The 72,089-nt window shown below is 41.2% G+C and overlaps 2 protein-coding genes across 2 annotated transcripts; one reads left to right on the forward strand and one right to left on the reverse strand.

The window, feature by feature from the left end:
* Positions 1-2,051: 2,051 nt before the first annotated feature.
* Positions 2,052-43,297, reverse strand: iqgap1 (IQ motif containing GTPase activating protein 1). Its single transcript, XM_010741285.3, has 37 exons — positions 42,985-43,297; positions 41,642-41,744; positions 24,764-24,920; positions 23,946-24,023; positions 22,835-22,911; positions 21,910-21,977; positions 21,288-21,401; positions 20,435-20,613; positions 19,245-19,332; positions 19,001-19,158; positions 18,832-18,916; positions 18,582-18,745; positions 17,154-17,314; positions 16,922-17,046; positions 16,633-16,796; positions 13,018-13,108; positions 12,757-12,924; positions 12,360-12,502; positions 12,097-12,267; positions 11,935-12,018; positions 11,770-11,841; positions 10,686-10,755; positions 10,235-10,599; positions 9,990-10,153; positions 9,660-9,884; positions 9,011-9,151; positions 8,812-8,896; positions 7,899-8,131; positions 7,684-7,816; positions 7,497-7,599; positions 7,236-7,371; positions 7,057-7,144; positions 6,147-6,356; positions 5,879-6,045; positions 4,971-5,093; positions 3,975-4,083; positions 2,052-3,857 (listed from the first exon to the last, which is right to left on the reverse strand). The coding sequence occupies exons 1-37, from the start codon at positions 43,028-43,030 to the stop codon at positions 3,744-3,746; spliced, it is 4,962 nt and encodes a 1,653-aa protein (XP_010739587.3). The 5' UTR covers positions 43,031-43,297; the 3' UTR covers positions 2,052-3,743.
* Positions 43,298-46,684: 3,387 nt separating this feature from the next.
* cartl (cocaine- and amphetamine-regulated transcript-like) lies at positions 46,685-48,749 on the forward strand. Its single transcript, XM_010741284.3, has 3 exons — positions 46,685-47,003; positions 47,552-47,629; positions 48,405-48,749. The coding sequence occupies exons 1-3, from the start codon at positions 46,866-46,868 to the stop codon at positions 48,510-48,512; spliced, it is 324 nt and encodes a 107-aa protein (XP_010739586.1). The 5' UTR covers positions 46,685-46,865; the 3' UTR covers positions 48,513-48,749.
* The last annotated feature ends 23,340 nt before the right edge of the window (positions 48,750-72,089 follow it).

The raw sequence follows: 72,089 nt of genomic DNA on the forward strand, positions 1-72,089 counted from the left end.
ACCCATTACGTAAAACATTTGGCAGCATTCACAGTGACTATTGCATTTGGATAAAAACCGTATTTGAATCTATTTGTCCTTGCACCAATGGCTCTGTATCGTCTGCCTGAAGGCAGCATTACAAACAGGGGGTGACCAGGGTGTGAAGTGTCCATTATGATGTTCTGGGATTTCTTAAGACAAGGGGATCTGTGTAGGTCTTCCAGTGCTGGGAGAGGGCAGCTGGCAGTCCTTTGAGCGGTGTTGATGACCCTCTGGAGCGTTTTTCTCTGAGCCACTGTACTGCTGGTGTACCAAATGCATACGCAGTAGGTGAGTATGCTTTCAGTGGAGGCTCGGTAGAAGGACACCAGCAGTCTTTGTGTGATGTTATTCCTCCTGAGTATTCTCAGGAAGTACAGTCTCTGCTGGGCCTTCTTTAGTAGCTCAGAGGTGTTCACGCTCCAGGAAAGACTGTCCTGTATGTGGACTCCCAGGTACTAACTACTGACCTTTATGTCTAATGCAACATCAGATAATGCAGTCTAATTATTTGTATCATGGTCACTTTACATTACAATACTCTTTTTATATATCATGCCACTTTTATCCTCAGTACTTGTCTGAAGGTTGATTGTTTTTTGTGTTTATTGTGTAGGTTATAGATATTTCTGTCTGTTTAATGTGTTTGTTTTTCTAACTCTGTAGTGTATGCTACACTTTCCTCTGCTGCTGTAACAAGTACATTTCCCTGTGGTGGGAAGAATAAAGTATATCTAATTTAATTGTATATAGTTTTTATATGTATCTACAGTTCTATTTATTTCTAAACATAATTATCTATCGAACCCTTAACTGAAGTATAAAACTAGGAAAACACTCTATTACCAGCAAAATATAATTAAAATATCAAAAGTAATACATTATTTAGCAGCACGGCTCCTTTGAATGTTACATTTTGTATTTATATATTTATAAATCACATTTGATTAGCTGATTGAATTTGATTAGCAACTGCAGGACTTCCTTTCCGTCACAGCGGGTTTACCTCAACTTGAGTCAATAAAAATAAAAGTAAATAAAAAGGATTCATTTGAGACATTAGAGGAAGACACTCATGAACTACTGACCTTTATTTCTAATGCAGCATTCATTTGGAAGTACACATGGTGTGACTATCATTCATTTTATGCAGTCTAATTTAATTGTATATAGTTTTTATATGTATCTACAGTTCTATTTATTTCTAAACACATCCATTTATCGAACTCTTAACTGAAGTATAAAACTAGCAAAACACAGCAAAATATACTTAAAATATTAAAAGTAATAAATTATTTAGCAGCACGCCTCCTGTGAATGTTACATTTTGTATTTATATATTTATAAATCACATTTGATTAGCTGATTGAATTTGATTAGCAACTGCAGGACTTCCTTTCATCCTTATTTATATTTTTCCCTGTACCGTTTATCGTCATGCACAAATACACCAGGGCAAACCTACTTGCCAATTAACCAGATTCTGATTATTAATATGTAAGCAGTATTTTAATTAGCTGGTTGAGAGAGAGGCTATTTAACCTGCTGTTGTTACTTGTTGTTTTAGTTGGATCTCAAACCATCCGTCCATTTTCTCTACGACTACCACACGGCTACTTTTGTTTAGTTAACTCTATAAGCATGCATCATATTTGAACATTACTTACCTAATCATGTGGTTTGCTTGTAAAATCTTCTGTACTTACTGTAGTAGAAGTATAAAGTAGCAATAAAATAGAATTTAAGTACAGGTACCTCCATAGTACTTGAGTCAATGTACACAGATCTATCAAAAGTAATAAAGTTTTTAGCAGTGTGGCTCCTGTGAATGTTCTGTTTTGTATTTCTTTATATTGATAAGGACTTCCTTTCATCCTTATTTATATGTTTCCTGTACTGTTTCTCGTCATGCACCAATATACCAAGGCAAACCTACTTGCAAATAAACCAGATTCTGATTATTAATATGGTCGAGTGGAAGGTGAAGTAGCATAAAATAGAAGTACCTCCAAAGTACTTGAGTCATTGAACACAGAGTCTCTGTAGAGCTTTATTCTAAAACAGGTAAAATACATTTAATGGACTGTGAAAGAGAAAAATAATGTACAGAGATCACGCTCCCCTCCATTTCAAATAACAGTGTCAACCTCTGATCATGGAAACTTTACATGAGACAGAAAATCAACATCTAGTTCAATAAGGTCTGCATGAAATCTCAATTTAAGGCTTCTTCTGACAAAACGACGTGTGATACAATAAACACTAAAGATTGGATGGTGTAGAGTGACCTCTACTGGAGCCACGAGTCGAGTTACTGTAATACTGCACATCCTCCTCCTTAGGTCTTTGCAAACATCAACTACAGTAAAATGTTGACTGACAACATAAAATATAAATAAAAAAGGGCAACTTTGTTGAACTATTTTCAACAAGACATCATAAAAAAAAAAATCTCTGTATTCAACGTCCAGCTTACACATCTACATCCCATCCTGTTTTACAGATTAACACGATGTTTGTAACGCGACAATAATCTGTGTTTCACTCAGACAGAAAGATAAACAGCCCATGAGAGAGATAGAAAGAAATCTAATTTCCAGTAAGTCGGCAGCGAAAGCCAATGAATGAGCGCATCTGCACAGCTGTGTGTGTGTGTGTGTGTGCCACATATCTCCTGCTTATTGAACGTTAAAGCCGAAAGCAGAAAACACACCGCAGGTCAGTTGAGAGCACCAGGGCTGTAGTCACGGCCAGCTCAGTCCAGTCCAACACAAACTGACCAGATGGACTGGATTTGAGCGGTGTAATGTGAATTTGTCATGCTCGTGCAGCAAAAACATCAAAGTTCTGAGTTCAAAAGCTCAATATGAGCTTTTTTTTTTTTTTTTTGCAGTTATTGTCAAATACATCATGAGGCTGTTCTCTCGATGTTCTCTTTGCATAGATGTCAAAATATGTGTGTGGGCTGAGGTGGGTCGAATCCAAAGATTCAGAGGGGAGTTGAATCATCTTCAAAAATATGTGCAAAATATTTTGACTGCAGTGTTTTTATGATTAAATATGATGGAGGAGGGTGGAGTGCATCTTGTTTTTTTGTTTTTTTTCCAATTCGCCTCATGCAACAACACAAAAATGGTTGACGGGAGAGCGACCGAGTCGCCTTGTGCACTACAGCCCCGGCTAGAAAGTACGCCAGCACTTTGGTGCTTTTTGGCGGGAGAGATGTTTATCAGGCTTTTTATCAGTCAGGTGAGCAAATAATCTAACAGCTAAGAAAGACACAAAACATGATCTCTTTACATAAAACATACATTTCTTTGTTTATATATATATATATATATATATATATATACTATATATAATTATAATTAATCAAAAGCCCATGCACAAGATATTCAGAATATTTAAAGCAAACATACAAATCTTAAACCTCTGACCTAGCTGCAGATACAGACAACAAAAGACAGACAGGAAGAAAAAAAAAAGACTCTAGAAAGCTCTCTGTGGTGTGCTTGCTCACAAAAAGTCGCTCCATTAAGAATAAAGCACATACGGTGATCCATGTAATAAAAAATAATGCACATAAATTTGCATAGGCACGTAAGAGAAGTGCAGTAAGGGAATGGTTCAGGTCAGGGCTTTCTGCCACCCTCAAAGTGGGTTTTGTGGTTTAAATCAGTGTCTGTAGCCCTTTTATCCTTTTCTTTTTTTATTTTCCTCTACTATTTCCCATAAAATTTCTTGTTGAGGAGGAAAATGAGCAGGTTGACGTTGATGGTGGCCCTGTCAAAGAGCTTCATCACTGCCACACCTTCATACTGCAGCTGGAGGAGATCCTGAGAAAGAAACGAACATACAGAGAGAAAGATCAGACTCATCCAGCGGCCTCTATGATATGTACCAATAATTCTACTTTACTGTGGAGAAAACAAAATGTGTGAAAGCAATAATACCTGATATTCTAACTGTAATGTCTCCAAGTGCACGCCCATTAACTTTGCCTTCACGTCAAAAACTCCGACAGCCTCTGACGGAGAAATCTCAAAAATAACATTCTTGAACCTGCGAAGAGAGGAGAGTAAAAAGGAGTCAGGACACTTAATTCAGCACAGGACTCTGTAATCTGCAGTCACCAGGAGAAAACAAAGATTTGTTGTTTTAAAGAGTGACAAATATTCACAGAAGTCAGGTAACGTGGCGTAAAGTCCACGTAGGACGGAGTTGGCGGTGGATGAATCGGTCAGACACAGGATTTACTCTAGAGACTTAAGTTTGTGTTCCACGGAAAGCCAAAAGTCAGTGATGTTTTTGTTTTTTTTTAGACTTAGTTGATTTATTATGTTCAGGGTTTCTTTTATTATTATTATTATTATTTTCAGTTCTGTTAGTTTAGGCAACACTATTACTTGCTTAGAGTCCGGAATAGATCGTTGGGGTTTAGGTTAAAATAATAAGTCAATGTTTACTTTTGGTTTGTGTGGTCTGTGCATGTGTTACATGCTGTTTTGGTGAGTGTTAAATTGAAATGTTTTGCTTTGGTTCACGCTGCACTGAAAGCCCGACTCTTAACTGACAGCCATTTCTTTGATTGTAAGTGAAAAAATAAGTCAGTGTAGCATGACAAAACCATGAGGTTTTAAAGCGTAATAGTGAAATCAGTTGATCGCCAGCCTTTGAAACATCAGATACAAATCTCACGAGGATTTCTCAAATCTAGAGCTACCATCTGCAGTAGACACGGCCATGAAAGCTCACTGGTTCTTGTCATGAATTCGACTAAAACTGGTGAGAAAACTTTCAAGACAATGGCAGACACTTTGATATATAACCTTAATGCATAAAAAGTGTCGATCTTCCTGGAAAACACACATTTAAAACCAGATGTGGGCGCCTGGCACGCGTAAATCTCTTCTAAACCTTAATCCTGTGTTAAAGAAAGCAGAACTCACTGGTTGGGCTGCAGATCCTCTATCGCGATCAGCACGCCCTTCTCGTGGAGGCGAGAGGCGGTGTATTTCTGAGAGACCTGTTTACTCTTCTTGGCCTTGTTGTCGCCCGGTTTCTTTGACAACCTGAGAGGAGAGAGAAAGACGACATAATACGACCTCTTAGCACAAATTATCCGTGGCTCTTCAAGTCTCTATATATCATACTTCAGCTGCATCATGCAGTGTTTCATATTATATAGAAATACAAAAGAGAAAATCCATGTGTAGGAGGAGGAGATTCTTATTCATTTTCTGCCCTGCATCTGGTGTTTATCATTATCCTGTGAATCTGCTTCAAATAATTTGATGACCACTTAATTAAAAAGGGAGGAGAACCTCTTCTCTGGTGGTTTGGATCCTGGTCCTTGGTGCCCACAGTACTGGTTTTCTATGTAACCAGGCAGCAGCTGCGCATAATTGTATTCTGCACTCCAGGAGTAAAACAGTCTCCGATTAAAGGTCCAAAACCAAAACCAGCAGGAGTCTCATTGTGACCCCGCTGCCTCTTACAAGTGACCCAGTTCAGATTTTTGCACGTGTGACACATTTGAGAAATGTGCTTTAAACAAGTAAAAAGGAGAAGACATGTGATAATTTAAAGATCAGTCTGATTGGAGTCAGAGTTTAGAAGCCAAACTACAAGTCCCTCACACTGGGATGTAAACACTCCAAACTGAGTTAACCCTCCAGCTTGAAGTAGAATTCCTGTCTTGTATGAACACCATGCAGATGGCACGGTGAGGCCTCTGTCTGCAGTCTAATCACGTCCGTATAAAAAACAATGACTCACCTTTAAGCAGGTAGATGTAAATAAATAAATATAAGATATAGGTATAGATTACAGAGCATGTTTCAGAGGCGTTACTTACTTGCCCTTGCTGGCCAGGTTGTCCATGCACGTCTTGATATACTGATTGTAAGAATCAATCTGAACATTGAAAAAAGCGGTCTTTGAATTCAGGGCGGAGTTGGTCTGCTGGAGTCTCACCAGCTCGGCTTTCCGGCGCTGACGATACCGCCTCTGATTTCTGATGTCCTGTAACACACACATAAAAACACAGCACATTTAAATGAAACACTGAGGAGCTGTCTTAACTGTCCACTAACCAGAGATAATAATCAGTTTTGTTTTTCTACCTTGGCTATGTCGTTGATGAGGTCCTGGTAGCGGTTCTCGGGGTGAACCTTCCCCAGCTCGGCCAGCCTCTGCAGGTTGCTCTTGATCTTGTCCTTCTTGCCTTGCAGCGTCAGGCTGTCGTCCACCACCGGTTTGACCTGCTTCATCTTCTCTGGAGTTTTGGCGTCTCTGATGGCCCTCCTCTGCATGGCACGCTGGTACTCTGCTTCCTGTCATCCAGGGAGACAAGATACAGAATAGTTATTATAGTTCCAGTTACATCACATTCCTATAGAAAATCCAGGTTGATCAATAGTGCAGTCTTAGCATAATTAATTTGGCACATATCAGCATTGGTTGTGAAAAAAACTTACTATAGCTTGTAACTTGGGAACAATAAATGTAGTCTGAAGACTCCCAAGAATTAAGAGTGTCCTCTGAGCCAAAGGAACGGCATCAAGCTTTGAAACTAATGGAAAAGACCTTGAACCGAGGCACTGCAGGCTTATGAATAGTCCTGAATCAGGCCTCATGGCGCTGATAGAAATCGCTCTCTGAGGGGTGGGCCCTGAGATTGTAAAATTATGGCGCTGGAATGGACTAATATGGCATCCTGATGCACAAAAAGTGCTGACACCATTATTTCTAGGAGTGGACGTCGGTGAGCTGCTAAACTCTTTTCTTGGTATTTGTGTAACATTTCTTTCAGAAATACATAAATATAATATTATAATAATACTTATACTTTGACAAACAGAGATATTCGCAGTAGTACACAGATAGTATCTGGTATTTTAATATCATTAGTTATAAAGTAATTTAAAATTATATATAATAATTGCTTCTGTTGATGCTGGCTTCAAATGATTGATGTTCAGCTCATAAACATACAGTAAGTGTTTTAAATCCGCATCATCAGCTGTGTCTGACCTGTTCTGTTCCTGCTGATGAGTCCAGAATCTCAGTCAGAGTCTCGCCAGGCTGGAACCTGATCACGTCCACGATGAGCCTCTTGGTGCTGAAAAGACATTTCAATTAAATCATTGGATTTTCTTAAAGAACCACATTCATCTTTTTTAATTAGGCTCGAATTTATAGAATCAGCTTACTTGAGCAGGAGAGTCCTGGCGTCCATCTCGACGTTGGCTTCGCCGGGGAGATCGAATTTGTTAGTGAGTGTGAGTGAAACTTCGGTTTTCCCCATCAGCTCTTTGTTGGGGTCGTCGGGAGGAAGAGGATTTTCACCTGAACAAGACAGACAGCCAATCAGAAGCTGCGACACTGCACTCGATGATAGTATGCGGGGTGGGTTCTGTACATTTTTGCTACCACGCTGACAAAGAAAGCTTTCCCCGACTCCCTCCACTCACCGATGAGAGACTCTACGGTGGGGACCTCGCCCAGGTCCTCAAGCAGCTCATGGATGGGGTCATTGTGCTCTGGAGCTATGGCGTCCTGATGGTCCAGCAGCAGCTAACAGGACAGAAGTACAGCATGTTAGTCGCACTGCAGGAGACAAAAAACAAGTGAGCTATCGTGAGGTGCCGACAAACTCACCGTGTGAGTGTTGATAATCTCTCCGATGGAGATGTAGATGACAGGTTTGGTGACAGTGACCAAGTCAGAGTACTGATCCACGTTGAACTTATCTTCAAGCGAGGGAACGTCACACGCCGCCAGGAAGAATCGTCTGTGATGGAAGAAGGAACGATAAAGTCAGAGGAGCCGAGAAAAAAAAAGCTTCATATTTTTATAAAAAACTAACACCACACCTGAACTTCTGATAGGAGGTGCTGAGATATTCATTGATGGGATTGAGGTGGGCGTTGTCTCCCAGGAACATCTTATTGGAGGCGGCGTGCTGCAGCATCTTGGCGACGGAGCCCAGGTTTCGTCGCTGCTCGGTGGTCAGCTGGCCACCCGCCGACACCTCGATGATGTCGAAGGCGTCAGGTGCCACGATGGCTGGGTTCATGTAGCGGTAATACAAGAGGTTCCCCACAATCTGAAAAAAAAAAAAAAATCAGTTGATTCAATTATTATGGAGGCTTCATGACGCAGAAATTAAACTATATACAAAAGTGCCATGAGATTTAGCCCTCAACATAAATACTAGTATTTGCAGAACAAACAGAAGCCGGGCATCAACCTGCGATTATTTTCATTTAGCTTAAGCCATCTTTGTTGTCACACACACACACACACACACACACACACACACACACACAAAGGAGAGCTGAAAATTACATCTTTGGGTTTGGTGGGTTGCTACTGCAAAATGAAGAAAAGCTCTTGAGCGTGTCACGACACGCAGCCAGAAGAGTGGCACCGTGGCTCGCCTTAATGTCAGCAGACAGACACAGAATGAGGACAAATGCAAACTCCCCGCACATCCCGACAGAGAGGCTGCAGCTGGATGGCAAGGTGGAAAAAGGAGGAGCGGCCGAAATGGGAAAAAATAAGAAAAGATGTGTAAGAAACAGAGAAATGAGAGGCAGGCAAGAAGACAAGAAGACAGAAAGTGCTACAAATAAAATGATATCAGTGTTGTGGCATAAGTCTCAATGTCAGAGATCTGCCACATCGACCGCTGTGTTAAGTTGAAAATAGGAAAGTGTTTTTGTGATTTGGGTAAACAGTTTTTGCAGCACAAACATTAAAGCATCCAAATTAAAAGTTACAAACCTTGAGCAGCTCATCCTCTGTAGCATCCGGGAACTTCTCATGCAGAGTGTCCTTCAGCACTTTGGAGATGAAACGCATCCCGTATCTGACAGACAGTGCAGAGACAGACAACGTTAGACAAGGAGAAAATAATCATTTCTGGTCCGAGGCAGCTGAATTATGTCTTGAAAAATGTGATCCATGTAAGCGAAGAACATACGGAATTTTATCCACAGAGACGACTATGGCAGACAGGAATTTGTCGGTGATCCCCTTCATGTTCTTGATGGAGGCTTCCAGTCTCGTCCTCACCTCCTCGTGGGACATAGCCTGCTCTGGAGTCACGTCGTATGGCAGCTTACTGTTGAGGACAGGGAAGAAAGAGATGGAGAAAAGGAGGAACCATTAATGTTGAACACAAAGACAAAGAAACTCAAGATAAATTCAAGATATGGTGCCTGAAACACTTTTTTTTACTGATTTTATTCATTTATTTTGTTATTTACTTTATATTAGTTTTTCTTTAAGAACACAGATTAACAAGAGGACACAAAACAGAGGTTTTCTGCACTCTGTTTCTCCGTTTTTACTGATTTTTTAAAAAAGTTTTCAGATATGTTACTTGCCAGCAGTAGTTAAAATGTCATTACAAATGGTGCCTGACAACAATATTTATCATTCATAAGAAAACATATGATTTAACCCTCCTACAATAAGTCATATAACTTTCTTGATTAGCTGTTTGTGTGTGTTTTTCCCATATTTAGACTAAATTAAACTCACAGCTGCTCTACCGTCAGGTGAAAGCTTCCAAATGGAGTCGACAGTACTGTCGCCACCTGTACACAACAACCTCATCTCCAGCTCACCTGGCCTCTCCAGTCTGTGTCTCCATCTGGTTGACCCAGCTCTTGTAGATGTCCACCGGGTCGGTCTTGATGTTTAGCGTTTTGTCGTCCATGATCTCCTTGACGACCGGTGCCAGGATCTGCCGCAGGGCGTTCTGTCCCCTCGCACCTCGGTGGAAACTCACCACCATCTTGATTACTGTGGGGTTTCCTGTGACGATCTCCTTCATCTGGTCCACTTTTGACCTGCGGACAGTTGTTGAAGGCGACATTTTACTGTGAAGTCATGAACCAGGCCTCAAACTGTGGTCATGAATAAATGGTGACTGGCTTTAAGTGTCTGTTTCTTACTTGATCTCCTCCTGCAGGGCCGTTTTGAAGAGCTTGAGCAGCAGGTACTCCTCTCTCTGGTTGGAGGCGTAGTTGTACAGGGTGAAGATGACAGAGTCCATGAACTTTGTGGATTTATTCTGTGGCATCTGGAAGATGAGCTTGGCGAGATATGTTGGGTTGGTCTAAAAAGAGGCAGAAATATGGTTAAATGACTTGTACCTAGAAGAGAGATCCACCGAGACAAAGCTGTATTGTAACATTACCTGTAACAGGTAAAAGAGGTACTGGTAGGCTTCCAGTTTGACCCTCTTCTCCTTGCTCAGGGCCTTCAGGCCTCCCCTCTGCTTGTTCATCATCATCATGTTGGACAGCTGGCCCTTGTTCTTCTTGGTCAGCTTCTTGCTGTGGGACACCACCTCCTGCAGCGTGATCTTGTTCTTCACCAGCAGGCCGATCTTGATGTCCATCAGGTTCAGGTCGTTCTCCAGCTGCTGGTTGGAGCGGATGTTGGTGACCACCTCCTCACGGAGCCGCATCAGTTCCAGCTCCTCCTGGAAGTCCTGGTCGCTGTGGTCCAGGAGGTGGACGAACTTCCTAACCACCGCCATGGGAGGATCGTCGGCACTGACTGTGTGAGGGACGACATTTGGAGAGTCAAGGACCACCAAAACTGGAGAGCAGTTCATAGCAACAAAATTGTTGGGATCTACTCACTCAGTGTCTTGTAGTCATCTCTGGCCTTGTTGGCTCTGATGAAAGCCTGAATCTTCACCACATCATTGATCTGCAGAATAAAACAGTGTTCATGTCATTGACTAAATAATGAAAACTAGACGATGAAGACAAAAACGAGGGAGGGTTGGGTAAAGAACCAACGTCTTTATGTTTTTTTTTTTTATGCTTTACATCTTTACGTTATTTTATCAGCTAACCTGAGCTGGTGTATTTCCACTAAACTTGAAATACACTAAAAGAAGTCACCGCTGTCTTGTACTGGTTAAACACCTGACTCAACATGCTTCCCAACCCCTGACACAACTCGATAACCGAAACACCATGCACAGTTAAACCCTTTCAGATGGTCCAGAACATGACGCCGTGCCTGGTTTTCATGTTACCCTGCTGCTCGTCGAGCTCCGCTGGCTACCTGTAGCAGCCCACACTACAATACTACAAAGTAGTCTCTAGTTCTGCACCCACCTACTTGATATGTTACCCACACTTTTGTTGTGTGTTGTTCCCTGTTGGTGGAACGTCCTACCAGTTCCTACCAGATCAGGGGCGTCCCTCTCTACCTTCAAAAACCTCCTGAAGACCTCCAGCCCTTCAGAGTGGACCTCCTCTCCAATGCTACCAACAACTGGGAGGGTCTAAGGACAGAGGGTGTCACTCCCTGTACAGATTGTAAAGCCCTCTGAGGCAAATGTACTTTGTGACTTTGGGCTCTACAAATAAAATTTGATTTACAAGATTTGACCAAAAATAAATGGCAGTTTAGTCGAAAGACTTTCAGAATTAACACTAAAACATCAATCACACGGCTGATCAATAGCCTTCATTATAAGCAGTACCACAGGAATCCAATGTGAGCCGGAGTGGAAATGACTTCACACATGTCACTGTGCTAAATGAGCCATCTGCCTCTCTCAAAGCCCACAGGACACCGAGTAAATGTCAGCGGATGTGTCAGGGGAAATTTATGCGCAGTGATTTAAAGCTCCTATTAGATAACGCCACCATTTGTTTACGCTAAAGCCAATTTTTTTTCCCCATCTTAGCGCTTTGGCTGAAAACTCACATGATCTTGGAAGTACTTTAGGCGATCCTTATACTTCTTACGGGCCTGGTGCATCCGAACCATGGACTGGATCTGAGAAACACAAACAAATCACTTAGTCTTAGCTGTATTTACACTACTGGTTCAATATTTCTTGAGAATATAGACATTGCATAATAATATTACCTTGACAGCCTCGCCAGTGTGATCTTTGAGATACTGTTTACGATCCTTGAACTTCTTCCTCTGTTTGTGGCCTTTCCAGTGCGCCTGAGGAGGAAAAGATTGAGAATCAGTAAAGCGTCATGTACAAACTCAGTATGATGGCTGTACATGTGTCTAACTCACCTGTATGCATGTAACAGCTGGGTCTTGGGATTTCAGGAAGTTCATCCGCTCCTTCAGGCCTTTTCTCACCAGGTAGCCACGGCAACGAGCTTGCAGCTTAGCAATAAGAGTCTCATTGGCCAGCCACAGCTGCTCTCGATTGTAGGCCGTTGTCACCCCGGAAACCACAGACTGACGGGGAGGGGAATAAAAAGCAGTTTAACACGGTGTTAAAAAGCCACAGCCGTGCAGTGCTGCACCAGAGGGACATTTCAGTAACCTACCTGGATCTCCTCCTTGTTAAGCTGTGTGTTGTTTGGTTGGAAGTCCTCTGGCTCCACCCAGGTGCCCTCCTTGGTATTCAGATTATAGAAGTAGTTGTGTCCTCCCTTTACCCAGTGTTTCACCCAGTCACTGCCATTGTCACCTGCACAGGCGGCATTACAGGATGCAAGTGAACAAGACGGAGGCACTTCAGTAATAATAAGTTGTTTTTCCACTGGAAAAACAGGTCACTGAGGTTTGTTAGTTAAGCTGCAAGCACAAAATCTTATCAGACTAAATAGTTTGACCTTAAAAAGACTGAAAAAGATGCATCATTCCTATGATGTTACAGTAACCACTGAGCTATGGGAAATACATTCTTCCTTCCTTTTATTCATTCCCAAACTTCGTCCTCACCTTCTGCCTTTTTCTCGCCTTTAATCTTGGCCAGATCTTCCTGGTAGGTCTGTGCACACTCGGAGGTGACGCCGTACAGTCCTGCCCCGGAGTTACGCAGAGCGGCCAAAGTCTGAGCAGAATCGCCGCTGTCCACCGCCTCGTTGATGGCCTGGATGGACTGCGAGACTGCGGACACATGCGCAAACGTCAACCTTTTGAACTAACATTCTGCGATCTTATAACTGGGTGCAGTAATGTGAAACGAGCCTGTGCTCTTACACTGCAAGGCCTCCTGTGTGTCCTGGTTAGCCTTCAGAATGGCATCCTGGATCTCATCCAGCCACAACACAGCAGACGGGTCTTGGGTCTCCTGGAAGGACACGGGAAAATATGTTCAGAAGATAACACACACACACACACGTACACACCATCTGTCCTCCAAACGGTCACGGACTCCAGTCTATGCTTTCTCCTCCACGCTAGAGCTTCACACCAAAGTTGCACTTTTTGAAATGCAAAACCATCCGTGAAAGACTAAATATAGCCAAGTATATAAAACTATAAAGTAATATTCTTTCTCAATACAATACATGTAGCGTCAGAACAAAAAGGTCCAGGACTTATTTCCATCTCTGTCCCCCATGTCTAACTTAAAACAGAAATGGCCAAATACTGAGCATGAGCAGCAGAAGAAGGCTGAGATAATTCAGGTTCATTAGCAGCCTTTTTGTACTTGAGAATACGGTGGATTAAACAGCAAATGCATGCAGGCTTTTGTCTCATGTTGGCTCATTTTTAATTCTATTTGTGTGAAGTGTGTTTCACAGATTATCCCCAACAGTGATTACATTTATTTTTTGGTCTAAGATTCCAACAGGTTCTAAAAAAAAAAATCACCAGACTTTGTCAGAAAGGGAACAATTAGTGATTAAGGAGGCATCGCTAACATATTTTAAAGCAATTAAGTGCTTGTGTACCTGCATGACCTATTTGACCTATTATCCACAGGAACAGAAGAATACCACAAACATACCTACAAATGCAAGTCTGCAAATGTCTATATTTAACTGTGTTAGTGTGGATTTTTTTTTTTTTTACATTGAGCTGTAGTTATGCCTAACTCCGTCCAGATGGCGCTCTCTGTCCCTGGATAAAGTTTGTTGCAGCTGGTTGCTACTCACTGTTGCTTTCTAGAGCCCCGTAAAACAGGCAGCTCACTGGGTTTCGGCCTTCCCCCCTTCCAAGCGTCCCGCCCCTTTATGTAGTGCTTCAGGGTAGATGAGAGGAGGTGTGTGTGTGTGTGTGTGTGTGTGTGAAAGAAGTGGGCGGGTAACACTGATACCTGATCTTGAAAGATTTCTTATGCAAGAGGAGGAGGGGAGGCAGGCAGCTAACATCTGCAGCATGCATGCATGCAGGAGTCGGACGAGCTCTCGAGTCTTTATAGTAAACAAAAGCCGTGCCTAGATTAGTGTTTGTGTGTTTGCACTTGGCACTCTAAATTGGTGTTTGCAGGTGATGAGTCACCGCAGCTGGCAGGAGGCGCTAGACAGGGTGTGGTACCCCGAGTGGGCATGGGACTGGAGGAGGAGGAGGAGGAGGTGGAGGACTTGGGCGTAGTTTTTGGTGTAATTCATCGCACGTTAGAAACACACCATGGAAATAGAGGAAGTGAAAGGGGGGGGTTGGGTAGTAGATAATTCATCTTTTTAAACTCTTCTTCTGCATCTTTTTTTTTAAACTTCCTTAGAAACCATGAGCTCATTCGCATGTCTCCGCGTACATGAGTGTGGGAAGCTTCAAGTGCATGACTCGACTGAAACACGCTCCGTCTCAGTTGTGATTGTTGCAGCGACAAAGTGAAGAGATAAGCGTCTGAAGAGACGTGCCGTAGTGGGCTATATTCAGCTTGTTAGTCAGTAGAGTCTGGGCAGGACTTCCTGCTGTTTATCCAGGCACAGCCCTCAGTCAAAGCCAACTTCTGCCTCGCTGTCTTGCTGACTAACTGTCCTAATACTGCAGAGTTAATGAGGCGACACCAAGAAGCCGAGCACAGATTGAACCGTGGGCTGACAAAACAAGTGTCTTCTCCTCAAACTCTCCTGACCTCGGATCATCTGGAAGCACCTTTCATATGGGCATGACTACATCTTGGCCGTGTGGCCTCTAAGCTGTGCCGGTGGCCTCCTGATCCTTTCCCCTCTCAGGGAGGGGGAATATCTCCTCTGCAGTGACCCTTTAAAAACAGGAAGCTCACCCTGCTCCAACAACTTAAAGGTCTTTAGCTCATCAGCTCCACAATACACACTCGTAATCAACAAGAGGAGGGTGTGTGTGTGTGTGTGTGTGTGTGCCCATGGGTCTGGCCCATTTAATAAAGTGGTCAGCTTTGTGCCCTTTTATGGAAGCAAATGACTGTGGCCCGGCTTGTTATTTCCTATGCCTGTGAAATCGGCAGGAAAATAGTTTTGCTTTTCTTTTTTTTCTCCCCTCATTCTCCTTCTGATTTTTTTTCTGGGTCGTGTTGTGCAAGTGTGACGAGTTCCCACATGATGTATTCCAGAGTTTAAAATGTAACTCATGAATGTTGACATTTGAAACACTGTTGGCAGCGGCCAAGTATTGTCCAACCTCGATAAGAGACTTCCTTTATCTGTATTTACACAGAATAAAAACAGACTGCGCACTAAAATGGATACACTGAGAACTGTTTTATTTACAGACCTTGTTCTGAAGAAATCAGGGCTTTTTTTAATGCCTATTAGGGGTTTTCATCTCCTCTTCACCTTTGTGCACTGTGGTGAAATCATACCCAGCTCCTGCAGTCTCACCTCACACGTTGCCGCGTTAACCTTTGCTTCCCCCGCCACACAGAAACAACCCCAAACATGGCTGTCTTCCTGTAACATCATATTAAAATGTGCGGGCGCCGACGCGCACACAGGAGCCACATTCATCGCGCTCGCTTCACTCAAACAACGATAACGCAGGCAAATGAGTCAGAGAGAGCAGAGCGACGATAGACCGAGAAAGATGGCGCCTATTGTTTGATGTGTGATGTAAGAGAGAGAGAGAAGATCAAGTCAGGATTCAGTAAACTGAAGAGTCAGAGAGAGACACAGACGGTTCAGATACAGACATATACGACAGGAAGTGAGGGAGTGGTGGGGGGAAAAGATGATCGCACGATGACATCAGCAGTCTGGTGCTGTCATGTGGTGCTCAGAGGCCTGAGTCACATGCAGACATCTGCAACCACAATTTGGATCTGGGATCCCATTGAGCTAGAGTATTACCACACATCACAATAATCTATTTAGCATTTGGATATCACAGTGACTTGGCACTTTAAATTTGGATTATATATCAAAATATAGCAAATTCCTGCAGCCTGCACAGAATGAACACATAAAACTATTTATTTGAGGGTAGTAATTAGTAATATTCATAGCAAAAAACACTAATTGTACTTCAGTTGCATGAATTCTATAGAATACCTTGCTAGACTTCAATATTTTGGAAACAGAAATCTGAGACGAGACACTGAACCTCCAGCAGCTGCACATTTTTGGCCCCTCGTAGCTCGTTTAAGCTGGAAACTGTCCTCTTTTTACACTTATAATAACTACAGCTTGGATAACTATATGTATCACATGTACAGTCCTACTATATATAGCCCTAACAACTTTAAACTGCATGCAGGTAACTGTTACCAGACGCTGTTTGCATGAGATCTTTGCATAATGTTCCTCTGAGTATTCGATACGCACGAAAAAAGGAGACCAGGTCACGGTAACCGTGGGAAACTATCTATAGACGATAAGTTGAAGCATCTCTTTTTTTACATCCACCTCTCCGCAGCAGGTATAGCATGTTGTGTGTGCCGTGTCTTACGTGAGCCTTCTCCCTGCGGGCCTCCAGCAGTTTATCGTGGTAGTGCTGAGCCACAGACGGGTCCACATCCGTGAGCTTGGCCGAGGGGTTCTGCAGCATGGCGAGGGTCTTCATGGGATCGCCTTCATCCAGAGCCTCATTGATCAGGCCGATGGCGGCAATACCTGCAAATGCACAAACAGAGCGTACAGATAGATCACTCAAAACTGTGTTGGTATGTTGTTATATTCCTGAACCAAAGGTTGTCTGAATAAATAAATAAATTTGTGGTATGGAGTCAGTCTCTCACGTTCGTGCTCCTCCTGCACCGTCAGGTTAACTTGGTCGATGCAGGCTTGAATGTCGTTCCAGGTCAGATAGTCGCATCCATCCTCTCTGGCTGCTGCCTTAAGACGCATCAGTTCATCCATGTACCTGAGGAACACACAGGTAATGATACAGAGTCACACACAGAAACCTCAGACGTCACTCACCTCATGGTGTGTGTGTGAATGTGTGTGTGTGTGTGTGTGCATGCTCACCTCTGTGCATATTCATCCTCCACATTACTGAGTCCAGTGACCGTGCTGGACAGCTGTTTCCAGAGGGCGGCTCGGTCTCCGACATCCATCGCCTGGTTCATCAACACCACCGATGACAGCATCTCCACGGCAACAAGCAGCTCGGGGTGGGACAGCGAGCCCTGCAGGACACGGGACACAAATTTACCTCGTGTGTCAAACTGTCAGACTTCCAGGGGAAAACAATACGTTAACTGTGATGTTGATTTGTTGTTCCACAGTCAAATCATTGGCCAGGCTGGGACATCAAGCAGGGTTTAAAGCAACTCGTGTGTAAGCGATGACTATTAAAAATTACGAGTTTACGGGCTGCAAGATATTAAAAATAGCTGTGAATGTTCTGTACTGTGTGCAGACTATAGAACAAGCAATTATTCACTTGACTGATTCATCTTTTTAGTATCAATAAAGTTAAAATAAAGTTGAAATTTTGACACTAACTATAATGAAACCAAGTTAGGACAGCAGCCGACAACTCTTTCAAGTTTGTGTGATTTCTCTTTCCGAGCAGACAGTACTTATGCACCACACCTATAATTAATAATATAAAAAATAATAATCAAACATGCTGCTGCACAACCTGATACATCTTAGTGTATTAATTCCACTCATACAGTTCATACTGTATATTTGCTAACATATTCATATTTATATATGCACTATTATTTATATATCCCTATACATATGTACACAGCTCTGCACTTTACGGCTTCTGGTTAGATGCTAATCTGCATTTCGTTGTTGTTGTGCAATGACAATAAATCTAATCTAATAACCACACTGTGTTTATGTCCTGATTCTGAAGCACAATTTCTGCACTCCATCAACACGAGGCGTTTTGAAGAGGCAGCACTAATGCTGGCAGTCTGATTTCATCTCTAAGGTTTCCACTTAAACCTTTAAGTGTCAAGTTTAATGTGATGTACGTACTCTTTATTCTCGTCGTTTTGACTTCATTCTCAAAATATGAAATAAAAACAATGGTCCTTCTCGATTTTTTCACATTCATGCCTGACCCTAATACTCGTAGTTAAATCTATAAGACAGTTGATTAATGAGCAGAATTGTGCAGGATTCATTTCTGTTGATCGTTTCAGCATTGTAAAGAGATAAAGTACAAATTTGGTGCATTGAATATGGAAGTTATCAATTGGAAAATGTTTTTATTTCACTGCTCTCAAAATCTTATCAGTTCTACATAAAATAAACTCTGCTATCAACAGAAAGAGTCCGATTGTAACACCACACCTGCAGTAATGTAAACTTGTGGAACTGACTGACGTCGAGGTGAGTGCTTTTCCCTTTCAGGTCGACTAGTTCTGTAATTTTACGTTTCATTTGGCGTGCACTTTGTGTGCGTTTAACTTTCTGTGTGTGTTCTTCGCGTACCTCCGGGCTCTGCTGCTGCAGGCTGACGAGCTCTCTCTGATAGAGGTCTGCTGCGCTGGGGTAGACCTCAGGCAGCTGGGCGTCAGGATTCATCAGCTCCTCTACCGTTTTCTCAGGCACCCCCGCTCTGATGGCGGCATTGATGCGCTCCACTGCCTTCAACACTACAAACAGACACGGCAAATTAACAGTCATGCGTGAATTAAAGCGAACTGCAGGACAACTTTTTGTTGAAATGTGATGTGCGTACTCTTTAGGTAGCCTTCTGCGATCTCATTGGCCACGTCCACGCCGCTCTGCAACTCATCCTTCGTCAGTGCTTCTCCAGGAGACGCCTAATAATGAAGAAATCAAGTTGAGATTATGACGACGAGACAAGAGAAGGAGACGCCTCACTTTGTTTGCACGCTATTCCCTACCTGCTCTTTATTCTCTCGCTCGGCCTGCAGCTGTTTGAGGTACCAGCCTTTGTTCTGAGCCTGCAGGTTCTGCAGCCCCATGGCTTTGAGGGCCTCGTACAACTTATTCTCATCGCCGCTCAGTACGGCCTGTTCAGCCGCGTTCAAGGCGTTGCTCACTGTTGGAGAGAAACGGTTGACATTTCACTGCTGCACCGTGGAAACCGAGACAAATCTGTAAAACATGTGCGTTCACGTGACTTACCGTTGACCTTGTTGACGTTGCCCTGGATTTCAGCCTGGGTGAGAAGCTCGTCGTAGATGTCTCTCTCTGCGTCGGCGTTCTCCATTTGCTGTCAGAGCGAAAAAATGTGGCCAAGAGCAACGTCATTACACTTCAGCACTGCTCATCATCAAAGTAAAACGTGCTATCCAAAGGGGACTTTTGTTCCTTGTTCTGATATTTGGAGGTAATGTTGGTCATTTATTGGTTCGGCCCATCGGCAAAACAAACTTTTCTCTCACTGACAGAAAATGCTGCTTAATATGTTAAAATAAATGATTTTATTTTGTTCCTCCCCGGACTGTATGGAGGACTGAAACTGCCCAAATCAAAAACAAATTAATGACTCAATAAATAAATTAATATGGCATAAAATGCACCAAAAATAATATTAAAACTAAATGTAGCCATTAATTAATGTATAAAAAGTAACTTGTAAATTGATATTTCTGTTTTAATTTGCTTCTTTATTTATTCATCTTTGTATTAACTCCCCTTATTTTTTGATTTATTCATTTAATCATTTTTTCATGTATTATTATAAAACAGAAATATCAATTTATGTCACATTTTCTAAATTAATTAATGTTTTATTATCATTTTTAAATGTATTTAATTGCATATTGATTGATTTATTAATTGATTTTGGATTGTGGCAGTTTTGCTCCTCAACCTCAGAGCCTGCATGAAATGCACAAAAAGCGATGTAGCCATTAATTAATGTATAAAAACAAAAACATAAATTGACGTTTCTGTTTTAATTTGCTTCTGTGTTTTTAAATTAATTAATGCCTACATTTGTTTTTATTATACTTTTTTTGGTGCATTTAACGGCCTATTGATTCATTTGTTGATTGATTTTTGGTCCTCAACAGTGTCAGCCCATCTCCCATTCTTTACTGGAGTCATTTCTGTTGCTCCACTGGTTGATGCACGCTCAGTATTTTACTGTCTGAAGCCAAAATGTTCGTCCGCTTCAGGCTGTATGTTCAATTATTTTCTAATCAGTAAGTGGACAATTCTTAATTATATAGTTCTTTTATGGTTTCCCGAGGATAATGTGCCCCGGGACACCATTATTTTCTGGACATGTGGCCATTTGAACCCTGTCACAGCCTTCACACACACACAGAGTCGGAGATCACTCATCACTGAAGTTTAAAACGTCGTACCCGTTTGCGTGAGTTGGCCACCTTCTCTCCTTTGGCCTGGTACAGTGTGTCATGGTACTGACGAGCAGAGCTGCTATCCAGGTTGACCAGCATGGCGTTGGGGTTCTGCATAGCTGCCACCGTCCCCTCTGGCACGCCGTGGTCGATGGCCTCGTTGATGGCGATCACAGCAGCGTGTACTGAGAATGGAGGAGAAGACGGTGAGGAGCAGCTCTATCTTGTGCTACTCATGTAGTTCTTGAACTTAAAGGAATGGTTTGACATTTTTGGGATATATGTTTATTTGCTTTCTCTTATTAAGCACTCTCGTGCCTGTCTGTTGAATATGAAGCCACAACAACACAGCATAAGGACTACAAGTAAGTTTAATAATGACATTTTGTATTTCTTGGCCTGGTTTTGTATGGATTAAACTTTAAACTTGAATATTTGGTCTTGTGACATGAAATTAGACATTTTCACATCAAATTCAGCATCAAAATCTGATAATTTGAATGCTGTTTACCCTTAAAATTAGTAACTGTGAGTGATGTTGATACATAAAACTGCTTCTGATCCGTAAATCGACTTTAAGTATAAGCATCCCTTATTGAAACAAAGTGTACAAAAACAATGTGTAAAAAACTACTTGTAGATGAATTTGTGCTCCAAAGAATGATGCAGTGAACGAGAAAAGAGGTTTCTCAGGTAACTGACAGATCCAAATAACAGCTGTATTGACCTCCAGTGGCTTGAGGACATTTGTATCGGTTTCATAATGAAAGCACGAGTCAACTAAACCACATAATCTGCAGCTACCAGCTCCCTCCGCCCTCTATCCCCCCACCCCAGTGTCATCTGAGCCCCCTCTCACATGCAGCTTCGTCCACGGACAGCTCATTGGCCAGGATCCCGCCGATCTTGCTGAAGGCGGGCATCTGGATGCCATACTTTTCCAGCTCACTCTTCATGTTGTTGATCTCCTCCTCTGAGAAAGAGAAAGAGAGAGAGAGAGAAGACAAAGCAGAAGGAACAGATCGATAGAGCAGAGGTGAAAAAAGGAAAAAAGGGGAGTGGGAGCAGACTGGGTTAGGAAAGTGAGAGGCTGTGGAGACGCTCTGTTCCTGGCTCGTGTGATAATCAGATTTCTGACTCTGACTCTGGCTCTGGGACAGGGAGCCAAGCGGGAACTCAACTGACAGGAAAAAAAGCTCTCACAATTACTAATGACTTTCACATTTCCAGCAGCAGCTCCTCCATACCGCGGGCTCCTGAAAAAGAAGGCCTCGTAGTCCTCCTTCTGAGCGCCACTTTTTATTCAGGGTGCAGACAAATTGAAACACTTGATGTTAACTCTGGCAAAATGGTGACATCTGGATTTAAGATGACATAATTAGGTTAACGGTGGAGGTGAAGGGGAGGGGGGGCAGAATGTGAAAAACAGATGCATGGACTCGTGTTCGGGCTCACACACACACACACACACATGCTCTTACCAGTGAAATCCACTTTTCCGTACAGATCCTGGATCTGAGGGGCCAGGCCGAGCTTGAACAGGTACAGGCTGGAAAACGGGACAGAGACAGGATGAATAACTTTGTGAGGGGCGAGGATACGTGTGATCACACACTGAATCATGCCGCAGAATATTGAGAGGCAGATGGGGGGAATAATCAAACATATGCAGGGGAATTATTTGTTTGCTCACCTACCGACACAAAGTGAGGTGAAACAATGAATCTGTGCTGCTTTTCAGGGAGTATGTAAAGCTAATAAACTCAAACATTGCATCATGTTTTGACCTGAATCGTATACATTATGTGAAGTATGCTTTGTTTGATACAGTCGTGAAATCATTTATCCAAGAGGAACAACTGCAGTAGGATCCACATTTTTGGAGATAGGGCGCTACAACACCAAATTATGTTGTTTGTTTTCTGTGGTAAAACTAATGATCACACTCCTGTGGCATCTGGGTGTTCCTGGTTTGCACGGCCTGGAACGCGGGCATACACAAACACAAACAAACTGTGTGCCTCCGCTCTGCAGCTCGGCCCCTGCGTCCATTTTACCTGAGGTGGAATGCTCTATTAAAAACAAACGGCTCCGTGCCTCTTACCGCCAAATGCCTCTCTGGTGAAAAACTGCCCCGTTCACCTCATAAAAATGTCACACACTTGAAACACGGTCAGACCACAGACGTGTACAGACCACAGGGAATACACACACACACACGGCCTGTCAAGTGAGTTGTTTCAACACTGCTCACACAGTCCAGTGAATGAGGAATTCACGTGATTGCTACGACACAAAAGTTTTCAACTCATTAAACGAAACAGCACAATTAACGAGCCGCAAGGCGCGATTGTACGATCAGGCACAGGCCCAAAGGAAGAGGCACAAAAAAAACAGTGAGAGTACCTGAGTGCGTGTATACAGTAGATGCAGCGTGGCATGTTCTTCCTGTCATATATGTCCGTGGTTTCAGGGTAGAAGATCTGAAACACAGACAGAGACATCGAGTCAATCAGAGAAGCACTTTCAGCAGCTCCATGACAGCATGCCAGCGTGTCGCAGCATGCATTCAAGAGTGATCCAAGCTATTAACGCAGATGACACAATGTAAATGTTCATTCACACGCCCTGGCATTGTCTCTGCGGCGCGGCTAAAATAGAACACTCGCAGGCGGTTACTTTTATTTCATGTCGCAGTTGCCCACTGATGATATTTTTGGGCTGATACCGAGTTTCCCCTGAGCTGACATGGTGGAAAGTTCTCAGAAAAGCACAATAACAAGCCACTGTTTACTTAAAAAAAGAAGCATTTCAATGTAAGAAATACAAAACATGCACAGTTCTCTTCTGCAGAGAGCTTCAGTTAATTTTATCACAGTAGGAAAATCAACGTGCACTGACTGGAAATGTTTATGGCCATTTATTGTTTTAAAAATATCATAATAAAGTGACATGGAAAGCAATTAAAAGCTCCAACATTTAAGATTTCCATCCAGCGTTCTCCATTCAACTAATTGACCAAGAGCTTTTAAAAATCAGCCCACTTATACCTCAAATATTGAGGTTTTTTTTAACGGCACAGCGGCTAAAAAGTCTTTCCTTAAGAGCAACTATTTTACTGTGTGACGCAGATTTACTGTATCTTGAGAGAAATTAAAGTCAGTGCAAGTTAATTTTCATACTGTGCTCAAATTATCCGGCACCAACTGGTGCCTTAAAGGTAGGAAATCAATCTAAAACCAATTTAATTCAATAATATTCAGAGTTGATGTTACATAAACGCAGCTTAATCATGCAAAAGTGATGTGGTTCTTCAAGGCAAAGAGACTTGTACCATATAGATGAAGTAGCTAAAATTCATTTACAAAAAGCTCTGGTAACAAATGAATAAATACAGAAACCTCATGTGGTCTGAGGGAATAGCTGGCTGCTAAAATAAGGTTCAGTTGTACATTTTCATGTGACACGAAGGTGTGCTGTTCAATGCTTTTGTTTGTGACACAAATGGACGGCTCACCTTCGGCAGTCCCTTCTCTGACATGGCGTTGAGCCACTGGATGACGTTGTCTGTGTGTCTGAAATGAAGACCCGTCGCCTGTAAGAGAGAGAAACCAAAAGTCAGAACACAACAAGATTTAAAACCAACCCTCGTTCACACTGACAACAGGAGCTATAAACTGAGGCCCACACTCAACAAACAGCTGCAGGTTACAGTGCAAAGCAAGGAAACACACATGAAACACGGTGTCGGTAAAGACCACAACGATCTCACGGTGGCTTTTTGTGGACAAACGCTATGTCGAACTGTTGCTTCAAAAAGGGTCTGGTTTGAGAATTTGATTGACACTTACAAAGTTATAAAGCTGCTGATCAGGGTCAAGAAGATGGTTGAAATAGCGGAAAAGAGTCAATGCTGTTTGATTTCACCGGTGTCGCCTTTAGATGCATCATGTCTGTTCATTTTGTTGGATTTACTGTGATTTGATAGAATACCTGCCGTGCCAGTATTGTAGGTTGGTATCTCAATATATAATCATGCAGCTATTCATGGACCCAAGAGGAGGATCTTTTCATTGGCATCACCACCAAGGTTTGATCTTCAACTGGACAATTAAAGGCTGGATTGCTTCATGAATTGCGACAGATACTCATCGCCGTGGAAGATTAGACTTCACTAAGTCAGACTCCAAGCAGGTGATGTTTGTTAACACAATTTCTAATGTAATCTCCTTAACAGCAGAGTTATTTCAAAGCACACTACTTAGACTTAGAAATGCAGCTACACAGGTGGTTGACCCATGACACCATGACGCATAATCAAATGCTCGTTCTCACCTTGTAACGCGTCTGCTCGCGGTCGTAGATCTTCTTGAGCGAGACGGTGCGTGGGGCAAAGAAGTTCCCCAACTTGGCCAGGTAGACGCCGTTCCTTAGCCCCTCCTCCAGTTCCGTGGTGGGAGGCAGCTCCTCGTCCAGACAGGCCTCCATCCATCTGAAGGGAAACATACGTTCACAGGCTTAATTACTGTTGGTGAAACTTCTACAGGACAACTGAGACAGAGCCTCAAAGGGATTTTATTTCCCGGTGTTCTATAAAATGTCTACTTGTAGTTAACAGTAACTGATGACAGACATATTTTTAAGATTAGACTCATGCACACAAGGTGTAGTGTGTAGTCAAATAGGATCAAGAGATGTTGAAGCAGAGCGGCTGCATGAAACTGAAACTGAAAATGCTGCTTTGATCGTGTTAACATTTCCGTTTGAGAGTAAAGATGTTAAGATGTACGCAGGTTAGAAAATATATATTTTTGACATTCATTTAAAGTGATTTGTGCTCAGGTGAAAGGTCTCTTATTTAATTTAACTATGATTGCACCTTTATGAATATATGTGACAACCGACAGCCTGCACCAACAGGTCAAATTTCAACACTTTTGACTCACAGACTGCAGGTGAGATTGATAAGAGAGTTAATCAGGTCAACGTCTGAGACGCCCATTCTTCAAAGAAACATTATTGATTTACAACATAACGGCAACGTTATTTTGCTTAACGCAGAGACAAATGAAGCCAACACAGACAGCCAAATTCCAAAAGAGCTGAGGTTCTTTCAACAGCTACTCGAGGCCGGATACGGTACGATTTGCATATGACTCACGTACAAACTTAAAGCTATGTATACTTAAGGACGTGGACATTTGAATGACAGGTGGGTGTTGTCACAGGTGGCTTGTTTAAACAACCAGCCTGCCTCAGCTCCACCCACGCTCCACGTCTTTACCCATCTTTGGGATCAGCCGGAAAACGGCAGGCTGCCCAGGTGGTGACGATCGTTGGCACCACGCTCTGAGCTTCATAACGGATTCTTAGAAACCTGTTGGTGACGTCACGGAGGCTACGTCCATGTTTTATACAGTTCATGCTATAGACTTAAAGATGAAGTCTTAAATCGTGGCAGTCAAACTGATGCCAGACTGAGAAGAAAGTAAACAGAGTTTTTAATACCAATCCTGCTCAACTTCCCGTTAATCATCTGACTGATTCATCTATATGTTACTACAGTAAATAAGGAGCCCTAAGGGAGGATCATTACTCATCATGTTTGAGATTAACATGGTTGAGTTTAACCCTTCAGTGCTGTCGTGCACCACCGGTAAAGATCCATCTGTCCCTGCAGTTCCAGGATGACAAACACCTAACGTGGCCTGTTGTAACCTCCTCCTCCTCCTCAGCATTCCTCATGTGTGACGATTTGTTTCTTTTAAGGCCATATTGTGGAGTCGCATTCCTGCAAGGTGCCCGCCTCGGCTCTGAGCCACGGAAAAAGAAGACAAGCTGCCTAGTGGACTGGATTCCACCACCTCATGCCATCACCGTCCAGTAACTACTGTATGGACAAAAGCCAGTCCATTTAACTTAATTCTCGACAGGAGACAAATCATGCTGGTATCCTCTTGTTGTCTGTCTGTTAAGAGTTCATTTCTAAAGAGGAGTCACAGCTTTCTTGTTCAGGGAACTCTTTACTTTAATTCAATCTGCTTATGTAACTAAGATTTTAAACAAGAAGAGGGCATGAACTTGTGTCACTGCATGGTCACTCGCTGTTGGATTTTAAAAGGGTTGACAACAAAACCTGATATTTCTTTTAAAGGTATCTAACTCCACTGTAGCCAGAATTATAAAGGTGGAATTTTTTTTTATATACTAATGATGATATTACGCCAGATTTGGACAACTGGGTCAGAGGTGACTGCAAAAGTAGAGGCAACTGTGCAGAAAATCTACTTTGACTTTATTTCTTCTTTATTCCACATGAGCACTTTCTTATTTGAGTTTATTCCTGAAGAAAGTCTTTTAAACTAGCCTGATTTTCTGTCTGAATCAACTGTAAAATGCATGTCTGGCTGTGCTGTTCCACAAAAGTAATTAAAATTAATAGCTACATATCATAAAACAAACACTGTTTCCTCCCCTCCGAGGCAGTAGGTGTCTGCCCTGCTTTATTAATGCCTCTAAATATCAGCTCCGATTATGAAGAAACCTTGAGTTTATCGTCGGCTGTGAGGAATTTCACAGTGTGAGGGCAGACGGAGTGAGGTCAAACATGGCCTTTTGAAAAAGGCAAACAGCCTCTCTCTTTTCATCTGCTAAGGAAACACTCCCACTCTTCTGTAACTGAGGTCTTTGTCGAGCAACAACAAGGTTAACTATATCCTGAGTGAGATTAAAAGATTGCTTTCCTCCTACAGACAGAGCCCCCACTGACAGACCTTCATCAAATCCACACTGAGCTTAAAAGTGAACCCAAGTCCTCTTCCTGGAAAAAACAGACTCATTTTCAGGGATTTCCTAACTTTTTTCGATTCTTGTTGAGACACTTGGTCCTCATACAAAATACACCCACACTTTGCAGCGCACGGGCCAGCTGAAACAACTTCCCTCCCAGGAAGTCGTGACATGGGGTCTCCAGACAGGCCTGCTATTGAGGCCGAGGTGACTGACCCCGTGGAGCAGGGCCTGGGCCTGCCAGCCAGGAACAACCCCCTCCTTTCACTCCACACTGGAGCAGTGAAAGGCTCCATAAAGACTGCAAACTAATGGCTCTTTTATCAGGGCTACACACCCTTTTCCAGGCTAGCACAAACACGAACACACCCTCCTCTTAACCAGTAAGGACGTTAGCTATTAATGAGATTTTAATGTCAAGAGCAGCCAAAAGAAATGTCAAGCTGGGATTGTGACATAAACAGACATGTCAAAAAAGAATAAGCCACAAATATGAAAGCATTGTCTGGAATCTCTGGAATTACTCCATCAGACGAGAGATACGAAGGTGTAAAACACGACGTTCATGTCAAACCATACAGAGCAAAATAAATATCACACCTAACACCTTCCTTGTTGTAACTACAAAATTTCAGTTGCCAAAGCAAATACAGGTGAACCAGCTGCAAACATCCAAATGAAATCTAATATTAATGTTAGAATAATCAAACTAGCTATACAGGCTGTCACTATTTGGTTTCGTCTGTTAATAAACCACTACAAATATGGAAATTAGAACATAAATTACACTTTTATTACACTTATTGCATGTTTGCACAGCCACTTAGCCACAAAAACAAGCAATTATCTATTATATTAGTCAGCTAACCAGCAAATACAACAGATTTTACAAACAATATTAACTTAAAAGTAAGTTTTTATTTACAAATTCTGGTTAAAAAAACAAAACAAAAAAAAACAAAAAACAACCAACTGTAACCAGGCTAAGAACTAGGCTAACTAGTTAAAAGCTAACTAGCTAGGCTAAGACTAGCCCAACTAGCTAAAAGCTAACTAGCTAGGCTAAGAACTAGCCTAACTGGGTAAAACTAGCTAGGCTAAGAACTAGCCCAACTAGCTGAAAGCTAACTAGCTAGGCTAAGACTAGCCCAACTAGCTAAAAGCTAACTAGCTAGGCTAAGAACTAGCCTAACTGGCTAAAACTAGCTAGGCTAAGAACTAGCCCAACTAGCTGAAAGCTAACTAGCTAGGCTAAGAACTAGCCTAACTGGCTAAAACTAGCTAGGCTAAGAACTAGCCCAACTAACTGAAAGCTAACTAGCTAGGCTAAGACTAGCCCAACTAGCTAAAAGCTAACTAGCTAGGCTAAGAACTAGCCTAACTGGCTAAAACTAGCTAGGCTAAGAACTAGCCCAACTAGCTGAAAGCTAACTAGCTAGGCTAAGAACTAGCCTAACTGGCTAAAACTAGCTAGGCTAAGAACTAGCCCAACTAGCTGAAAGCTAACTAGCTAGGCTAAGAACTAGCCTAACTGGCTAAAACTAGCTAGGCTAAGAACTAGCCCAACTAGCTGAAAGCTAACTAGCTAGGCTAAGAACTAGCCTAACTGGCTAAAACTAGCTAGGCTAAGAACTAGCCCAACTAGCTGAAAGCTAACTAGCTAGGCTAAGAACTAGCCTAACTGGCTAAAACTAACTAGGCTAAGAACTAGCCCAACTAGCTGAAATCTAACTAACTAGGCTAAGAACTAGCCCAACTAGCTAAAAGCTAACTAGCTAGGCTAAGAACTAGCCTAACTGGCTAAAACTAACTAGGCTAAGAACTAGCCCAACTAGCTAAAAGCTAACTAGGCTACGAACTAGTCCAACTAGCTGAAAGCTAACTAGCTAGGCTAAGAACTAGCCTAACTGGCTAAAACTAACTAGGCTAAGAACTAGTCCAACTAGCTGAAAGCTAACTAGCTAGGCTAAAAACTAGCCCAACTAGCTATAAGGCAGCTGAGTACAGTTATTTATTTGTTTACATCCTCAAATGCACTCATTAATACAGAACTTTTCATAGTTTGACCTTCTTCAGGTACCAAACTACAGTCTACAGAGTAACCATGGTACACTACAGTAGAGTCATGGTGGTTAACTGTAGTTAGCATAGCTTCGGTGTAACCATACACTTGTATTTTCATATCATTGCGATAAGACTGGATTAAAGACTGTCATACAGTTCGGGCGCATTCATGTCATATCATGCAGACCATAAATATGCACAGACACATGGGAGAAAATGTTTACCACAGCCTCTTTATTATCACAAAATGTCTGTGGTGAAATTACACATGATAATAATTTTTAAAAAAAGGCCCCCAGAGTGCAAAACCAATATCACTAATGATAAACATCATTAATGACACCAATAAACGGAAACTGCATATCACATAATGTCTGCTGTAACTTGTTAAACAGAACAAAACAAATCAAATCTGCGACTACAGTGCTAATCTGGTCAGAAATCAATAAACAGCTTGACTAACATGTGAAGTCAGAACTCGGCACATTATAGACAAATGTGTGCGTCATCATAATGAAGAATATTTAGCATATCCTGTGTTAGACTAAACTAATGTGCACAGGCTAGATGAAGATTTCTGATCTCTCCCGTCTCTGCATCAATAATGCATCTCGTCTTTAAAAGGTCAAGTGATTAATAACATAAGTCAAATAGTGCTGCAGCACAGGAAAACATGGAAGCACGGATAATCATTATCTCCTCTCTCTGGAGAGGAAGTCAGTGTCGTGGTTCAGAGGTCAGTCTCATAGGAAGAGCTCCGCTACCGACCACTGTCTCTCCAGGAAGACGCAGACACCTCGCCGTCTCCGGAGGTACATCCTCTGTTCTCCTGCACAGTTTACACGTGTACAGTACAGAGTTTTTGTCTGCAGGGGGGTCTGTTAATAAAGTTTACCGATGGCGATGAATAAACATACTTCCCCTTTCCCGGGTTTCACTCATCGAGCCACAGGCACAATGCCTCTGCTGCAGTTAATGTTTAATAAAAGCAAAGACAATATCAGACTTGAACCAACAGACCACAGGCCTTGTTATTGTAATGCTAAGCGGCATTGTTCTGTTGTCCCTCTCTGGGAGCGGCCCTAATAGGTTTCATTGCTTCATTGTGTGGAGAAGCTGGGTCAGGGCTGTAAAGAAACAATGACAATCTGTGTCAAGTGTGCCGCAAGTGGATGCGTCTTATATTATACGATCCATCATACTCAAGTGATTAAAGACAAAGGTCGTTTTAATGTAATAAGACTGAGTTGGAGTTCAATTTAATTCAATCAGATAGTCTGTGGAAAGAATGTTTCTATGTAACGGGAGTGTCCAAACAAATTAAGCCAGATTTTTAGTCTCAACATCTTTTGTCCTGCAACTGACCAAAACAATCCTTCTCTCTAAATATGGAAGCCAGCATCAGTCGGAGGATCTTAACCACAGTGAGTGCACACATGGCTGTGGCCTAACTGGAATTACACACCTAGACATCTGCTCAGTCATGCAATTAATTTATTTAGGCATAAACACACAGTTTGTTTTCTGAGTTTACCTGCAGACACGTCACCGAAATCAGCCGGAGGACAACATTAAAAACAAAGTCCCATAAGCCTTCACACAGAGAGACATATAAAAGCTTTATAAAAGATTTAATTAATGATTTATTAGTGAGTTAGTGTGGTGGGAGAGCAGATGAACTCGCTTCCTGTCGCTGTTTCACAATAAAAACCTTCCAGCAAAAGGAGCCAATTATGTAATTTACTGTGACAGAGCTGCAGGAAAGGTTGGTGGATGTAGATAAACTCCGGTTGTTTATAGTTCTCTTTAGTTGATTAATTGATTTGTTGATAGAAAATGTGAGGATTTGACGCTGTTCTTCAGGGCACAATCTGACTGGACTGTTTGAATAAAGCAGTTTGAAGACATCACCGTGGGTTTCAGTGAAGTTATGATGACACTTTTTTTATCCATCCATCTGTCTATTTTTTGTAACCACTTATCCTTATTGGAGTCACAAGGGGCTGGACCCAGCTGGCTTTGGGCACCTATGATTGAACTACAAATCAACATAATAATTGATAAACGCCAATTTCAGCTGCTGTTAGGCCTCAACCGAGGCAAACCGTACAAGTCTGTATCGTCCATTTAGATATATTTTACCGTCTTATTGTCAGAGATCCTCTAACACCTCAAACCAAGACTTTAAGCAACCAATGAACCCCATCCTGAAGTTATGTCAAGGAAATTGTGCATGGGAAACTAAACCAGAAACACATAAAACTGTTTTTACAAGGACAAATATTACACTATTCTTAGACAACAGAGGGAGTGCAGTGTGATATAAAGCAGGAAAAGGTTGAGGGATGGTTCAACAATGTCCCGTTGTGTATTATAAATACATCTGGGTGCAAAAACGAAAGACGAGGAAGCACAGTGTGTTTATAGAATCGCTGGAAAGGCAAATCATGCGTGGGACGCCGTATCTGGCATCAGCACAATGTCAAGGTATAGATACTATTATCACAAACACACACACACACACACACACACCTCCCTGTCCTGTTTTCAACCACCCACCTCCTCCATTGTGATGATTAACTGGAGTCTAATTAAAAAAACGAATGTTAGGCGTTCAACTGAGAAGACTGTCTCTGAAATTAAAGCCAGAATCACTTCTCAGTCTAAAGCAGCGTTTCATGAATGTGCTGCTGTTTGAGGTCCAAGTGCAAAGGAAAGGAAAAAAGGATGGAAGGAAACATGGAGGGAAGTGACAAGAGGGAACACACACACAAAAAAAAAAGCTGTGAGAGCCAAGTTGTCCATTACATGCTTTGCTGCAACACTGGAATCCGTGCACCTACTGACCTCGTCCTCTCAGCGCTCTCAAACAGTCCGATAGCAGCTGGGCTGAGACTGTACTCACTGTGCGGCCGCATGAAATCAAAGCTTAGCGCGTTAAAAGTAAGAGGAAACAAACAACCACGTTTCCTTTTTCAGTCAAGCATGAGGTGCATACTGCAACAACGCTCACAGCTCGTAACACTGACCTCTTTGTGTGCGTTTGGCAGCAAGAGCCTCGGAGAGATACGGTAATATTAACTCACAACAGTGCACCTGCATCTTTAAGTCTTTGCAAATCAAAAAATCTTGATAGATCTTGTAAGTTAGAGCTGAAACAAGCAGTACGAGTAGCAGAAAGTCATTCACAAACTGATAATTGCTAAGCAATTAAACGTTTAAGTCAGGGGGGGGACACTCCGAGGTCGCAACCGGTTTGAAAAAAACCATACCCACTTAACTTTGCTCCAGACTTTTGTGTTTTTCTAATGAATTACTGAATACTGCTTGTAAAATAATCCACCAAACACCAAAAAATAATCGATGTAGAAGACATCTGGGTTCACAAGTGAGAATACATTTTTTAAAAAAGCCATTGACATTTACGTGGTTAAACTGAATATTTGGGGGGAAATTTTGGACTGTTGTTTATATTTTTAAACAAAACAAGAACTGCCAAAAAAAGAAATATAAGGATATGAAAATGGACTCTTGAGTAATCTGATGCAGAAATCAGCATATAAAATGTCAACGCTGACAAGAAAGCTGAATTATAAAAGTAGTTCAACCAAATTTATCGAACGCACATATTTAAAATGTGCTCGTTTAAATTCACACTAATGGTTAACGCATTATTTCGAATCTGATTCAATGCATCATATTTCATGTTTTAACGCTGTCTATTGGATTTAGTTTGAGACACTTTTCATGTAATAAAAACAGGACTGATAATGGTTGTGACCTTCGACCAACGTGGTGCTGGAAGGACCTTATCCACCACATCTGACCTACGGACTTAGAGCCATTACCATCCCCAGCTACGCTCACCTGAGTGAAAATACCAGCCGAGGGGCTGACAGAGAAATCTGCAGGCCTGAGGTGTGGAAAGAGGAGAGGGAGGGGGTGATAATCAATCAGATTAAACTGCAGCGTCAGCTCAGCTCTCCACGACTGACAGGTTTCATCACCAACATGGGATTCAAAGACGGTTTGCTGTGTGAATATCCAAACCTGAGGAGTAACTTGTAATCTCAGGTTTCACAGGCAGACGGCCAGGTGAGAGGAGAGGCGGTGGTGGTGGTGGTGGAGGAGGGGTGGAGCTGATCCCTCTCTCTCTCTCTCTCTCTCTCTCTTTTCAATCCCTATTCATTCCCACATTGTCGACTGTTGAGGCTGCATGACTCAGGCCTGTTTACTGCCTCAGCAGGTAACATTTACACAGCGTTCAGCAGTGTGTAGACACGGACCTCAAAGGCACATTCAAAAGCAGAGTTGTGTTGATTTAAACAGGCGCTCCACAAGATTACAGTTATTGTGTGAGTGTTTATGCCTCTGAGAATCAGATCTTTATTCCACTTTACATCCATGCTGACACTGTGGAAGTGAGGACGACCACGTCTGTATGTTGGTTCAGAAATATCTCGACAAACGCCGGATGAACTGTCATCAAATTAAGTCGACATTGATGGTCAGAAATCTTTTTATTCTCACTATCCAACACTTTTTATTTAGTTTTTTTATTTCTAGATATGTCCTTCTTTAACTGTTTTGCTCTCATTTTTCTTCTGTCGCGTAAAAAGTAAACAACAAATAATAAGTCTCATATTTTCATTATTTTCTGAGTCAGTCCGTCTATAAAATGTCCGAAAATAGCGAAGAAAACAACCACCACAGTTTCCTGAGGCTGAAAGTGATGTCTTCAAATGTCTTGTTTGGTTCAAACCAACAGTCTAAAAAGCCAAAAATATTCAATTTGTTATTCTAAAAAGAAAAGAGGCACATATTCACATTTGGAGCCAGAGAGGAAGCTGAAACTTGGTTGGTTTCTTAAAATCGGAGAAAACATAAAGAAAATGTTGTTTCCAGGGGGAGCCAGCCATCGCCAGGATCAGTCACCAGAGGACAGATCGTATCACCATGAAAAGGTTCGACCACGTCACTCCTGGGCCCATTGTTCTCCTTGGAGCAGCACAATGTCGGGATCTGACATTACATAACACCCATTGCAGCAGCAGCAGCAGCAGCAGCAGCAGCAGCTACACACAGGAGTGTTTGGAAACTGTTTGAAAACAGGAAATTACAGGCGAATGGCCAAAGCTTCAGGAGGAACTGGGCTGGTGAGAAAGATGGAGCTTCTGTAAAGCTTTAAAGTGATGTTGCAAGACAGTTCAGCTGTGATCCAACTTCACTTTAAAATGAGAATCCAGAGAGAAAAAGGAGCCTTTTGCTACCGTTTGTGTCGAGTCCCCTCCCGCCTGTCATTTTGCAATACACAAAGTGAGTAACATCCTTTCACATAATCTATATTTCGCAACATTTTTTTGCACAAACTTGTCTAAGCAGAATTTGTAAACTGGCATGGAGGGATGGAGGAGCATAGTAGTCGAACGCTGCGATGGTATGAAAAGACTCGACGCTGCATGATGGATTAAAGATAAAACAGAGATTATCTTCTCTGTTTGCTGTGATGGATTATCTCACTCTCTTCTTTACACAAACAGCTTCTCTTGAGAAGAAGATTAAAACACAGAGACGCTGCACAATCATGTAAGCTCCCACACTCTTGGTGTGTTGAAACTTTGGTTATCATGTCACAACTTGATAAAGTCTGTCTGACTCTGACAACATAAACTACAGTGTTTAGTAACGAGAGCAGCATCCTGCGTTCATGCAGCTATTTTCCCCAGGAGAGGTAGAGTTTGCTAGGAGAATTCAACCTTGTTGCTTTATAATGTTATGGAAGATGCAAAATGTTGAACACATTTGAACAAACACAAAAACTATTTCCACCCTGAGGCATGTTACCTACATTACCTACTGTGATGTAATCCAATAAAAATACCACTGTGATATTTGTGCCTGTTGTCCAAACGGCAACAATCCTCTCAGGGTAAACGCTGATCATTCTTTAGTGTCAGTTTCTTTTAACACGAAGGGTTAAACCTTCTTTTTTTTTTTTTTTTTTTAAAGTGGATTTTTCTTTCGTAATTTTGCCATCCATCACTCAAAGCTCACATCTCTGCTGTCACGCAAACAAAAGACGCACACACGCCGTTACTAATGACCTAATCGGGATGGATCGCACGTTCAACCAGAGCGAAAGAAAAACACAGCGACTTTGCATCACAAAGCACAATAAAACACCAACGTGTTGGGCTGTCAGGTCGGTGACAGCGAGGAGGAGAAAAACCTGCCAACCAGGCAACAGGTAAACTCTGCTGTCACCACGCAATGCTCACTACACTCAACACTCCCACGGGACTGCGGTATTTTGATGAAAACCCTGAAACGTTTGTGTGAACGGCACCAAATCCCAAGCAAGGTCATAGTCAGTCAGCAAAATCTAATTATGATGAGGGGTGTTTTAGTCACGTACACAGTTTAACCTCTAAAGAAGACTCTTCTTTTGTACACAAAACTCTCTTTGCAGTTCAGTATCCCAATACAATCACAATAAGTGGTGCTGAACTGAACATACAGAGGCTGAAAGGTGCAAAATGTGTTTTTACTGTGTTATTTTGGATGCACTGCTGTTACATAATAAGTTTTACAGAGATGGAATCAGACAGCTGGATGCCGTCCAAGGAACATAAGCTAACTTGAATTTACAACCCTGCTGGAGTATTCTCTGCAACAGTCCTCCGACACCTCAAGAAACCCAAAAAGTCAAATCATGTCAAAGCAGAGCATCTCTGACAAACGGGCACACAGTTACCCACAACAATACCACAACCGTACCACACACAACGATCACAACATGACCGACTGATCAGGTTTGAGGTTGAATGCTGAGGGGGAAACCCGACAGAAGCAAGAAGAAGTCTTTCCAGTTATTTATCAGCTGCTTAGTGACATGCAAAAGAAGAATTTGAATGATAGCGTTACGTAACAGCTAAAAGGTAAACACCTCGATCCTGACTGTAGTTTTATTTAGAATAAAAGAAAATTGTCCAACACATCACTTGCTCTTTTGTGTGGGAGGTAAAGCTTAACATTCATCTCTAAAGATCAGTAAGTTTAAAGTGCTCACAACCAAGAAATAAAACACAACTTCTGGTGTTTGTAACTAAAAAGGATATAACCTGATAATAGTGAGCTTTACGGGTGCTGGTAGGCTCCTCTGGACAGAACTAGGCTAGCTGTGGTCTCCCATTCCAGGTCTTTATGAGAAGACAGAAATGATATTTTTCTTTTAACAGAAGAGAAAAGAGAACCAAGACCTTCCGTGACCTTGGTCGGAAATAAGAACTAGTGTGGTCAGTAAAAAAAAAAATAAACTGATCCGGCAACCGATGTTTCATAGAGGTTATTTAGATATGTAAGACAGACAGTGATGCTACATTTCGAGGTTTAAACATGTGACAGAAAAGAAGCGTTAATTTACTTCTGCTGGACAAAGAAGACGTGTCGAAATGCAATGACTCAAACGTTTCGAGACCTGATCTCGTCCAAATCTGGTTGAAATAATTCATTTAAAAAAAAAAAAAGAACTTTGATGAATCTCTAAAAACAAAGTTTTAAGAGATTCATGGTATATTTTAGTAATTTGGTTCAAAAAAGAAGCTTTAAAACTGTTCATTCGCCAAAATGCACTTTTTTTTTCATGGTTGCGTGGAACCCTGTCATTTAAAAAAATGTACACAAAACACTAATTAGACACCAATGTGACTCCAGAGCATCTGCGTGTGCTGTAAATAGAGCTGAATGTGAACCAGCCCGCTCCGTATTTCTTCTCACCACCTCACCACATTGACAGGAGGCCGGCTGAGCACCACAGACAGGGACGAGCAGCGATGTGCAGTGATGTGGTGAATGAATGAAGAGTGTTTGGGGGTAGTTAAGGTAGCAGCAACGAGGACGGAGGGAGTGTTCTGCATCACGTCAAGCAGGCTGGCACTTGTGGTGGAGAAAATCCCTGCTCTGGTTCAACGTTCGGCTCTGACTCTAAAGGCGTCATTACTTTAACTACACCTCACACTGTTCAGACGTCTAAACAAGGACTCCTACAGATTTAGTGCGGTGGGTAGAGAACACAAACACAAGATCCAGCGTTACAGGTGAATATTCTGATGATGCTGACATCTGGAGGACTGTTCATCCTTATTTTAAATGGGTCAAGTGACAAATAAGTTGTTTCTTTTTTGGGCTTCTGTACTGTAGCATACGTTGTATTTAAGACATTTTTTAATAGTGGTTTTAATGGGTCATCACGTCCACAATACCGTGAATGAGCGAACGGGATGAGAGTCAGCACCTCCAAGTCTGAGGTTCATGGTTCTCTGCCAGAAAACAGTGGCACACTCCCTCCAGGTTGAGAGCGAGTTGCTGCCCCAGGCAAAGTCCTGCTGCCACCCCGACCCCACTCCAAATAAGCAGGAGAGAATGGATGGAGGTAAAAAATTATATTCAGATCCCACAAACATGGTTATCAAACACTGATAAAGATATGTAGGGAGGGAGGATGTTTAAATGACACCGGTGCTCTGAAACTGTAAACGTCACTGGGTATGTAATATTTAGAAATAACCGCACACGAAAAACCACAAACATCAGATAACATAACGATCGGCTCATATCAGACTACACATATCTTGTGATAGGCCAACACCAGTCGATTAAATCAGCCTACTAATAAATGGGTCAGGCTCTAGATTGTTGGTTACCACATTTGTTTTGCATGTTAAATGTTTTTCACTCTGGTGGACAATAAAGTGACATTTTATTTTATGAAAATAAAAATAGCAAGACCAGGCCAACTTTACTGATTAGATCTTAAGGGATTCGTCAAATATTTTAAATTCAAATGAACGTAAACAAAGCTGATTTCACGCATACATCCGGCGTTTTTAAAACAATCTTGTCACTTGGGTCTAATTATCCTTCCAATTTGTTTTATTTACATTTATGCAGATCCAGTTAATTACCAAGCTAATTGCACAGATAAAATGTGGTGACATCACTGGAACCAGTGTGTCCAGTAAGGCAGCAACACAAGACCAAACACAGGCTGTAAACAAACCCTTCATCAGCACTTGAAACTGAAAGGGAACACACCCGAATGATCTGTCAGCAAACGTCTATCATTTGTCTTTTTTTGTGACATCCTTTCTGATAGAAGTCTGACGAAACTGGCGTTTGTTTGCAACCCGACTGATCGAACTATTAAATTACAAAAACCAGCAAAAAAAACAGAAGAAAAGTCATTGAAGCTTTCTCTGTTTCTGCAACGGTTCAATATCAACTTGAAATATCAATTTAACTCTGTTGACGCCACAGAAACACTGTCATCTCCTCCCTGAAGACAAATCAAACACTCCCCTTCTACTTTCACTCAGCACAGCTGTCACTGCGTGGTCACATTCGTACGGAAACCGGTTCACCTGTGGAACCAAACCGCTGTACGCCCAAACATCTGCTGAGTGAGGGTTCAAACGTTACCTCTGTGTCATGTATCATCAGCAAAACTACCCGGAAAGGTTTGCAGCGTGGGGAATGTGCAGTCAGCAGCAAGCACGGATCAATAAACACAAAGTAACCGTGCTGAAAACACGTCCAACGGCATTCCCAGAGAGTCTGAAGCAGCGAGCGAAAGAGTGAAAGGAGGAGAGAACGAGCAAGAATGAGGCTTGTTAAAGAAGTCAGTGGACAATTTCTGATCACTTATCACAGTCACTTATCGAGAAATGACGCTCAGAACGAGCTCCTCGATGTGAGAAGTTGACAAAACCATCAAGGCGAAGGCTTAGTAGATGAAACAAATGATGCAGTGAGCGATAAAGAAAGTAGTAACAGTTGTAGCCTTGCAGCCAAGCAACATAAGGAGCACATCTACTACTTGAAAAGAGACGAGCGGGCCACTGAGTATTCAAATATGGAGTGATAATGCACACAGCAGGTCCCTTTGATGGGAACATGAAAATAAGAGTGATAACACATAGTTTGCATCTCTCCGGTGAGCAAGAGCGAGCCCTCCCCAAACGCACACCTGACAGTGACAGCACCACAATGCATTCCTGCATCCATCGCCACAGGTAGGCTCTCACACCCTGCCGTGCACCTGTCGGAGACATTCCCATCATACTACACAGCGTCGGAACGCTCTCTAAGCATTCCCCCTCACAGCGTTTTTTTCCCTGCAGGCTCAGGTGTTCCTCGCATGTCCCACAGTAACAACATGGCCCACAGCTCACTCCCTTGGAATTACAGCAGGGTTAGCACAAGAGAAAACAGACAAACTGAACGCTGGCTCTCAATGTTTTTTTGTGCATTTTGCTGCTAAGGAGAGGGTGAGGAGAAGAGGTTGCAATCAGCAACTACCCTGCTAGATGCCACTAAACCCTACATACTGGTCCTTTAAAGGAGAACACATAAAATGTAGAAATAGGACCTTTATCAGGCAGAATATCTTTGCAAAGGAAAGACTTTCAGCAGAGCACAAGTCAGCATCATGCCAGACAGAGGTGAAACTGTTCCAACGTGTCCCGTCACACCGTGTTGAGCCAAAGACCATGTTTGGTCATCGAGGATGCAGGAAAGCGAGCAAATCCACCCTGACCGATATGCAAATATGTCAGGGAAAACCCTGTCACGACACCGACTTAATGACTCGACAGTGCCAGGTCATTAACGCGAAGGAGCCAAGAGGGTAACGGTAAAAAAAAAAAACAGCACTTGTGATTTACACGAGTGTTCAAAGTAAAAAAAAACTATTATTTGTTGCTTATTTGGGGTTTAATTCCTGATTTATACACACAGCAAGGACAAAAAGTTCTGGGACGTACTCACAAAGTGAGGCACAAATGTCAAGTGGAAGACAAAATATATATTCAGACAAAACGTAAATCATTCCAGGAATTTCCTGAAGATCACGGCTGGACGATAATAACAGAGCAGGTGAGACAACAAACGACACACGCCTCAGTCATACATAAACCACTCGGCTTTTATTCTTCTTTTTTTTCCTTTTAATCAGGGCGCACAACCCTCACTGCACAGCGCGGACTCCAGCACTCACACCGGAACCTGTTGCTATGACGACCGCAGGTTTCTGTGGCAACAGTGGGGAGATACTAAAATCAACAGGGACTGAGTCACTTCCTGTCTCGCACGAGCCTTCCTCTTTTAAACCTGCGAGCACCGCGGTGCACACTCGATTACTTTTAGTCACTAAGAGTAATCGAACGAGACTGTTAACGAGCTCAGGCGACCAACACCGTGTGTGTGTGTGTGTGTGTGTGTGTGTGTGTGTGTGTGTGTACTGAGTAACCGACCTCAACTACTTCTTCATTAGTTTAAAGTGTTGATAGATAGCAGAAGTTTGGCTGGCTCATGTGGTAAAGTCATTTCTAGGTACATCACCAATGTCTTCATACTTTAGAGGAACTTTTCATGAATGTATAACAGCTCTCTGACTTTAAAATGTCCAAGAGTGGAGCTGCATGGGCATCACTGATCATTCTACCACAACAGCAACAACGGCTGAGTTTCAGATCTTACGAGAGAAGACAAAGTTCTCAAAAGAGCGCAACTATCACCGGACATGGAAACCAGATAAAGTCTGACCAGACGTTTAGTTTTTCATTCTGTGTCACAGCCGCTGCCAAGAGAGCGAGAAGGAAAGTTTGACAGCCCAGGCCAAAGCAACAGGTCAAAGAATTTTATCTGACAGGAGCATAAATAATCCGACAGCTGTAGCTGAAAGGTGAGCTGTGAATAAATAACCGCACCACTGGAGCGTGAATGGACTCAAAACAGATGCCTCAATGAGCAAAACTGCAACTACAGCTGGAGTTGAAGCGATAGGCCGATTAATCAGTTAGATGAGCGACAGAAGATGAACTGATATTGACTTTTTAAGTCACTTTTTCATCCAGAAATGCCAAAAATTCATAGTTGCAGCTTCTAAATTTGTGAGAATTTGCTTAATTTCTTTCATTTTCGAGAGTAACACTGATCATCTTTGGAGTTTTGGACTTTTGGATGGACAAAAGGAGCTATTTGACTTTAACTTAACTTTCTTTGGCTTCTAGGAGACCATTATGCCATTTTCACCATTTTTATTAGTTTGTTGACCAAACAGTAAATAGAGAAAATGATCTGTGCGTGAATTGATGATGAAAAGTTGAAGCCACATTGCTTTCAACACTGCTGAATTTCTTAGAAGGATGACATCCAGTGAATAAATACGGAGTTTCCAGTGTGTTTGTGCAAGAATCTGTGAATCAGAGCCAGTATCATCACAGGATCTTCCCCCTCTGTCTTCCTTTGAGCAGCCTGCAGAGGTTCAGCCAGCTCGCAGGTGAACTTTCTTCCAGCTCTTACCTTTTGGCTTCCTCCAGGTGACACAGGTACTCGTAGGCCATGTTCTGCTGCCGCCGTTCATCCATCTCCTCCGCTGTGAGCCGCTCCACGCCATCCAGGACAGCTGGAGCCCAAAACAAACAACAAAATGAGACTTTCAAGCAGCAGCAGAGGAAAGAGGAATGCATGTAATGATTTAAAGCAATATCACAAGAAAACTCTGGATCTGAGAAAGAATAATTCACGTGTGTTGTGTTATTCTTTAGATTTTGGCCAATTTCTTAACAAATAGCTGTTTGTCTTGGTCGCATAAGCAGGGAAAAGTTTCCACCCAGCTTCCTGGCCTCTCCAAAATGCCATACACTGAGGTGTTTTACAAAGGAAACAGCTCGTTTATTAGTCATCTGGGCAGCCAGTTAACACATGAGCTCAATATGGCTCAGGGCTGTCGCACTGTAAGATGTGGGCATGCCTTTGTCTGTGAATTGCATGCTTATTCATACGCCGAAAACAAAACACAATGCAGGGGGAGTTTATGGGGCGACTCCCATGAGACTTCACTGGAGTGGAGCCGTGATTGCAGAGAAACAGTTCCCCAAAGAGGTTTTTCCCCTAAATTATGAAGAGGGGGGATGGGGGACGGGAAGGGCGCGCAATACAAAGAGGCCCCATTTTAGCCTCCTGTCACATCTGAGGTGAGGAGAGTTGATCCTGGGTGAGAGCTCAGGCAGGTAAATCCTGATTTCAACAAAAACTGAGACAACAAGAGATTAAAAGTTTACAGTTTACTTTCTGTGCTTGTTTGACCACTTGTGTGTGTGTGTTTAAAAATGAAACATCATGTCAGCTAAGCAAACTACTTCTTATTTTCCACATCTGACTAAAGTTTTCAGACATTTTCTTCCAAACTTGCTTAGAAATCAGTTCAAACTTTCATTTTAGACAGCATGGGCGGTGGTTGTTGGGTCTGTGAAGTCAAACACACAACTCCCAGTGAGTAAACGTTCATCAGTGTGTCCTGTTTTTTTTTGTAATGTGTCATAACTAACATGTATGTGGCAGCTTGGGCTGCATAAACTAACATGTACGCAGTGTGGGAAAAAGTTGTGTAAACTCTAAAAGCAGGCCTCCCTCCCTCCCTGCCTCTCCACTCTGCAAAGCATTATTATAAAAACGCGGAAGTCATAATTAGGCAGTAAGCATGCTGTCAGAAATAAAATAAAAATGTGGCTGTGTGCGCTTTCTAGAGACTTTTTCCCAACTTTGGCGGCGTTTTGCATGCGTAAAAACGCAGTTTGGAGCTGTGATCCGGAGCCGCCTGGCATCTCAAGGTGAGCAGAGAAATGAGAGAGTTGGAAACTTACAGCCATATCTCGGCCTGAGCCCGTCTGTGTCGTCTGAAGTTGACATCCTCCTCCTGTGTTGAGAAACGCGGCTCTCTGCGCTCCACGGTTCGCGTTCAGTGTAAAAATAAATACAATAAAAAGTTTACGCACAGTCTGGACGGTTTGGATCCAGAACTTTTCGCAGCTGGAAAAAAAAAAAGACCTTCAGAAACGAGAGCAAACCGTGGAAGGACCTTCCGGCCCTCTTGTTCCTCTTCTGCACAGTTTGACTTTCAGACTTTTCTCTTCTTCTTCTTCTTCAAACCTCACTGATGTCACTGGGTGTGTTCTTCCTAATCCTGAAGTATGCGTTTCAGGAAACGGAGCTCGGTTTTTGCCTCCGGGCGGCACAAACTGTAAGCGCAGCGACCCCTGCTGTCCTCTGCGCGCAGGTTTCCAAACTGAGGGTCCGGGGACCTTCAGGGGGCCGATATGTGAGGGTTCACAGCAGAATGGGAACCAATTTAAATGTAATCCTGCCGACAGACACCAGTCACAAGCACCCAACTCTGTCTGTGCAGATTTAATAGATGGAACTAAAGTACCACACTCTATCTGTGGAGGAGAGGGGGACTAGACTATCTATGTCCATTTTCCTTTGACACAGTTCATTTGACTTGTCCCTGGTGTACCCCACCTTTCGCCTGTTGCCAGCTGGGATTGGCTCCAGCCCCCTGCGACTCAGATAAAGATAACCGGTTATGGAAAATGGATGTATGGTTGGACAATATGCAAACTTTAATAAAACAATTGTAGATCGTTGTTTCTTGCAGTCGGTCAGTCCTTGTATATTAAATATGTTGGTATGATGAAGGTTACAGCTGCATACATCTTCAAGATTTATAAATAAAGTGAATGAAAAATATTATTCTGCACGTTCATTTCAAGATCTTTGTGCACACTGATGAAGAAAACGTCCAAAACGTTTAGCGTTTGTTTGTTTAAAAGGTCCAGTGTCCAGGATGACATCACTGTGACATCATCTGTGTTTACAGGCTGTGTAAATCTTTTCTTGTATGTATAAAATGACTAGAGCAGCCCTTTAAGATAAATGCACAGTCAGTTCTTCATGCTGAATCAGTGCATGTTGTTTAATGAACAGTGTGAACAAATACTACACTACATCTTCCTCATTCACCTTCCTTTTGTAGATAAAGCACTAACAACAGTAAAGGAAGAATATCTAACACATTTACTGTATTATATCTTACAATAGTCATGCTTTGTCATCAGAGACAGAGAAGATGTGCTCATTCCAAACACTAGCCCTTTGACAACAATACTACAGTCGGTATGTTGGCCTTTTGAGATTTGCATTCTGCTCCAGAAAGTCTGGTTGTGTTTTGTCCTATGTGACTCTGCACCCTGCCCTGCCCAGATATGAAGTATGAAGTATGTCACAAACACAGCGTGCTGCAGCATGGAAGCATCAAATGAGGTGGACCGACAGAGTTAACATTAGATTCTGTCTGACCTAAAAAAGATCTAGAAGTAGAAACATGCTAAACATTTTTAGTTCTGTATTTCGTGCATCAAAACATGGAAAATAAAATAATGCCACGGACTTTGTACTTCAGATCATTTAAGCTGACATCAGTCAGAAATATACGTCGTAACGTGATTATTTTCAGCGAGTTTCCACCTGGAAATCAAAAAATACCTTCACTGTTTTTAAAATCATATAATTTTTATATAATAAAAAAGAGGCTCAGTTCCTCATTAAAACACACAAGATCCCTCACACACACACACACACACACACACCGACACACATCTGAGCTGTAATGTAAATCGTCGACCAGTCCTGTGGGACAGACAGCCTCGTCAGCAGCTTTATTAACAGCATTAATAGTTAAGAAGATATTGAATTTATCTCGAAGTCTGAAAATCAGCAGCTTTCATCTGTTCTTCTGTTGTTTTATTTTCACTTCATCACAGGACATTTCCCCATAATGATACTAATAATATTCCTTAAAGCTCTATAATGTGTCTCTGGTGTTTAAAAATGAGTTTATAGACTTAAACAAAGTTTTCTTTACATTCAGAAACAAAGATCACGCCTTGAACTCTTCCTATTTCTGCACCTGAAGTACTTTTCCATCGACTTCCTTTTTCTTTCTCTCTGTTTCCCTTCTTCTTTTCTTTTTCATCTCTCCCTTCTCTCTCTCTTTACTTCAAATACAGGAACCACTGGGTGTCTAACCCTGCAGATCAGTTTCAGTTGCCTCCTGGTGTCCGTCCCATCTTCCAGCCACCATGCCACCATCTCTGAACTCCTCCATCCATCTGTTACCCCTTCATCCCTCAGCCCTTCATCCCTCCTTCATCATCACTTCACCTTCATCCACAATATGCAATAAGCCTGTCCAAATATATATCCATATTGGCGTGGTATGTGTTAGAGAATTAAGTCTTAATTAAGTAAGTAATACAAGAACTTTGACAGTGGCTGACTCAGACTCTTCAGAGTTGCAGACCAGCTGAATGCAGCAGGAAGTCGTGATGCATGTACTGTGAAACAACAAACCGTGTGTGAGGCTGGAATTGTTCTAATATGTGAGTAACTGCTGCATCTGTGTAATAAAGCTGTATTTCATAAAGACAAACTCATGATGAAGTGACAATGATCTGCACTTCTACCACCTTCTGTTCAGTATCTGAGTGGTGCTTCCCGTCTGTTTCCATGATTCCCGTTTGACTTTGGGCTACATTTATTGCAAAGACTGATGTTTGCAATTATCATGGAGCCTCACTGCACCTAAAGGCAACAACACGATCCAACTAAAAATCAATTTCACTTTCAGAGATTCATTTATTAGTTCCTTCACTCTCGTACAGGATCATTTCAAACACAGCCTAGTCGCCTCTGAGAGCTTTACTACGCCCGCCAGAGAGACCTGGATCTATTCTGTTTGGCCTGAATGAGGAGCTGCCTGCTGGTGCTCATCTGTACTTTCAATGATCTAAAGAAAATCAATGACTGTGTGTTTACACGTTTTACACTGTAAAAAACACAAAAAAAACAACTTGTTTTTACGGTAAAAACAAAAAAAAAGCAGCTGTGGTTGCCAGAATATCACTGTAATAAATATGGTTTTCTAATTTTACAGTAAAAGGATATTAGTACTGTTAATTTCACATATAAGCTTGGTGTTTTATTCCATATTTAAAATGTCTGGAGATTTTAAGCTGAAGAACTGCCAAACTATGACAGTAAAAGACCGTAATATATATATAATTAACAGTCTCTAATATAAAATACTCCTTCATTCTGAGCAGTGTAAATAAAGGTTTTGAAATACACAGGAAAACACAGTTATAACTCACGGCTTATTTTACAGTATTTTCCCGTCATGGTTTGGTCGTATTTCATTTCATTTCATCGTAAAATCTACACACTTTTTAAAATGTTTTCTTTTTTACAGTGTACAGAACAGAAGACTTTAATTTATTGTCAGATGACAGTGGATTATGGTTTCATAAAAACCTCTTAAATACATTGAATGCATCATGTGAGCATGCAGCTCCCCGGGTTTGACTGTTTTTGTGACTTTTTGTCAGTTCCTGTTGGATTCAGGCTGATGTGTGACTGCAGACAGACTTTCTAAAAGTGTGAGTGTGTGTGAGTGTCAGTGGATTTATCCACCCGTGACATCCCTGCCCACAAAGCCAACACTCCCCTGCGTGTTGATCCTGCAGTGGCCTCCCGGGCGGGGCTATATGAGTCCATATAAGACAAGAGAAGGTCCAGTGGGTGGAGGGAGAATCTCTTGTGGACCTGCTGCGACCCTCTCTGCTCCTCCAGTCACTGATCTGCTGCCTCCTCCTGTCGGGACCTCCGCCCTCCTCCACCCAGCACCATGGATAGCTCCGGGATGCTCCGCGGTCTGCTGCTCGTCGGCCTGCTGTCCGTCATGTGTCACGGCCAGGCGTCCCAGGAAGTCTCCGCAGAGGACTTTGGAGTGGATAAAACCGAACCAGCCGCAGACAGAGACCTGGTCAGTATCTGAAGAGCTCCGTGCATGCGCGTTTATGAAGGAATGCCATGATGCTCCAGCTCCAGCTTTACTAATGTTGGGAAACTTTTGTGCGTCTGTGTGTGTGTGTGTGTGTGTGTGTGTGTGTGTGTGTGTGTACAGGCCTTAAGCATCTGCTCTTTTCTTATATTTATATTTTCTACAATAAAAATAAGAACCACAAAGAACTTGAAGAAGAATATCGGGAAGACAATATTCTCATTGTTGTTTTATAAGTGTCTTATGATTGCTAAACTCTGCCAACCCCTGAATCCAGTCTGCAGAACATTCAGTTTCCAAATATATCAGGCTGGATTTGAGGGGAAATGTGTATAAAATAGACAAGACATCTAGGATATTTCCATTTTCCTCAATGGTGCAGCTCTAAATAGCATGGCATCCTGGGCTTGAAGGCGTTATCTTTTAAAAAGGTCTGTTTTAACATTTAAGAGTTTCAGAAGTTAACGTGCACATGGAGTTCTCCTCAGGTCAAACGTTTCTTCTTTTTGTGATCCATCTTTGCTGAGCAGATTGAAGCACTGGAGGCTTTGCTGGGCAGGATGCACGGTCGGATTTCTTCCCCTGAGAAAAGAGGAAGCATCCCACTGGTAACTTGATTTATTTTTTTGTGTAACATTATGTAACAAATAAATACTCAAGAAAAGATCATTTACTTATAAATGAAAGTACAAGTACAGTGTACAAGTAAAAGTCCTGCATAAGAAAAAGTACAAATATTATCATTAACATATATTTAAAGAACTCATCATGCAGAATCACATCTATTAATTAATCCAATCACTGATAGATTAATGTACTCGTCACCTTAATGATACAGCTGGTAGAGACAGGGCATATTGCAACTACTTTATATCCTGCAGTCAATCTTTAATAATAATTTATTAGCAGGTAATATATATATATATATAATATATATAGGATAAATGTAATGCAGTAATATTTCTCTCTGAAATGCAGGGGGAAGTATAAAGCAACATAAAATTCTATAAATTAAGTAAAGAGTAACTAAATGTACTTAGTTACCTTCCAGCACTGCCCTGTGATGGAGAGCAGAGTGTAAATTAGTGAGTCAGTCATGTGGATTCTGTTGCAGCGGTTTAATTAAAGCAGTTGGCAAAAGAAAGCTGCCAGTAATTAAAAGATAACAAGGAAATGCCAACAAACGTTACTCTGTGCAAATGAGAGAGAATCAGCTAATGAGCAGGATTTAATTATTACACCGAAAAACGACTCTATCTCTTTCTCTTGTGTCAATTACATCAGAAGAATTAACAGAAGATTAAAAACAATTAATGGAAGCAAAGTGACTAATGAGATCTGAACATGTGTGAGTGACCTCTCTATCTCCCTCCCTCCTGTCAGTGCGGGATGGGCGACCGGTGTGCCATGAAGTTCGGCCCTCGCATCGGGAAGCTCTGCGACTGCGGCAGAGGAGCCAACTGCAACTCCTACCTGCTCAAGTGCATCTGAAGCTCTGAGGATTTTTTTTTCTTTTCCACACACACGGCATCATTTTCTGCAGCATTGGACAACCTGTGCACACTCTCACAAACCCTGAGTCTACGTCTCTAATGTCATCATTTACATCCATCGTGTATTGTCGTTGGTTTGGCAGCTGTTGCTCGAGGATAAGCATGGGTTTTGTATTGCTGAGAGTTCCGCTTATTTACTGTAGCATGTGAATGTTTCATGTTCAATAAACACATTTCTAACACAACCTTTTGTTCCTGTATTTTGCTTAAGGTGTGCTCCATTGTGTTCCATTTTTTACTGGAATATTGCAGCTGCATATTGACGTAAATAAATCCATGTATTGACACACACTTCAGGTTGTTCACTGAAGTTTTGTTGAACTTCTCAATCTTGCAGAGAGCATGAGCAGGTTCCAAACTGCCAATACTTTCTGTCAAGTTGTACACAAACATCATCATTCAGATTTATTATGCTCTATGACATACTGTTGCCCTCAGGCAACAAACCCTATTTCTGGCCCTGGCAGTACCCCTTTAAATTTTTTTAACCTTTTTTCACCCCTAACAACACCAGACAATGTCACTGTCCATTAAAATGGGGGCTGAAGTGTGTTTGGGTATGTGTCTTGGGGTGGAGCAGTCCTTCAGGGAAGCAAAGCCACATGAGGCAGAGTGCGCTAAGATAAATTTCACTTTTCTACACTTCAAAGTGGAATAACTTGTTTGAAAAAAATATGTGAATGTGCATGAATATGTAGAAAAGCATATTTGATTGTTTATATTTGTTTTTTGTTTTTATTTATATACTAAAACTGTGTTTTTTCAAATGTTGCCCCAGGGCAACTTCATGCAGTTGTAGCACTTTTGTTAGGGCAATATCATACTAATGGATGGAGATGTCTGAGATAGATAATTAGCACCATACTCAATGTACTCAATGCACTCTCTACTATTGCTTGTAGGAAATGGATGCAAGGACATTTTATGGTTGCAAACAGTTAGGATCATTCCATCCGAAAGTGAGGACAGTGAGCTTGAGGAGGGCTGTGAGGAAGAGTGGACCCCAGAATCAGGTTTGAGAGCCAGTTAGTAGGTCAGGGGCCAGTCAGGGGCCAGTCAGTAAAGTAACATATATAATGAGTTTGTGTGTGTCTATGTGTGTGCTCATATGTGCAATATGTGTGTGCGTGTATACAGTATGTGTGTGTGTGTGTATACAGTATGTGTGTTTCCTGCACGAGTGTGGTGTGTGCGTGTGTGCATCTGTATGTATATGCATGTGTGTCTGTGTGTGCATTCCTGTGTGTGTATCTGTGTATACACATGTGCATCTTTGTGTAGCTGTGTACTATATACACGTGAGTCTCAATGCATGTGTATGCTTTTGTGTGTGGCTTTTGTGTACATGTACATTTGTATGTGTATGCATTTGTGGGTGAAGAAAGGCATATGATCAATTCAACTGTGCAAATGTCAAATGTGCTTCCTGCTTTTTTCAAGGAGATGGTCTGTCTGCTAATGAAACGTGTTCTAATGTATCTCCTGCTTGCTTATTCTCATTCCATGTAGTAGTGAAAACCTTGGTGTTTTAGTACCCCTGTCGCACAGTGTTGCCCTGAGGCAACAAACCTAAATCTGTTTAGGGGGTTGGGGGGGTCAAATTTTATGATTGATATATTAGCAGGGACCTAAAAGCTTTAAAAAAAAATGGACTGAAATATTTTTTCCACCCTAAAATAAAAAGTCATGCCATAGAGGGTTAAAATCCAGTTTTCCAAACACAACATTTTACACTGGAAATGGGGCCTGATCATGTGACCTGTTATGCAAAGGTTGCACACAGCAGTGCTCCTGCACACGTCTGTCATGAAGAAATAATCACACAAAGTCAGCTGATGTGGCTTAGATGACTGTTACTAATAGCTACTGCTATTATCCACACAATGAAAGTATTTTATTTTCTTCTTTTATGTGTTACAGAGACTGAGACGTTTATCAGGATGTGGTTTAAGGTCACACATCTCCATGGGGCTTCTTATTCTAATCTAATTAAAAAACAAAAAGTTTGTTACTCAGATTGAAATGTGCAAAAACATTTAGCATCAAGATTCGGGAGAAAAAGCTCTTTACAGCGTTTTCCCTCTCGTTGGTGTAAAAAAAAATTTTAATTAAAAAAAAAAAAGATTTTTTTAAAGATTCAAATAATAAAATTACAATGAAATGTCTCATTTTCAGGCTACACATGTGCAGCTTTACCCAGAGTTCTCTGAGGCAGAAAAAAGAGCATTTACTTGTGCAGAAGAAAGACATTTCGTATTGATGTACTCTCTTATTCAGACTACATTATACTGTATGTTTAAAAGGTCTGGTGTGTCAGATTTTATTTACAGAATACGTCAGAACAGTAGCCCAGAACGGACAAACTAAACACCGTCCTATTGGCTGTCATCGATTTTATCATACTGCTCATATGTTTTCCAGATGTGATCAGTTCTCACGCTCGTCCTATGTTCAGTCTCTAACTTGGTCTGTCTGATGTATGGTGCATGTTGTACAGCTGCTTGTTGTGGCTGGAACCAAAACAAGGTAAAAGAGGCTAAAAATCTGCATCGAGCTGCAGAGCAACAACTCCCTGGATGGACCCCTTAAACTATCGTCATTTGATGTCATTGTAGTTTCTTGGTCTGACCACCTGCCCTGATGTTTTATTTCTTTTTAAATTGACTTTAAATTCTTTCCTGCTGCAGCACCAGACTGGAGTCACAGCAGAGTTTTGTTTTTGATAGTCGATGGAAAATAACCTGCTGGGTCATCACTGCTGGGGTGGAGCCAAGTGAAACATGCTTATAAAGTCTAATGTAGCACTTTATGAATTAAACTTTTCAAAGTCAAAATATACAAACAACAGTCTCGCCGGCATGGCAGCTGAACGTTTGTGGAAGTGTCTGAACCTGAAAATGTTTTGCACTTCTTAAAGTTTCACCTCTGTCAGAGTCTGTGCTCCCTGCTGCTGCACACATTCAACAGCAGCTCGTCACAAATATTGTTCATTCACAGTCTTCCTCTGTATTTCACCACAGACTGTGCCAAATGAAAGCAAAGCATCCAGCTGTGACAAAAGCAACATCCCAAATAATAATAATAAAAAAACGCTGATCCGGCTCGCCGACTCATGATGCCTGCAGCCAGCAGATACATGCTTTTCATTTGTCCCAGGAGTCTTAATCCGTAGAACCATAAAAGACTGAAGAGCTCATTTAAGATAGGAGACAAACAGCAGTGTAATGTTTCCCTTGCTCAATGCCTGAAGCAATTTAACCTGTAATAAAAAAAAAGGTCAATAACGAATGAAAAGTGTTCAATTCTGCTTCACTCGAGCGAAACGACTTGTGCCTGTTGCAGAAAAGGAAGAAGTCTGAAGAAAGTCATCATATTTTATGCACCAATGAGCACATTCTATCTTATATCTTCATCTTATATATATATTATATTATATTATATATATATATATATATATATATATATATCTATATATATATATATATAATATATATCTATATATATGTATATAACTATCTCTATAATACATTATATAGAATGAAATGTATTAAAAGAGTACTCCTACCTAACCTAATCAGCTGAGGCAAAATTGATTTTGGGTTAGGGTTAGACCTCTGACCTCTGCAGTCATAATTGTCTTTGCTTGTAACCAAGCAGCAACCTCTGTGGCTGGGAAAGCTGCAGTTCCTCAAATGTCCACTTGAGGCTGGCTCCAGAAGTGAGTCAGTCTCCATAAGTCCCCATGTTCAAATGTTCAACTTCACAGCAGAAATAAATATGTTTACAGCCTGGTACAAAAAACTGTTTTGGTCCCTATAGCTAATTTTCCTGTTGGGTAAATTTTACGTAATTCAACACTACTGTCTGCTCAACTGTATTGTTTCCATCTACAGTTTTTATTTCACAAACTTCATCCAGTTTCATTGAAAGCCTTCCAAAATCGATCAAGGCTCTTCTCAGGCTCTTCAGTCTTCTGACTCACGGCGGCTCACCTGAGCTCTCTGTGCCTTTATACCGGCTCCAGCCTGCCGAGAGCCACAAAGAGCTCCTGTGTTTGTGCAAACAGCTGTCACACAGAGCAGAGAGCTCTGTTTAAGCAGCTCAAACAGCTGGCAAACAGGCAGCTGTTGTTTCCTGAGTACACCTAATGTAATCTATCAAATGTACCAAACTACATGCCAGATGCGATTACAGTTTTTCCTGTTGCTAACACACTGAAATGACATGGATAGCTCAAATATTTAAACTGACACACAGGGAGCCAAACCTCATCTCAAATCTCCAAAACTTGAAACACATTTTCAGCTTTACACACATTTTGCAGTTCAAAGTGGCACTTTTTAAGTGCACTGAACGTGGTTCTCTGCATAAGACACAACAATCTGACATAAAGTCACATGTTTGCAATTTCAAAACACGCCATAAAATAAAATGACACTACATGAGCTCACTGGTCACTATATGTGCCACCTGGCCAAACAGGTGTTATATAATTGTTTAACACTTCAGTCAGGAAGTAAGCAATAAAAGAGAACAGGTGAGCATCTTTGGAAGACATTGCTGAGAGAGGAGGATGAAGAGGGAGGGTGAGAATAAGAGTGAGAGGTCGGGGTAGAGCAGTGTTGTCAAATTATTTTGCTTTCCTCTTTATATTTTTATTTTTTCTGACATTTTTTCTGCAATTGTATTTTTCAGCTCACTGTTCTGTGAGCATATTTTAGTTCACTCCAATGTAAATATATCTGCTGTGCATATGTTGCACTGACTTGTTTGGTGAAAAATAAATAAAATAAAGATTTCAATACCACGTGCGTGTATCTGCAAATATTTCTGTGCATGTGAGCAATCTGAAGAATTCTCCACAGTTTGAACTATGTTAGTATGATGGCAAAGCATACTAAAGATGAGAGTGCTTTTCATTATGCCAAACAGTGTGTAGTCGGTTAAGACAAAAATCTACGAATATGAATGAAGTGTGTGCCTGGTGCAAAAGTTTGATTTTGGTTGCAGTGCTTCATTTTGTGGGATATATGAGGTGTTTTGCAGTTTGGGTGTGTGGTTTGGTGAATTGTCTTAGTATTTTGATAAAACCATACTAGTTTGCAAAATTGTGTTTAAGCAATTGGAAAAAACTGTAAAAGGAAGTAAATTGGTCGCATATATATGAACTCAGCATCAGTTTATTAAAGTGCACATCTCCTTAGGGAGTGTTTGTACAAAAGTAAAAGGACACACAGAAAAAAGAAGTGAAAGGCAGAACAGGCAGACAATCATACAGGTGTAGCTGGACCGGTGAGGAAAACATAACACAAGCTAAGAGGGAACAGGTGAAAATGTGTTAGTATTCACTGCAGGGATGGTGTGGGAAGTGGGAACAGGTGAGCAGGAGGGTGGGGCAGTCAGGTGATGGGATGTGGCGGGAACAGGAGGGAGAGTTAGTGTGCAGGTAACTGAACAGGCTGGGAAATGAAAAGGGTCTGTTGTTCTGGGCTACTTGTTTAAACATTTTAGCCTTTTCCACATCCTGCTGAATAGTTAATCCAGAGGATTCCTTCTGATCACTTTCTAGGTGAATATTGATCATTGGAAGTTTCTTCTATCATCACTTCAGGCAGGCAGCAACATTTTTATGTTTCCCCAGAGATACAGAGATGAATGGAGCAATTACCGGCGCAGACCTCACATTACTTTGTTCTGCTCTTTAATTTGAGGACCAACAGAGACAGACAGTCGTTCAGTGATCGCCCAGAGGCAACATTCAGAGGGTCAGCTGTTAACCTTTAACCCCGTGATGAAATGAAGCTGAATGACTGAGGCTCCCTGCTGCTTGCCCTCCAGTCTGACTGTATTACTTCACTCTTATTATTGATTAGAGGTTTGGTGAAATCCCCAGATGAGCTCATGTAACCTGATGACGAGGAACAAACAATGAGAAACAGACTGCATGAATATTGGTTTAAAAGAAAAGAGCATCTCTCTTCTTGATTATATGTCAGACATTAAATATAAATGTATCATGTTGTAGTGTATTGTATGTAGGAGATTGATCTAACAAGCATATACCATTGTGTTCAGACCAATTTAATTTCACTTTGGTGCAGTAGTTTTATGAAGTTATAAAGTCACCTTATAAAGTTGATCTAGCAAACAGTTGCCTATTTACATATCTATCAGATGCAGAGCAACATTATCATTCATTCAGCGTCATGTTTGTGTCCACCTAATGAATGCAAATCCAATATTCACCCTCGATGGGGCTCTCATTTTGTTCTCCATCAACTCCAGAGGGAAATATCTGCCTCCTTAGCTGCTAAATGCTCCACTGTGTTCACCAGCTGGTCTCTAACTGTGTCTGTGGGCTGTTCTCGGTGTCAAACAGGTAGTTACTGAAGGTTTTTGGTGAAAACAGCTGCAGCTGGAAACAACCTTGGTCAGAGTGAACCAACACAGTGAACAGCACATTTAGATTTAGATTTACCATATTAGATTTAGATTTAACATTTAGATTTAGATTTACCATATTAGATTTAGATTTAACATTTAGATTTAGATTTAACATTTAGATTTAGATTTAACATTTAGATGTAACATTTAGATTTCACATTTAGATTTAGATTTAACATTTAGATTTCACATTTAGATTTAGATTTAACATTTAGATTTTAGATTTAAATTTAGATTTAGATTTAACATTTAGATTTAGATTTAAATTTAACATTTAGGTTTAGATTTAGATTTAACATTTAGATTTAGATTTAACATTTAACATTTAGGTGCAACATTTAACATTTGGATTTAAATATTTAAAATATCTCTAAGTTGACAAATATTGTTGTAAATGTGCAGAAATAGTGACTCTCAAAAATTCACATCAGTTTTTTAAACATTGTTTGAATCTAAATGTGACAAAATGTTGCTGTTATTTTCAGCATGAGCCACTTTACAAACAGCACCCTATACAATGATGCTAAAACGCAAAAAAAAAATTGGGATTTCTTTCTTTTGTGTGTGTGTGTGTACTGCTACTCAGAGCAGTTTTTGTACATAATGTTACCTGAAACATGAGAGTAGCGTTTGTGTGAAGCTGAACTGCAGAATGTGATTTACATGTGTTTCAAACGGTGGAGTTCTTTATAAAAATGGATCCCATATAAATGTGTGTCATTTAATTACACCGAGGTACCAATTACCACACGCCGCGATACGGTTCTGCTCTTGTTAATGTTGCCAAGGGATTAATGATGAGCCAGAGCCACAAAGCAGAACACTAATTATTTTACTCAACACATTTCTATGACAGAATATTATTAGAATGAAAGTGTTGTGGAGAATTTCATTAATCAATGATGAGTTCAGTCAGTGCACAGGATGTCTTATACTGAAAGGTTTATTGAAGCTGGATCAATCCTAACGAAGCTGCCCTCTCTGGTTCGTCTATATGTCGTCTATAATTAGTCTGTGTTCTCACTTTTACGTTGTGTACTTATCTGTTGTGTCGAAAGGAGAGAGACAGCCCTATCCTCTGGTTATCCTTTGGTTACCATAGTAACAATCATAATGACAGCTGCTTTCCTAAACACAAACTCTCTGTATCCCATAATAATCTATCCTTAACAGTGACCTTGATACTGTGAATCTGATTTCATACATATGAATCATACAAACAGATGGTAATACGTGTAATGCATAGACAACAATCATGGTATGATCCTCTATTAGGGCTTGTGTCATTATTAAAACACCAAGCAATAAAGCAGAAATGACAAAACACCATTAATTTAGTAGAATATTAAGAAAGTGCTCATCATCTCCCATAATACAATCAAACTTCACAAAATTCTGATTTGTATTTGAACAGAGCGTTTCTGTTCTACCCTTGTCACAAAAGGACAATGAGGGAGACATGTCCCTCCATCCCAAGTGGACATCATGACCTTGGTTCCATGGATGATGCTCTAAATGCTGTTTGTAATTTGTTTACTTCAAATACTGACTGCTTTACTGTATCCTGAATATATAAAACAAGTCCGAAACCTCAAAATCTGTAAAATATCTACTTCCCGTGTTTATAAATCACATTAATGCCCCAGACGTCTTGCAAAAACAGTGATTCCACTCAGATTCTGCGAGCTGTAAAGCTTATGAAAAAGATCCATCACGCATATCTCTGGGCTAGATATGTAATTGGGTTCTGTACTTTCAATATGAATGGTTCGAGTTCTGAGCTAACACAGTGGCAGAAATGGAAATCCATTAGATTGAGATGTAATTCAAATATAACTCAAGGCATCTAAGCTTCATTTTCATTTTAAGAACTTTTACAAAGACATTTTGGTTTGCACGTGTTTAGTGACGGACACACACTGCATCAGAGGTGTGAACAAAGACTGGAGTCTGCTGCTCAGATTGGAGATAATTTTATCAGGATGCCAATAACCTGCAGGAAAGGACAACAGACTTTGTATCAGCCCCCAACATCACGGTATCAGCCACATGTTAATGAGATTCCTCGAGGTTACTTCACAGCTTGTCTGGACTCCCCGTGGAGAGATAGTGAAGTCAAAGGTTCATCTTTAAAGGGTCACTCCATCCAACAATTACAATACTGTGTTGACCTAGCAGCATCTAGTTATGCTGATGTTTTGATTTGTGGTGCTCACAGCTTTAAAAAAAAATGCATTATGTCTTTTCAGAAACAAATTCAAGGACGTCCACTCGTTTCTGGAAAGACATACTGCTGTTTTGAATCAGTGCTGTGAGTGCCGGTAAACAAATGCCATTCAATTCCGACATTTGAAAAAATAAACAATAAAAGACTGAAATGATGATCAGGGACGTCAGCATGTTAGCACACGTGTCATAGGTTTGAGTTTCTGGTTTAGTATTTATGTTGAGAGTCTTTCCTCGGTTATCTTCTGTTATTTTGCCGTCTGTTCTGTCTCTGCCTGTTTCCTCTGTCACCTGTGTTTAATTAGTTCATTAATTCTCTTGTATTTAGTCCATGTGTTTTCCCTCTTTCACTTGTCAGGTTGTCTGTTCCTCAGTCCTGCCTTGTTCAGTCTTTGTGTTTCCCCCATGTTTATCTCAGTTCTGTGTTTTTTTTTGTTTTTTTTTTGTTATTAAAGTTACCTGTTACTTACCTGTCTGCAGTTGGGTTCATTCATCAAAACAAAATCATGCAAAAACATGCTTAAACTGACAACGCTGACATGCCAGTGCTCAACAGGTATAATGTTTAACATGTTCAGCATCTTATCTCAGTGTGTTTGCACGCTAACGTTTGATAATTAGCAGCTGAGGCTGATGAATGTCATTAGTTTTGCAGATATTTAATCGGGGATAATGAGTGAAAACACCTGTGTGATTGAACCAAAGCTGCATTCAGAGGAAGCGTTTTTAAAAAAACATCCTCATACAGCCTGTTACCTGGAACAACCTGACCTTTTGAAGGCTATTGTCTCTGCCTCTGTCGGTCAGCACATGGCACAAAATGTTTCACTCATACCACAAATTATTTTTAGCTGTTTCTAAGGAAATGAATTTAAGATTCTGGTCTGCTGACACTGTGATACAGTCCAGACTATCTTTGTAAAACTGGTAAATCAGTCTTATTTGGGAAGATGTTGACACGCCTGATCAACTGCCTGGCTTCTGTAGCTTTCTTTCAGTCCTTTTTAAGGTATTCCTGAATGACATGACTTATTTTGTACCTGTGATGTGTACACAGAGCCCCTGATAGGACCAGAGAGGGTTATCTAAGTTTATTTATTTAATAAAACATGTGCCAGATGAGCTCAACTCTTCCCCTTTCACTTGCTTTCCTTATGGAAGACAAGAAAATATATATATATATATATATATATATATATAAATGTATTGATTGTGCAAAATGTGATTCAGAACTTGGACTTCAAGAAGAATTCATCTGAATGTTACCAGAAGATGGTGCCGTTTCTTTACAAATATCCACTGAACGCTGCATTAGCTCCTGCTGTGAGCTGGCTTTGGTCTTTTTTTTCTTTCAAATCATCTAAGCAGAGTTTGACCTCAGGCGTCAGGTAAAAAAAAAATAATAAAGTGGGACGGAAAATCAGCAAAGTGTGAAACAATCATGTTCTGAGAGGTTTTATTTAACTTCAAACACTTCATATTTCCGGTGAAATTAGACGAGCAGTTTAAGAGCCGCACAGTTTCAGTTTTTGCAGCAGGATTTGAATAATGTGTCGGTGCTTGAAATCCTGATGGTCGCCTCTTATGCTGCCACAACGTGTTTTGATGTGACGTCGTGGAAACTTTAATATTCTCTCAGCTTCATGCACAATGTCAAACAAAATTATAAGGAAGCATTTTCTTTTGTGAAAATCAATGCAGGGTTCATGACTCCCATATTGTACAAGGTAATACTGATTATTAATGAGGTAATAATTATAATGAAGTAACAGCAATTTAAGACTCAGCAGCAGATCCAATCAATAGTTGTTCTGGAGCCTCACATGACCTGAATTGGTCCAGCTGTTATGGATTTTTCTGAACATTTGAAGGAGATCAGAAAAAAGTGGAATTTGAACAATAATTCCTCACGTCTGTAAGCATATTAATACAAATTCAGTAAATTAAAAGCGATGACACACACAGTATAAACCCGTACATAACTCCTTTGTTCTGCAGCATTCTTAATGTCACATCACAAACTGTTAGATTTTAGAAAACTTAACTTGTGTTTTTCCTTTCAAGGAAAACAGGAGACGGTATATTGGCTTGGTTGATTACAGATTGTAATATATTTATTGAACAATTATCAACAGCAGAAGGAAAGATGTTTACTCATTTTTATTAGTTTAGATTCAGATTTCTATCGAGTGAATATTCATGGATCGTCTTCTGACTATATCAAGAAAGCAACAGTTTGAAGTCGAGAAAAAAATCACACCATGAGCTCGCTGAGCAGCTGTTCCTGAGCTTTGAAACTGTCAAATAAATGAAGCCATATATTATGACTAAAAGTTTTTTTCAGTTACTGGTTCCTCAACAGTTTGAAAGATCTGAAAAAGACGACATGGTGTAAGTTGTAAACAGTTAAAGACAGAGAAGAAGAGGTTTTAAAAAAGGATTCTGAATTAAATGCCAAAGTGAAGCTTCTCTTTAATGTCACGGTACGTGTCGGTGATTACGCCACCCGCGATTACAGAAAGAGACAGAAGTAAAGCGACAACTCTTCGTCCAAAAAAATGGGGAGATTGCTCTCACCTTGACATTTTGTAAAAGCATTTCTCATCTCATCACTTACTGCGCTCTGAGTTATAAAACGTCCTTTTCTCACTCGAAACATTGACTGTCTGATAAGTCTAACATGGACTCTTTGTTCTGTTTTTCTCCTCATGAAGCTTCCACGTTATTCATTCTGACATGACGGGTGTTTGATGTGTTGCGGTCGACATCGGAAGATTAAAGCTGCTTGCTATTGACCTTTGGGCCTTAAGTAATTTCCTTACTGAGACATTACTCTAGTTTGACTGTCAAACAGAAAGACATTACGTTGGTCCAATAGCAAAAAGAGAAAACCTTCAATGAGTAATGTGAGTCATTACAACAACTCTAATAAGCTGCTCTCCAGGATTAATTATTTAGGAAGTTTAATTAGCTTTGGATGCTTGTTTGACAGCAGCTTTTATGTGTCAGTGTGAAAGATAGAGAACGGATGGTTTTCATGTCTGTTTCAGGCTTCAGGGTCCATGGTGTGGATAAAAAAACATTGTTTTGTTCTACACGGCAGCCACTGAATCCATTATTCATTATCACAACATAATTTGGAAGCCTGCCAGATCACAACCTGAAAAATAATGCTGCCCCATCGTCTCTCCAGGAGATATTTGACTTGTGAGGAAGCGGGGCCTTAAAACGTGACCCAAACCACATCCAGAGCATGAGCTGATGCCTTCAGAAGATACAGGTCACCAAGCTGTACTTTGAACAGGTATAAATGTTCCTTAGATCCACTATCGAGCTTCTCAGCAGTACGAGATGGAGGGTGTGTGTGCATAGCGTTGTTTATATGTTTTTAGGTGTGTGATACTGCATGTTAACTGTACTGCACTGCTGTTCTTTTGAATGTCCACGACAGATTTCTCCTAAGGAAATCATGGGCATTAATCTGCTGCTATATTAGCATTCACTCTTCTGGCTCCAGATGTTGGCACCTGGTTGTACTATTTGCTTCCATTCAGCCACAAGAGCATGAATGAGGTCCATCGTGGATGATGGACGATATGATCATTGTTCTTCCAGTTTTAGTTCATCCCAAAGGTGCTGGATGGGACTGAGGTCAGAGCTCTGCACAGGACAGTCAATGGCTTTATGCACGGGGCATTCTCTAGTTGAAACTGGAGAGGGTTTTCCACTAAGTTGGAAGCACATCCATCTATCCATTTTCTATAACTGCTTATCCTTATCAGGGTAGCGGGTAGCTGGAGCCTGACCTTGGGGGAAACATGTCCAGGTACACCCTGGACATGTTTCCAGTTCATCACAGGGCACATAGAGAGAAACAACTGTTCACATTTCCATTTGCACCTACAGCCAATTTAGAGACTTGGACTGTCAGAGGAAGCTGAAATACCCCGAGTGAACCCATGCAGACGGGGAGAGAGCATGCATATATATATATATATATATATATATATTACATTCATTGAGCCACACGGACATTCAGAGTAGCTCGTTGGAGGAAATGTGAAGAGTTTACTCCAGCACTGATCCCCAGGCTCTCCTCCTGACCTCCAAACCTGCTCTCCCTCCTCCCCCGTCACTCACCCACCCTGGCCTTTCTCTGAGATAGCATGATGATGAATCCATGTTAGCGGTTTTCCTCCAGCGATTAAACCTCTCAGGATCGTGATAGGCGGAAACACCTTTAGACAGAGGAACAAGCTGAAAGTGGAGAAAAGTGAACTTCATTCTAAGTCTAGTGTAAGTGTTTTATTATTAGAATACAGGAGGAAGCGTCAGCACATTTTTACACATTCCCTGGGCTGAGATTACAGTTTGAAGAGCGCAGATGAATTATAACTTATGTAACTATTCTCAGGAGAGTTTCTATACCTTTGCTCATCAGTTAACAAGCATGGAGGGGAAAAAGCTGACTGCAAAAGTCTGCAAGGGACTCATTTGTCACATCTGGTAATTATTCTCTACATGTAAATATCAACTGGTAATAATTCTGGACATAAATGAGGTAAACCTGTGCTTTGCCTTTATTTTTCTGCACTAATTATTGACATCTCATCCACTCATCACTTCCTGCAGTGTAAATACCGTGGTCTTCTCTGCACTCTTTGCCAGATCGCTCAGTTTTTCCTACTATGATCCTAGATGCCACGGCCAAGTTTGTAATTCAGTTTTACTCACCTGTCATCTCTGCCTGCGTGACTTCAGTCTGTTGTCCCAGTCGTGAAACCCTGATCCAGCTCTTCAACGTCATCGCTTCTGAATAAATCCAACTTGATTTGTTGTTGTCTGAGTCCGGCCTTTGCAGCTTAACAAACATTCAGTGCCAACACTATAGGTGATAAGATTGTGGATTATTTGGGTGGTGGCTGTGCGTGTAATGGGTCTGTCTTTAATGCAAGTAATGTTGACCTAACCACAACTATTCCTTTAGAAGGACACACAAGATTTATTGTTTATTTGCTGCAACCGGTGATCATAAAGAAACCAACACTGTCCTTTGTCAAACTTAGCAGAAATTTAGCAGAATTGTCCGATATCAATGTTCTTGTCGATGAAGGATAATGTAATTTTCCATACTTTTAATACATATTTAATGGTATATTTAATGTTATTTTTTCAACTTTAATCAGACCAAGATTGGGGTGAAGAAAGAGAGAAAGATCCTGATCAAACACAGAACACCTTGTCCAGATAACACCAATAAAGCACCAGGATTTTTCTTAATATCCGAACAATAAATCTACCCTTAAGTCCAGGCTGGGAAACAGTGCAGTGCTTTTTATGACCCTCTGCGGTCCAAAGTTTCATGGGTTAGACGTGTGCTCTGACTCCCTGCGACTGCTGGCGGTCTTTATCACGGACGTAAATGTATCTTTATCGTCCGTTTGCTGAAATGACTGGTATTGTATTTTTTCTGATCACCATTGTGTTTTTCTTCCATCTCTTTATTCTGGACTTAGTAGTCGACCATCTGTCTCCTCAGCCTCTCCGACCTGACACACCGGGAGCTCCTAAAAATACCACAGACATTTAAAAAAAAAAAAAAAAGACTGTGAAATGAACAGAGACTCTGAAATTCAAATGACAAGTCTGTGACGCAGAGTGTCGTCACTACCGTGGAGGAATTATGTGTCACAAATTGGGAGCCTCATTTTCATATTTTTCATGTGCAAATGTTTAGATTTGCATCCACACAGTAAATATTATATATTAAAAATGGTTAAAGCAGCTTTAACTATTTGGCAAAGAAAAAGCAAGGATGTTTGGCACAACATTTGTTCGCCTTGAAAAATGTGTTAAAATAATGAATTTCACCGTCGGTGAATTGTCTGCGTTTTGCCTCGGGGCTCTGGTTGTAAAACAAAATGCTTTAAAACTTGTTCCAGAATCACAAAGCAGCTTTTGAACACCACTCGAGCTGCCTCATTATGCGTCCACTGATTGCTTCCATTGATCCAGGGGTGGTGTTGTTAGGCTGCATATTAGTCTTTTTGTCATTTATTATTTTCCACCACAACAACTTCCCTTCCTTTAAGCAGCCCGACATCAATACAAACATCAGATATTTGACTGACAGAGCTGATGCATTTTCCCAGTTATCGTAATATCATAGGGGGTTTCCACAGACATTTCCTCAGTTCTATGGCATGATTTTTGCCACTATTTCCAGCCCGTTTGGGTCTTTTCTTCCATGTGACCTCTCCTTGTCACTTCGAGTTGCTACATTATGGCTGTGAAAAGCCTGAAATAGTTCAGACTTTATTGATTTTTCTTTCCCTCCCTCATCTTGAGTAGTGAGCGATAACTTTGTATGTACCTCTGACGGTGACAGAAACTTCTCCAGATTGGAATTGATTTAAGTCCCACTGGAGCTCAGCTACATTTAAGATGCCATTAAGATTTAATGACACACGATGTACTGCAGCATTAATGGTCCCTGTTTAAGTATCACTGATCCTGAATCAGCTTCAGGTGCGGACATATGCACATCTTGTGTGGCCGCAGAGGATAGCATCAGCGATAGATGCTGATATTCTTTGATGATCAGTCCAGGCCTGGGCAATTAATTCCAAAAAGGGCCAGTGTGGCTGCAGGTTTTTGTTCCAACCAACCAACCAAGAGCACACAGTTTGACCAATCAACTCTCTGAAGACTGAGATCAGTTGATTAAATGAGTCAAGTCTGGAAACCTGCAGCCACACCGGCCCTTTATGGAACTAATTGCCCAGGCCTGAATTAATCAGTGGATGATCTTTCCAGTTGAATGTCTGGGGGACAAGAACAATCCGAAACTGAAAAACTCCATCAGCTCTGTGGACGTCTGTTAATCTACCACTTTCAGTCCAAACTAACTAACACTTTATCTCAACTGAAATTGTGACGTTCATGGTCCACAGAAGATGAATCCTATTAATTAATAATGTGAGCATGCTACGATACTTAATGAGCATTGTAAACATATTACCTGATAAATATAAGCAATAACATTGTTAATGTGAGCATATCAGCATGCTGATGTTAGCTCAAAGTAACTTTGTGCCCAAGTATAGCCTCAGGATCCTGACTATGAAAACAGCTGTTGACAAGATGATTACATTTTTCAGAACCCCGAGGTGAGATTTTGTTTTATTTTTTTGTTATTATTATTTTAATATTATTATTATTATTATTATTTCAGTGTCTAAATCTCTTACAATTTTTTAAAGAGTTACAGCTTAGAGAGAAATGCAACCACATAAATCATATTAATAATGATAATAAGAGTCATTTACTTAAAGTTCCAGTGTGTCAGATTCAGGGGGCTCTATCAAGATGAAATAAGAAACTGATAGCCTTTAATGATTCCACACTGTGGAAATTAAACTTGTTTGAGCAGCTCACAATACACAAGATAGATAAGAAAATACACATAAATAAGAAATATATAGGAAAAAAATATATAGATATACTTGAAATAATAAAATAAAACAAAAAGTTATGTGCATACCCCTGTCAGGTATACAGATTCAAGTTGGATATCATGCACAAATATATAACAGTAAATATAATTAACACAGGACAAAGTAATAGTAAATCAGAAATGTCTAACTCAAGAGATCATTTCATACGTCTGTTATTAATGGCCATGGTTCGTACTACAAATCCCACAATGCACTGCAACAGCCGCCACATAGGTCAAGATACTGTCATTGGTGAAGACCTGTGCACCACCTCTCCACCCTGCTGCTTCGGTTGTTTATTGACACACTGATCAGTGGATGAACGCACAGCGACATTAAAGCCCCTCCAGAAAACAGGGACTGGACAAACTAAACACTGGTTCTAGTTAGAGGCTGTTTTTTGTGCGTTTCACAGGCAGCGTCACTTCAACTTCACACTAGGAAGGAGAGGGTGAGGCGAGAGGGTTGCAATCCGCTCTGCAAACCTCTAGATGCCACTAAATCCTACAGACTGCTCCTTTAAGATGTGTACTTAAGCCTGCATGTGTTTGTTTCTGCACGTGTATTTCCATCTGTGAACACACACACACATGCACACACACACACACGTGCAGCAGAGATGAGGGAAATTCTTATCATTGCTGCTGCTGCAAAAAAAAAAACTGTCACCGGACTGTTTCTCTACACTGCAATTACAGAAGAGAGAACATTGTGCATTATTTAAGCACAAATGTAAGCCGTGTAGGCAGACAGAAGTAGAAAAGGTCCCGAAACCACAACCCTTAATTACCTCACTGTGACGCACACGAGCGCCTCTGAAGGATGCTGGGCTGACAGAGTGAACTTGTCCAAGTGTATGTTATTTACCGATCCAGTGAACTCAGAGGCTGCAGCTCGGCTTTGTCCTGACGGTTCAAAAGGAAAAGGGTGGAGCAAGGTACTTTTTCCCTCATGAATAGTTTATTATTCAGCGCCATGTCATTATTATTTCTCTTCTTTGATATCCTGCTCTTTAATATTCTTTTCTTTCAGTTCATAAAAGTTGAAATATTAATCCCAGTGAGAGAAGATCAAAGCTGCTTCATCGTCCTTTTAACAAGCTGGAAATGTTGTGAGACAGTTTAAAAAGGACTCCCGGCCAGCCCACGCTTGGAGCATCTAGTGTTGGGCAGCCTTTAAGGGGCTTAGCATTATGATTTAATGGTAAGGACTGACAGGTTTTTGCATTAATTATCTCCTCCACCCACGCAGGTCTGAAAACGGATGCTCCCCCCCCCCCCCCTCCCTGTGTGTTACTGCTTCAGACTGTGTTAAAAAAAAAATAATAATAATTTTAAAGAGAAAGAACATATATGTGACAGATCAAGTGAAGGGATTCATTGTGACAGGAGGCAATCAGCAGCTGCTCGAGCGCATAAATTGTGCCAGAGGAGTTCTGCAAAGGTGGTTAAGAGCGAAATAAAGAACAAGTGAAGGAAAAAAAAAAAAAGAGGTGAGAACATTTGTCGGGGCTTGTCACGAAATATTAAAATTAAGTTGTCGTTTTTGGCACGACCTGCGCTGATTCTTTCAATCAGGTCTAATTTGGAGGCTGTTGTTACAGTTCAAGGTCACTGATACAGAAAATCCTGAAGCTGCTTCTTCGCAGAGGCCATCTGTCAGTCAGTAATCATTCATATAATTGCGTCCACGGGGTGAACAGAGGAGATGCCCCCCACTGTGTTAAACACACCTTTTCACACCTGGACGCACCGCTGATTGACTCTTGGAGGAGTCTCTGGGATTTCATCATCAACCTCACAGGCAGCAGCGAGTGTCAACACATGATCAATACAGAAACAGTCTTCCTCTGGCAGACTGGAAATCTCTCTTACTACCCAGACAAAAGAACTGTAACCACTGGCCATATGTGGTGCTATAACAAGGAACTTTAGAAGTTTTGGACTGTACGCCTCAGAAAGTCATTTTATTTCTTCAGCACATCCACTGACGTGACAAAAGTTTGTCTAGGACTGAAAAAAAGCACCCTGAAACGGGCGTAGAACCCAAATGCAGCACACTGGACGAAGGTAATAAATGAAAGTCACTTTTATTACACTTGGCAGGTAGATGAGTAATACAGTTCAAAGCCACAGCTGAGGAAATAGTCTCTCTGGGCACGGGGAAGGTCTGGGGGCTCTGGCTGGGGAAACCAGTCCGGCAAGCAGGTAAACAGGCGATGAAGCAGACGAACCAGAAACGAATCGCAGGTGAGAGAGGAGCAGACTGTGACACACCCGAAGGCTCCGATATTTTCATGTAATAATCCAGAACATGAAGCAAAGAGTCTTCATGTCTTTTTGTCATTTTCACTAATTACATTTGTCACAAAAACGTGTGACCGCCTCAGTCCAAAATTTGGAAGGGTTTCCTCAAAATTGAAAGTATTAGGCTACGGTCACACATATCTAAAAATCAACACTGTAAGCCAATGGTTACATGAAATAGAGTTGAACTTTGGTGAACTTTGACCAGTGAAGTCACCAGGAGCAAATATGCATATGTGGTTGACCCCTAAAATGAACTACAAAGCAGCAAACTGATTCCTTTGTGCTCAGCTCATCCTCCACTGCCTCAGCAGGCCTTAGACTGTCTGTGAGGGCCGTGATGGCACAATTGAGAACTATACAGTAATGTCAAAATATGACCCTGGAATGGATTGGCCATTGAACTTCCTGATGACCAATCCAAACCCCTGTTGTTCAGATATGTCAAACCATGAGTCCACAGCGATGTTCAGTGTCTGACTACATGCACATTTCTTTTCAAACAGACGAAAACACCCCAGTCGGAGACAGTCTGGGTCATTGCTTGACACTGTAAGAAGGTGTGTGGGAAGCAATGTTTTCCCCAGTGAGCAGCGGCTACTCTAGTGGTTTAAAATCTTATCACTTTTGTGCCCCTTTTAGATCCAAATGTTGAGTTCAAATCAAATCAAAGGGCAGCACTCAGTGCTGAAAGGCTGCTGATTGAAGATGAATAACACAGTCTCCTTCTCACGCTCTCTTTCTCTGTATTTAACGGTCACCTCACACTTTGAGGATCATTCACAACCAGCAGTTTCATTAATTATAGTGGAACCACTTATTGATGGTTAACAGATCACTTAGAACTGCTTTTACAGTGCAGTTACAAGTGTAAGTGGATGGAACTGGATTTAAGCTGAATGAAGCCTGATTGCTCCTGTGATGACACCCACTTGTCAGGCCACACTGTTAATCCTGCATAACTTTAAGCCTTAATATAATGTGAACAGGTGAGTTGTATATAAATTCACCCTCAGTACAGTTGTCATGAACGGGGAAATTAGCTACAGAGACCAAAACTGTTTTTTGTACCAGGCTGTAAACATGTTTATTTTTTGCTGTGAAGTTGGACATTTGAACATGGGGACTTATGGAGACTGACTCACTTCTGGAGCCAGCATCCAGTGGACACTTGAGGACACAGCCACAGAGGTTACTGCTTGCTTACAAACTCTTTATAAGGACAAACACCATATGACTACCTACCTTCTAAAAAATGGCTTAGAGGTCTGACCCTAACCCAAAATCAATTAATGAACAACTTATTAAGCATTCATTAATAAAATATCAACATTTATAAATGCATTATTACCAAAGAGAAAACCTGAAACATCCTTTTAAGCCCAAATATATTCATTTTAATAGCTTTTAACCACCTACAAACCATTAGTTAATGATTTATTAGTCATTAATAAAGCCATTAGTTTATGCACCGTTATTAAGAGGTGTGTTATTAGAAAGTGATACATCTAAACTGCATGTTGAGTAAAATCAGGACCTATTCTACCTAACTGGACGTCGACATGCAGCCAAACATCTGCAGCAGAAGTAATACTGATTAAGTTACTTCCCTTGACATTACTTGTTTACGTCGTCGTATATCTGTGCATCTGAAATGACAAACTAATAGAGAGTTTCTGATTATTTCAATGCAGCCAAAACTACAAGCTGTTCAGGCTGACAGGAAAGAGGGATCCCATGAAACCGACAGTTACACTGATGACTCACTCAGTCATGAAATTAGATGTGACAGCCACCGGTGAAGTCAAACTCGGAGAGCTGCTTACGTGTTTTTTAAACTTCATATCACATTTTCTTGACACTAGTACAGTAATGACGCTCATTAATCATGGTCCTATTTCACATCGATGACTTGTGAGACTCCATATACAGTAATTAATGATGAGTCACCACTGGAATTAACACCCGACCCCGACACTGCAAAACGGTTGGTACGCCACCTGATGACCAATCAAAAACCAGCACTGAGAAGACGTACTGCTGTGTGTGTGTGTGTGTGTGTGTATAAGAGAGAATAGCTCTGACGTGATCCTCTTATGTCACCTTATCTTCCCTCTCTTCTTCCTCCCCCTCCTCCTCAAGTCTCCATTTGAGGTGTTTTCCGGAAAGGAAATGCTCTTTGCTAATAAGACAGCTGAGCTGCAGTCGTATTGGTGTGTGTAATTAAGGCTAAGCTCTGCAGATACAAGCCTCAGTCAATAGAGATTCCCTCCCTGCATAAGTCTGCCCTCTCTTTTCTTGTTGCTGCTTTACTCCCTGCCCTTCCTTCGACATAATATTTACCCCACAAGATCTCAAAGTGCGTTGAGGGAGTAAAAACAGGAGGTCAACAGAGGCTAGTATGTACTGCTGCAACACAACAGAGAAAGAGGTATTATATAATCACAATTTACTTGGAAAAGCAGGGAAATAATTACTCAAGCTGGACTTTAATCTTCACAAAGCTCTTCCAGTTATTCTATCGCATCTACCTGAAAATAAATCACCGTTGCGATGGGAAGATCTCATGAGGCTCTAAAGTTTTTCTTCATTTTGAACATTGCCCTCGGGGGTCGAGAGATTTTTCCATTGCACTCTTGGATGAGCCTGAAAAGTTCTGGACACATGAGACCATGATATGAGGTTTTTATTTGATACTAGAAAAATAGGTTGGATGCCATCGGGGTCCAAAAATAAAAAAAACGACATTTTAAAAAGACAGAAGAAGAGTTTAGAAGAGTCCGGCAGTTTATATTCAACATGGAAAAAGCACACACAAGCGAGACACATGTGCACACACCTTGATTAGATGCCTCTTGGATTAATTACTATCAGAGATATTGGAAACAGGGAACTCATTAGAAGAGGTGTCAATTAATTTACCAAGTGTAATACATTCACAGGGCAGGGACGCACATGGAGAGCACTTAAATTGATTAACCTGATCGTGAAAGTCTAATTTCCCAGAGATTGGAGAAACATAACAAATCCAGAAGCTTCCTCACAGGTTGTGAGTCTGGAAACAGTCTCGGGATTCAGATGAGTCAAGGCCGTGAGTTCTGGAATATCACTAAAGATGTTCAGGTTTGCGAGGATGGAGCATCCCAGAAACGGTCCACTTGGGCCACAGTTACACTGCTGATTCACTTAGCCGTGAAATTTGATGTGACAGCCACCGGTGAAGTCAAACTCAGAGAGCCGCTCCGTGTTTTTTTAAACTTCATATCATTAAAGAGGCTCAAAGTCTTGGTCTTGTCTTGTGTCGATACACTCTAGTCTTAGTCATGACTACATCGTTGCCTGGAGTGAGTTCAGACCCTTATCTTTGACAAGGACCATTGAGAGTGACATTTTCTGTTGGGTTTTACTTTAATTTATATCATTTGTCTCCCATCTGTATCTGACAGAAAAGAGCATATGTTGTGGAGAGAGAGCACATAACTCCTTCAAGGCTGTGAATTCCTACGCGTGGCAGAGTTTTTGTTTTCTTGTATATGTCAATCATGCTTTCGCAATCTGTACAGGATGTAACAAGAAAAAGGACGAAATCTCAGGTAGACCAACAAAAGGACGAGGAGGCATGCAATAGACACAGTGCTTAAAAATAACAAGAGTCAATTTAAAGTGCAACCATGCAGTGCATGACGAATTTCTCCAACGAGCAAAGTAGTTATGTCACCTCCTGACACATCTCTGATTTTTAAGGTCCTGCTGTTTCCTGTCAACAGTAAATTCTCACCGTCATCAGAGCGACAGGTGGTCTGTACCTGCTGTCAGGAGATAACTAAATTTGGTTCTTCCTCAAGAATAAAGTAATATCCAAGTAGACAAACACAACAAATATATTTGTTTTAGCTACCTGCTGTCAACAACAGAACTGGTTTTTATCTCTTGTAGACATTTTGGGCTTCATTTTCTCCTGGTTGTCTAAATAAAATGGACAGATCATAACAGATTATCTTTTGGGTGTGTTAGTGGATCAGCAGGCTGGCTCCAATTGATAAAAATAAAGATTCTGCCATTCTCACAGAAGCATTAGTGGAGGCGGGAGTTTGGAGCTGACGTCTGGTTTCTCTCATGGAGGGTGTAATTAATCTTAGAATCACAGTAGTTTGCACTTTAGCTTTATAGTAAGGCTTTTGTGGAATTTTTTTTTTCTGTGACTTAAATGTTAAAGAAACTCCAAAAATTGAACTTTCTGTTATGTTGAATGGCAGCAGTTCCAAAATGCAAAGACCAAGATCGATTAAAGCAGTTTGTTGAAGCCAGCAGCATTACTCAGGGTGAACCCTGGAGTTAGGGTGATCCAGAATGGTGCAGGGCTGTTGGTGGCAAGAATCCGAATAAACAGGAGCAGAGATGAGTCAGGGCTGGGCGGACGTAGATGGATGAAAGGCTGGTAGATTTCCTGAGCCGCAGGGAGGAGATCAGGGTTGGACAGATATCCTAAAAGAGGTTAGTCACGAGAGAGACTGGACGATGTGGCTGGACTCTTGGGGGTTGAACCGGTAAGGTATCCCGTAAAGAGTAGAAGAACCCGGAAGGCCACACCCCTCAGCATGCACTGCCAAACTGGGGAGGAAACAATGGGAAAGGAGGAGGCGACAACTTCTGTCATAACAGCTCTATCACAATATTTGCATACTGTTTTCCTTTGATTAAAAGGAAAATGTCCATTAGGTAAAAATGTGAATATATATTTTTCCAGTTTTTAATATTATAAACTCTGCACAGGTGTAAAACAGAGCTCATGCTCCTCCATGTGTCGTTCTGAATGTTAATAAGCTTTGAATGAATCATTTTTCCTCAGGACATAGAGCCAGTCAGACTCAGTGTCCTATATTTGGACAGCCGAGTCCAATTATGTCTCATAAAGATCTGAGAGCCTCGGGATTTCTCTGATAATTATCCTCGCTGATTTCATGTTAGAGTGGATCAACTGATCAATAAACTCTCAGAAAGTGAACTATTGGAAGGAAGCTAAACTCCCAGCCCTTTATGGAA

The sequence above is a fragment of the Larimichthys crocea genome, chromosome VIII (genome assembly GCF_000972845.2).
Source record: "Larimichthys crocea isolate SSNF chromosome VIII, L_crocea_2.0, whole genome shotgun sequence".
NCBI classification, from domain to species: Eukaryota; Metazoa; Chordata; class Actinopteri; family Sciaenidae; genus Larimichthys; species Larimichthys crocea.

Excerpts from the sequence above, each read along its gene's own strand:
- iqgap1 (XM_010741285.3), bottom strand. The coding sequence starts at position 43,030 with ATGTCAACTTCAGACGACACAGACGGGCTCAGGCCGAGATATGGCT. Across the intron at positions 4,084-4,970 it reads GAGGATCTGCAGCCCAACCA|GTTCAAGAATGTTATTTTTG; the intron begins GTGAGTTCTGCT and ends CTCTCTTCGCAG. Across the intron at positions 3,858-3,974 it reads CATTACAGTTAGAATATCAG|GATCTCCTCCAGCTGCAGTA; the intron begins GTATTATTGCTT and ends TTTCTTTCTCAG.
- cartl (XM_010741284.3), top strand. The coding sequence starts at position 46,866 with ATGGATAGCTCCGGGATGCTCCGCGGTCTGCTGCTCGTCGGCCTGCTG. Across the intron at positions 47,004-47,551 it reads CAGCCGCAGACAGAGACCTG|ATTGAAGCACTGGAGGCTTT; the intron begins GTCAGTATCTGA and ends TTTGCTGAGCAG. Across the intron at positions 47,630-48,404 it reads AAAGAGGAAGCATCCCACTG|TGCGGGATGGGCGACCGGTG; the intron begins GTAACTTGATTT and ends CCCTCCTGTCAG.